Source organism: Aulostomus chinensis, chromosome 1, assembly GCF_037954235.1.
Source record: "Aulostomus chinensis isolate RoL2024-O1b breed Wild chromosome 1, RoL_Achi_v1.0, whole genome shotgun sequence".
NCBI classification, from domain to species: domain Eukaryota; kingdom Metazoa; phylum Chordata; class Actinopteri; order Syngnathiformes; family Aulostomidae; genus Aulostomus; species Aulostomus chinensis.
The window spans coordinates 19,327,575-19,399,663 of record NC_141320.1 but is presented as its reverse complement, the minus strand read 5'-3'; the positions used below and the strand labels follow the sequence as shown (position 1 = coordinate 19,399,663).

The following is a 72,089-nucleotide window of genomic DNA, read 5'->3' as shown; positions in this document are numbered from 1 at the left end:
GAAACACTGACTACATGACTGTAAGCATCACTTTGAGGTTATTCGAAAGTTTCACTCCATTACTGTTAGCATCATTTTGAGTTCATTAGCAATTCTTAATACATCACTGTCGCATCATTTTGAGATCATTAGCAATTCTTCTGACATCACTGTCACATTATTTTGAGGTTCGTAGCAACTCTTACTACATTGTTGTTGCATTATTTTAAGGTTCCTAGCAACTCTTACGACATTACTGTCAGCATCACTTTGAGTTTATTAGCAACTATCACTACATTACTGTTAGCATCATTTTGAGTTGTTGAGCAATTCTCACGAAATCACTGTCGCAATATTTTGAGGTTCGTAGCAACTTTTACTACATTACTTTCGCATTATTTTGAGGTTTGTAGCAACACTTAATACATGACTGTAAGCATCACTTTGAGGTTATTCGAAACACTGACTACATTACTGTAAGCATCACTGAGTTGATTAGCAACTATCACTACATTACTGTTAGCATCATTTTGAGTTCATTAGCATTTCTTCCTACATCACTGTCGCAATATTTTGAAGTTCGAAGCAACTTTTACTACATCACTGTCGCTTTTTTTGAGGTTCGTAGGAACTTTTACTACATTACTGTCACATTATTTTGAGGTTCGTAGCAACTCTTACTACATGACTGTCAGCATCACTTTGAGGTTATTCGGAAGTTTCACTCCATTACTGTTAGCATCATTTTGAGTTCATTAGCAATTCTTACTACATCACTGTCGCATCATTTTGAGATCATTAGCAATTCTTCCGACATCACTGTCGCAATATTTTGTGGTTCGTAGCAACTCTTACAACATTATTGTTGCATTATTTTAAGGTTCGTAGCAACTCTTACTACATTACTGTCAGCATCGCTTTGAGTTTATTAGCAGCAATCACTACATTACTGTTAGCATCATTTTGAGTTGTTGAGCAATTCTCACGACATCACTGTAGCACTAAATTGAGTTCATTAGCAACTCTTACTACATGACTGTCAGCATCACTTTGAGGTTGTTCGAAACTCTTACTACATTACTGTAAGCATTACTGAGTTTCTTAGCAACTATCACTAGATAACTGTTAGCATCATCTTGAGTTCATTAGCAATTCTTCCCACATCACTGTTGCAATATTTTGAGGTTCGTAGCAACTCTTACTACATTACTGTCAGCATCACTTTGAGTTTATTAGCAACTATCACTACATTACTGTTAGCATCATTTTGAGTTCTTGAGCAATTCTCACGACATCACTGTCGAATTAAATTGAGTTCATTAGCAACTCTTACTAAATTACCGTCAGCATCACTTTGAGGTTGTTCGAAACTCTTACTACATTACTGAAAGCATCACTGAGTTTCTTAGCAACTATCACTACATTACTGTTAGCATCATCTTGAGTTCATTAGCAATTCTTCCGACATCACTGTCGCAACATTTTGAGGTTCGTAGCAACTTTAACTACATTACTTTCGCATTATTTTGAGGTTCGTAGCAACTCTTAGTACATGACTGTCAGCATCACTTTGAGGTTATTCGAAACGTTCACTCCATTACTGTTAGCATCATTTTGAGTTCATTAGCAATTCTTACTAAATCACTGTCGCATCATTTTGAGATCATTAGCAATTCTTCTGGCATCACTGTCACATTATTTTGAGGTTCGTAGCAACTCTTACTACATTATTGTTGCATTATTTTAAGGTTCGTAGCAACTCTTACTACATTACTGTCAGCATCACTTTGAGTATATTAGCAACTATCACTACATTACTGTTTGCATCATTTTGAGTTTATCAGCAATTCTCAAGACATCACTGTAGCATTGAATTAAGTTCATTAGCAACTCTTACTAAATGACTGTCAGCATCACTTTGAGGTTGTTCGAAACTCTTACTCCATTACTGTAAGCATCGCTGAGTTTCTTAGCAACTATCACTACATTACTGTTAGCATCATCTTGAGTTCATTAGCAATTCTTCTGACATCACTGTCACATTATTTTGAGGTTCGTAGCAACTCTTACTACATTACTGTTGCATTATTTTAAGGTTCGTAGCAACTCTTACTACATTACTGTCAGCATCACTTTGATTTTTATAGCAACTATCACTACATTACTGTTAGCATCATCTTGAGTTCATTAGCAATTCTTCCGACATCACTGTCGCAATATTTTGAGGTTCGTAGCAACTTTTACTACATTACTGTGGCATTATTTTGAGGTTCGTAGCAACTCTTAGTACATGACTGTCAGCATCACTTTGAGGTTATTCGAAACGTTCACTCCATTACTGTTAGCATCATTTTGAGTTCATGACAATTCTTACTAATTCACTGTCGCATCATTATGAGATCTTTAGCAATTCTTCTGACATCACTGTCGCATTATTTTGAGGTTCGTAGCAACGTTTACTACATTACTGTCGCATTATTTTGAGGTTCGTAGCAACACTTACTACATGACTGTCAGCATCACTTTGAGGTTATTTCGAAACTTTCACTCCATTACTTTTAGCATCATTTTGTGTTCATTAGCAATTCTTACTACATTACTGTCGCATCATTTTGAGATCATTAGCAATTCTTCCGACATCACTGTCGCATTATTTTGAGGTTCGTAGCAACTCTTACTACATTACTGTCAGCATCACTTTGAGGTTATTCGAAACTTTCACTTCATTACTGAAAGCACCACTGATTTTATTAGCAACTATCACTACATTACTGTTAGCATCATTTTGAGTTCATTAGCAATTCTTACGACATCACTGTCACATCATTTTGAGATCATTAGCAATTCTTACTACATCACTGTCGCATCATTTTGAGGTGAGTTTCAACTCTTACTACATTACTGTCAGCATCACTTTGAGATCATTAGCAACTATCACTACATTACTGTTAGCATCATTTTGAATTCATTAGCAATTCTTCCAACATCACTGTCGCATTATTTTGAGGTTCGTAGCAACTCTTACTACATGACTGTCAGCATCACTTTGAGGTTATTCGAAACTTTCACTTCATTACTGAAAGCATCACTGATTTTATTAGCAACTATCACTTCATTACTGTTAGCATCATTTTGAGTTCATTAGCAATTCTTATGACATCACTGTAGAATCATTTTGAGATCATTAGCAATTCTTCCGACATTACTTTCGCATTATTTTGTGGTTCGTAGCAACTCTTACTACATTATTGTTGCATTATTTTAAGGTTCGTAGCAACTCTTACTACATTACTGTCAGCATCGCTTTGAGTTTATTAGCAGCAATCACTACATTACTGTTAGCATCATTTTGAGTTGTTGAGCAATTCTCACGACATCACTGTAGCATTAAATTGAGTTCATTAGCAACTCTTACTAAATTACTGTCAGCATCACTTTGAGGTTGTTCGAAACTCTTACTACATTACTTTAAGCATCACTGAGTTTCTTAGCAACTATCACTACATTACTGTTAGCATCATCTTGAGTTCATTAGCAATTCTTCCGACATCACTGTCGCAATATTTTGAGGTTCGTTGCAACTTTTACTACATTACTGTCGCATTATTTTGAGGTTCGTAGAAACACTTACTACATGACTGTAAGCATCACTTTGAGGTTATTCGAAAGTTTCACTCCATTACTGTTAGCATCATTTTGAGTTCATTAGCAATTCTTCATACATCACTGTCGCATCATTTTGAGATCATTAGCAATTCTTCTGACATCACTGTCACATTATTTTGAGGTTCGTAGCAACTCTTACGACATTACTGTCAGCATCACTTTGAGTTTATTAGCAACTATCACTACATTACTGTTAGCATCATTTTGAGTTGTTGAGCAATTCTCACGACATCACTGTAGCACTAAATTGAGTTCATTAGCAACTCTTACTACATGACTGTCAGCATCACTTTGAGGTTGTTCGAAACTCTTACTACATTACTGTAAGCATTACTGAGTTTCTTAGCAACTATCACTAGATAACTGTTAGCATCATCTTGAGTTCATTAGCAATTCTTCCCACATCACTGTTGCAATATTTTGAGGTTCGTAGCAACTCTTACTACATTACTGTCAGCATCACTTTGAGTTTATTAGCAACTATCACTACATTACTGTTAGCATCATTTTGAGTTCTTGAGCAATTCTCACGACATCACTGTCGAATTAAATTGAGTTCATTAGCAACTCTTACTAAATTACCGTCAGCATCACTTTGAGGTTGTTCGAAACTCTTACTACATTACTGAAAGCATCACTGAGTTTCTTAGCAACTATCACTACATTACTGTTAGCATCATCTTGAGTTCATTAGCAATTCTTCCGACATCACTGTCGCAACATTTTGAGGTTCGTAGCAACTTTAACTACATTACTTTCGCATTATTTTGAGGTTCGTAGCAACTCTTAGTACATGACTGTCAGCATCACTTTGAGGTTATTCGAAACGTTCACTCCATTACTGTTAGCATCATTTTGAGTTCATTAGCAATTCTTACTAAATCACTGTCGCATCATTTTGAGATCATTAGCAATTCTTCTGGCATCACTGTCACATTATTTTGAGGTTCGTAGCAACTCTTACTACATTATTGTTGCATTATTTTAAGGTTCGTAGCAACTCTTACTACATTACTGTCAGCATCACTTTGAGTATATTAGCAACTATCACTACATTACTGTTTGCATCATTTTGAGTTTATCAGCAATTCTCAAGACATCACTGTAGCATTGAATTAAGTTCATTAGCAACTCTTACTAAATGACTGTCAGCATCACTTTGAGGTTGTTCGAAACTCTTACTCCATTACTGTAAGCATCGCTGAGTTTCTTAGCAACTATCACTACATTACTGTTAGCATCATCTTGAGTTCATTAGCAATTCTTCTGACATCACTGTCACATTATTTTGAGGTTCGTAGCAACTCTTACTACATTACTGTTGCATTATTTTAAGGTTCGTAGCAACTCTTACTACATTACTGTCAGCATCACTTTGATTTTTATAGCAACTATCACTACATTACTGTTAGCATCATCTTGAGTTCATTAGCAATTCTTCCGACATCACTGTCGCAATATTTTGAGGTTCGTAGCAACTTTTACTACATTACTGTGGCATTATTTTGAGGTTCGTAGCAACTCTTAGTACATGACTGTCAGCATCACTTTGAGGTTATTCGAAACGTTCACTCCATTACTGTTAGCATCATTTTGAGTTCATGACAATTCTTACTAATTCACTGTCGCATCATTATGAGATCTTTAGCAATTCTTCTGACATCACTGTCGCATTATTTTGAGGTTCGTAGCAACGTTTACTACATTACTGTCGCATTATTTTGAGGTTCGTAGCAACACTTACTACATGACTGTCAGCATCACTTTGAGGTTATTTCGAAACTTTCACTCCATTACTTTTAGCATCATTTTGTGTTCATTAGCAATTCTTACTACATTACTGTCGCATCATTTTGAGATCATTAGCAATTCTTCCGACATCACTGTCGCATTATTTTGAGGTTCGTAGCAACTCTTACTACATTACTGTCAGCATCACTTTGAGGTTATTCGAAACTTTCACTTCATTACTGAAAGCACCACTGATTTTATTAGCAACTATCACTACATTACTGTTAGCATCATTTTGAGTTCATTAGCAATTCTTACGACATCACTGTCACATCATTTTGAGATCATTAGCAATTCTTACTACATCACTGTCGCATCATTTTGAGGTGAGTTTCAACTCTTACTACATTACTGTCAGCATCACTTTGAGATCATTAGCAACTATCACTACATTACTGTTAGCATCATTTTGAATTCATTAGCAATTCTTCCAACATCACTGTCGCATTATTTTGAGGTTCGTAGCAACTCTTACTACATGACTGTCAGCATCACTTTGAGGTTATTCGAAACTTTCACTTCATTACTGAAAGCATCACTGATTTTATTAGCAACTATCACTTCATTACTGTTAGCATCATTTTGAGTTCATTAGCAATTCTTATGACATCACTGTAGAATCATTTTGAGATCATTAGCAATTCTTCCGACATTACTTTCGCATTATTTTGTGGTTCGTAGCAACTCTTACTACATTATTGTTGCATTATTTTAAGGTTCGTAGCAACTCTTACTACATTACTGTCAGCATCGCTTTGAGTTTATTAGCAGCAATCACTACATTACTGTTAGCATCATTTTGAGTTGTTGAGCAATTCTCACGACATCACTGTAGCATTAAATTGAGTTCATTAGCAACTCTTACTAAATTACTGTCAGCATCACTTTGAGGTTGTTCGAAACTCTTACTACATTACTTTAAGCATCACTGAGTTTCTTAGCAACTATCACTACATTACTGTTAGCATCATCTTGAGTTCATTAGCAATTCTTCCGACATCACTGTCGCAATATTTTGAGGTTCGTTGCAACTTTTACTACATTACTGTCGCATTATTTTGAGGTTCGTAGAAACACTTACTACATGACTGTAAGCATCACTTTGAGGTTATTCGAAAGTTTCACTCCATTACTGTTAGCATCATTTTGAGTTCATTAGCAATTCTTCATACATCACTGTCGCATCATTTTGAGATCATTAGCAATTCTTCTGACATCACTGTCACATTATTTTGAGGTTCGTAGCAACTCTTACGACATTACTGTCAGCATCACTTTGAGTTTATTAGCAACTATCACTACATTACTGTTAGCATCATTTTGAGTTGTTGAGCAATTCTCACGACATCACTGTAGCACTAAATTGAGTTCATTAGCAACTCTTACTACATGACTGTCAGCATCACTTTGAGGTTGTTCGAAACTCTTACTACATTACTGTAAGCATTACTGAGTTTCTTAGCAACTATCACTAGATAACTGTTAGCATCATCTTGAGTTCATTAGCAATTCTTCCCACATCACTGTTGCAATATTTTGAGGTTCGTAGCAACTCTTACTACATTACTGTCAGCATCACTTTGAGTTTATTAGCAACTATCACTACATTACTGTTAGCATCATTTTGAGTTCTTGAGCAATTCTCACGACATCACTGTCGAATTAAATTGAGTTCATTAGCAACTCTTACTAAATTACCGTCAGCATCACTTTGAGGTTGTTCGAAACTCTTACTACATTACTGAAAGCATCACTGAGTTTCTTAGCAACTATCACTACATTACTGTTAGCATCATCTTGAGTTCATTAGCAATTCTTCCGACATCACTGTCGCAACATTTTGAGGTTCGTAGCAACTTTAACTACATTACTTTCGCATTATTTTGAGGTTCGTAGCAACTCTTAGTACATGACTGTCAGCATCACTTTGAGGTTATTCGAAACGTTCACTCCATTACTGTTAGCATCATTTTGAGTTCATTAGCAATTCTTACTAAATCACTGTCGCATCATTTTGAGATCATTAGCAATTCTTCTGGCATCACTGTCACATTATTTTGAGGTTCGTAGCAACTCTTACTACATTATTGTTGCATTATTTTAAGGTTCGTAGCAACTCTTACTACATTACTGTCAGCATCACTTTGAGTATATTAGCAACTATCACTACATTACTGTTTGCATCATTTTGAGTTTATCAGCAATTCTCAAGACATCACTGTAGCATTGAATTAAGTTCATTAGCAACTCTTACTAAATGACTGTCAGCATCACTTTGAGGTTGTTCGAAACTCTTACTCCATTACTGTAAGCATCGCTGAGTTTCTTAGCAACTATCACTACATTACTGTTAGCATCATCTTGAGTTCATTAGCAATTCTTCTGACATCACTGTCACATTATTTTGAGGTTCGTAGCAACTCTTACTACATTACTGTTGCATTATTTTAAGGTTCGTAGCAACTCTTACTACATTACTGTCAGCATCACTTTGATTTTTATAGCAACTATCACTACATTACTGTTAGCATCATCTTGAGTTCATTAGCAATTCTTCCGACATCACTGTCGCAATATTTTGAGGTTCGTAGCAACTTTTACTACATTACTGTGGCATTATTTTGAGGTTCGTAGCAACTCTTAGTACATGACTGTCAGCATCACTTTGAGGTTATTCGAAACGTTCACTCCATTACTGTTAGCATCATTTTGAGTTCATGACAATTCTTACTAATTCACTGTCGCATCATTATGAGATCTTTAGCAATTCTTCTGACATCACTGTCGCATTATTTTGAGGTTCGTAGCAACGTTTACTACATTACTGTCGCATTATTTTGAGGTTCGTAGCAACACTTACTACATGACTGTCAGCATCACTTTGAGGTTATTTCGAAACTTTCACTCCATTACTTTTAGCATCATTTTGTGTTCATTAGCAATTCTTACTACATTACTGTCGCATCATTTTGAGATCATTAGCAATTCTTCCGACATCACTGTCGCATTATTTTGAGGTTCGTAGCAACTCTTACTACATTACTGTCAGCATCACTTTGAGGTTATTCGAAACTTTCACTTCATTACTGAAAGCACCACTGATTTTATTAGCAACTATCACTACATTACTGTTAGCATCATTTTGAGTTCATTAGCAATTCTTACGACATCACTGTCACATCATTTTGAGATCATTAGCAATTCTTACTACATCACTGTCGCATCATTTTGAGGTGAGTTTCAACTCTTACTACATTACTGTCAGCATCACTTTGAGATCATTAGCAACTATCACTACATTACTGTTAGCATCATTTTGAATTCATTAGCAATTCTTCCAACATCACTGTCGCATTATTTTGAGGTTCGTAGCAACTCTTACTACATGACTGTCAGCATCACTTTGAGGTTATTCGAAACTTTCACTTCATTACTGAAAGCATCACTGATTTTATTAGCAACTATCACTTCATTACTGTTAGCATCATTTTGAGTTCATTAGCAATTCTTATGACATCACTGTAGAATCATTTTGAGATCATTAGCAATTCTTCCGACATTACTTTCGCATTATTTTGTGGTTCGTAGCAACTCTTACTACATTATTGTTGCATTATTTTAAGGTTCGTAGCAACTCTTACTACATTACTGTCAGCATCGCTTTGAGTTTATTAGCAGCAATCACTACATTACTGTTAGCATCATTTTGAGTTGTTGAGCAATTCTCACGACATCACTGTAGCATTAAATTGAGTTCATTAGCAACTCTTACTAAATTACTGTCAGCATCACTTTGAGGTTGTTCGAAACTCTTACTACATTACTTTAAGCATCACTGAGTTTCTTAGCAACTATCACTACATTACTGTTAGCATCATCTTGAGTTCATTAGCAATTCTTCCGACATCACTGTCGCAATATTTTGAGGTTCGTTGCAACTTTTACTACATTACTGTCGCATTATTTTGAGGTTCGTAGAAACACTTACTACATGACTGTAAGCATCACTTTGAGGTTATTCGAAAGTTTCACTCCATTACTGTTAGCATCATTTTGAGTTCATTAGCAATTCTTCATACATCACTGTCGCATCATTTTGAGATCATTAGCAATTCTTCTGACATCACTGTCACATTATTTTGAGGTTCGTAGCAACTCTTACGACATTACTGTCAGCATCACTTTGAGTTTATTAGCAACTATCACTACATTACTGTTAGCATCATTTTGAGTTGTTGAGCAATTCTCACGAAATCACTGTCGCAATATTTTGAGGTTCGTAGCAACTTTTACTACATTACTTTCGCATTATTTTGAGGTTTGTAGCAACACTTAATACATGACTGTAAGCATCACTTTGAGGTTATTCGAAACACTGACTACATTACTGTAAGCATCACTGAGTTGATTAGCAACTATCACTACATTACTGTTAGCTTCATTTTGAGTTCATTAGCATTTCTTCCGACATCACTGTCGCAATATTTTGAAGTTCGAAGCAACTTTTACTACATCACTGTCGCATTTTTTTGAGGTTCGTAGGAACTTTTACAACATTACTGTCACATTATTTTGAGGTTCAGAGCAACTCTTACTACATGACTGTCAGCATCACTTTGAGGTTATTCGGAAGTTTCACTCCATTACTGTTAGCATCATTTTGAGTTCATTAGCAATTCTTACTACATCACTGTCGCATCATTTTGAGATCATTAGCAATTCTTCCGACATCACTGTCGCAATATTTTGTGGTTCGTAGCAACTCTTACTACATTATTGTTGCATTATTTTAAGGTTCGTAGCAACTCTTACTACATTACTGTCAGCATCGCTTTGAGTTTATTAGCAGCAATCACTACATTACTGTTAGCATCATTTTGAGTTGTTGAGCAATTCTCACGACATCACTGTAGCACTAAATTGAGTTCATTAGCAACTCTTACTACATGACTGTCAGCATCACTTTGAGGTTGTTCGAAACTCTTACTACATTACTGTAAGCATTACTGAGTTTCTTAGCAACTATCACTAGATAACTGTTAGCATCATCTTGAGTTCATTAGCAATTCTTCCCACATCACTGTTGCAATATTTTGAGGTTCGTAGCAACTCTTACTACATTACTGTCAGCATCACTTTGAGTTTATTAGCAACTATCACTACATTACTGTTAGCATCATTTTGAGTTCTTGAGCAATTCTCACGACATCACTGTCGAATTAAATTGAGTTCATTAGCAACTCTTACTAAATTACTGTCAGCATCACTTTGAGGTTGTTCGAAACTCTTACTACATTACTTTAAGCATCACTGAGTTTCTTAGCAACTATCACTACATTACTGTTAGCATCATCTTGAGTTCATTAGCAATTCTTCCGACATCACTGTCGCAACATTTTGAGGTTCGTAGCAACTTTAACTACATTACTTTCGCATTATTTTGAGGTTCGTAGCAACTCTTAGTACATGACTGTCAGCATCACTTTGAGGTTATTCGAAACGTTCACTCCATTACTGTTAGCATCATTTTGAGTTCATTAGCAATTCTTACTAAATCACTGTCGCATCATTTTGAGATCATTAGCAATTCTTCTGGCATCACTGTCACATTATTTTGAGGTTCGTAGCAACTCTTACTACATTACTGTCAGCATCACTTTGAGTATATTAGCAACTATCACTACATTACTGTTTGCATCATTTTGAGTTTATCAGCAATTCTCAAGACATCACTGTAGCATTGAATTGAGTTCATTAGCAACTCTTACTAAATGACTGTCAGCATCACTTTGAGGTTGTTTGAAACTCTTACTCCATTACTGTAAGCATCACTGAGTTTCTTAGCAACTATCACTACATTACTGTTAGCATCATCTTGAGTTCATTAGCAATCCTTCTGACATCACTGTCACATTATTTTGAGGTTCGTAGCAACTCTTACTACATTACTGTTGCATTATTTTAAGGTTCGTAGCAACTCTTACTACATTACTGTCAGCATCACTTTGATTTTTATAGCAACTATCACTACATTACTGTTAGCATCATCTTGAGTTCATTAGCAATTCTTCCGACATCACTGTCGCATTATTTTGAGGTTCGTAGCAACTCTTAGTACATGACTGTCAGCATCACTTTGAGGTTATTCGAAACGTTCACTCCATTACTGTTAGCATCATTTTGAGTTCATGACAATTCTTACTAATTCACTGTCGCATCATTATGAGATCTTTAGCAATTCTTCTGACATCACTGTCGCATTATTTTGAGGTTTGTAGCAACGTTTACTACATTACTGTCGCATTATTTTGAGGTTCGTAGCAACACTTACTACATGACTGTCAGCATCACTTTGAGGTTATTTCGAAACTTTCACTCCATTACTTTTAGCATCATTTTGTGTTCATTAGCAATTCTTACTACATTACTGTCGCATCATTTTGAGATCATTAGCAATTCTTCCGACATCACTGTCGCATTATTTTGAGGTTCGTAGCAACTCTTACTACATTACTGTCAGCATCACTTTGAGGTTATTCGAAACTTTCACTTCATTACTGAAAGCATCACTGATTTTATTAGCAACTATCACTACATTACTGTTAGCATCATTTTGAGTTTATTAGCAATTCTTACGACATCACTGTCACATCATTTTGAGATCATTAGCAATTCTTACTACATCACTGTCGCATCATTTTGAGGTGAGTTTCAACTCTTACTACATTACTGTCAGCATCACTTTGAGATCATTAGCAACTATCACTACATTACTGTTAGCATCATTTTGAATTCATTAGCATTTCTTCCAACATCACTGTCGCATTATTTTGAGGTTCGTAGCAACTCTTACTACATGACTGTCAGCATCACTTTGAGGTTATTAGAAACTTTCACTTCATTCCTGAAAGCATCACTGATTTTATTCGCAACTATCACTTCATTACTGTTAGCATCATTTTGAGTTCATTAGCAATTCTTATGACATCACTGTAGAATCATTTTGAGATCATTAGCAATTCTTCCGACATTACTTTCGCATTATTTTGAGTTCATTAGCAATTCCTACGACATCACTGTAGCATTATTTTGAGGGTAGTAGCAACTCTTACTACATGACTTTCAGCATCATTTGAAATTGTTCGAAACACTTATTACATTACTGTAAGCATCACTGAGTTTATTAGCAACTATCACTACATTACTGTTAGCATCATTTTGAGTTCATTAGCAATTTTGACTCCATCACTGTCACATTTTTTGGAGGTTCGTAGCAACTCTTACTACATTACAATTGCATTGTTTTGAGGTTCGTAGCAACTCTTACAAAATGACTGTCAGCATCACTTTGAGGTTGTTCGAAACTTTCACTTCATAACTGAAAGAATCACTGAGTTTATAGCAACTATCACTACATTACTCTTAGCATCATTTTGAGTTTATAAGCAATTCTTACTCCATCACTGTCGCATTATTTTGACGTTATTCGAAACTTTCACTACATTACATTTAGCATCTTTTTTAGTTCATTAGCAATTCTTCAAACATCACTGTCGCATTATTTTGAGGTTGGTAGCAACTCTTACTACATTAGTGTCAGCATCACTTTGAGTTTATTAGCAACTTTCACTACATTATTGTTAGCATCATTTTGAGTTCATTAGCAATTCTTATGACATCACTGTCGCATCATTTTGAGATCATTAGGAATTCTTCCGACATCACTGTAGCAATATTTTGAGGTTCGTAGCAACTTTTACTACATTACTGTCGCAATATTTTGAGGTTAGTAGCAACTCTTAGTACATGACTGTCAGCATCACTTTGAGGTTATTCGAAACTTTCACTACATTTCTGTTCGCATCATTTTGAGATCATTAGCAATTTTTACAACATCATTGTAGCATTATTTTGAGGTTTTGAGGTACCTTTGTTTGTAACCGATCTGCTGACCAGCGAGACGCCACCACGCACGGCTGTTGGCTCCGTAAAGGAGGGAGAGGAAGTGGAAAGGACGGAGAAGGGTCGGACCAGGTCTATTTCTAGGTGACCACTCACTATCGTCTGCCACACTGCCCCTCACGGTGGGGAGTGTAGCGCCATCCTGCCACAGTACATTTGTTTCATTCTTTTGCTCTTGCACTTTCATTAAAATGGACTTGAGTTGAGAATTTTTTGTTTCAAAATATAGAAGAATTCCCAGATTTATAGGTAGCATGAGTATGAAGTTGCACTTGCACCCGGTGGGAAAATGTCCTCTGCATTTGACTGTAACTATGTAGGAGCAGTGGTAGCAGTGTCAGCCTGGGGGCTTTGTCAAGATCAATGACAGGAGTAGCAGACAGGTAATATCCATAGCATGCATGTTGTTTTAGAGGAGTAAGGGTACACTGTTGGTCTCTCACCTGATGCGCTGTCATCAGCACAAATGATCTGTTCCTAAACATCAAAATCTACCATCCCCCTGATTGTTTTTTACAACTGGAGTACTGGTTAACACTTTAGAAAGCCTTCATTCAGAGCTGTGAAGAACCTTGAACCTGATATCCCAGACAAAGTGGGCCACTAACTGGCCAGATGAAGCTATGCTAGGCTGCTGTATTCTGAAGAGCTAAAGTAGCAGCTTCTGAGAGGGATGCTAACCTGGATGTGTTCATCTCCTACTTTAATATCAGCCCCCAACTTGGAGCTCTGACAGCCTCCAGCTTGTTGTTCCTGTTTCTGCTTCAGTCAACAGGGAACTCCAACCTGCAGTAGAATCTTCAACAATGGAATAGAAAAGTGAGGAAGAAAAACTAGAATAAACTGACAAAGCTGAGAAATGTTCATGAAGAAGAAAGGCACACGTTATGATTGAGGCCAGAAACTAAAACTCCACACCAAATGTACTTTGACTTGTAGGATAATGAACTTGAATGTGTTGAAACAGCAGATCAATGAATCCACTACCACACAACAAGATGATGACCCCCTACCACAAGATGGCGTCACAGATCCTGACGGTCTGTGCAGGAAACACCAAGCAAAACATTACAACAAAGCTCCTGTTGTTCCCTCCAGGAAAAACTGTGGCTCTGATGAGAAGAAGGATCCCAGCCTCCTCTGCGGATCCATGGTGGCACCATTGGGTAGAAGGACGATGGGGTCGGCACCAGGAGGAACCCTGGTGTCTCCGATGCAGGGAAGATGGAGCAGTGAAGAGACCACATTGTGGCGTCCTAAAGAGGACATTTGGTGGAGACTGAGACAGCAAACATCACGCCCCCTTCATCAGAAGAACCACAGCACCAGAAGAAAGAATCCTGGCAGTGACGACAGGGAGGATCAGGGTGACCTCCTCACCTCCACCTTTGAACCTTCAAATGAACTTTAAAAAGCTTTAGAGTGGAGAAGGTTTTTAAAACATTTTATTGTTTTTTCCTTTCATTCTCATTTGTGCGATTGTCTGATTTATTAGAAATAAACACTGTCTGCTGGGTTTACATTGACTGTGATTCTCTTTTTGCATGCAAGTTGAAAGTTCTGCCAATAAAAACCACAAGTATTTGAAGACCAAAGGAAGAACCCCCAAAGTCAGGACCCTGAGATCAAAGTGAGCGCTCTGATCTCAGAGGTCTGGGATATTTCCCATCCCATGGCCCTTCAAATAAGAGCCCTGTGTCTCTGTCTCAAAGTTTTCAACCGTATTTGTTTGTTAAATTAAAACCAGACGACCACTGTGGTCCTTTTTACATGGTAAGTAAAGCACAGATGCCCTGGTGGACCTGTTGGCACCCTGGACTTTGAATCCAGTGACCTGAGTCCAAGTCTCCATTCCAGCAGGTTTCCTGCAGCCTTCAGCAGAGCTGCCATGTTTCTCTGTAGAGAACTAAGTGATGCTCTCAGCAGGTTGAGGGCACCACCAACAAGTGAGGGATGAACCTCTGACTTCCTTCTTGTCAAACAGGAAACTCCTAATACGTCATTTGAGTAAAGTACCTCATATTCCTGACATCCAAGTAGTAGTGAAGTGGAGGAAGAAGGTAGGAGATCTCCAACAGGATCCTTCTTCCCTCTGTCCTCCTTGATCTCATGGATCACCACAGTCAAGGGGAGACCCAGGCTCCTGGATGGATCTGGCAGTCAGGAACTGCTGAGTTTTCCAGTGGACTTTGTTCCATCCATGGTTCAGGAGCAGGACTCCTCCTGGTTAACCTGGTATCTTTCCACCCAACTGTGGGTTCTTGGAGAATTTTTCATGTCATGTCAAGAAATCAGGCTGGAGGGTTTTTCAATGAGAGAAATTCTGGTAACTTAATTAAGTGGCATGTTTGTTGAAGCAGTAATTAACTGATAAATTAAGGAAGGCCTGGCCAGTCTTTGCTCCCAGGTCATACGATGGAGTTAGAAAGTCCTGAATCAATCTGGAGTTCCATGATTTCCTTGTGGTTCATGATCCTTTTGCCAATGGAGTCTGGAACAAGAGCAAGATGAACCTCCAAATATCAACAGGTTGATTGCAGGTGATGTCAAGTTGTATTTAGAGGAACCTCCTTCTTGTGTGGTTCCATGGTGGAAGGGTGAGCCCTCTGGACTCTGGATCCAGTGATCAGAGTTCAAGTCTCAGAAGGACCTTCCTGTCTGGAATGTGTCCGTTGTAACAAACTGATCAAGAGATGTTACGTGGTCCTAATGTTCTGGTTCATTTCTTACTGCCATGAACTCAGACTGTGTGTTTAATGTTAACAATAAATGTAACAACTAAGGAGCCAGTCGCTCCTGTGGAAAAAAATCTACTTTGTCAGTGAATGAATTCATTTGATATTGAAGTCTGCAACTTTCAGTGTCTGTCAGGATGGCCGAGCGGTCTAAGGCGCTGCGTCCAGGTCGCAGTCTCTCCTGGAGGCGTGGGTTCGAATCCCACTTCTGACAAAGGACATTTTCTCCACATTCCTATGTATCCACAGTGGAAAATTCCAAACCCAGCTGAAGCTGCTCTCCACTGAGGGGAGTGAGTGGTTGAACTGGCAGCAGAGGAGGCAAAGGAGCTTCCCTGTGATGGTCCAACATCGCCTGGTTTCCTCCAACATGGAGCAGCCACCAAAATCTAACTTCAATGTTGGATCAAAGTCTGCTGAAGAAATGTGTTTTCTTTCAATTCACGTTTTGTCCATTAACTTCATAATCAGAGTCTCCATCTCATCACATGACTAAAGACTGGGTTCTGGATTGGTGGTAAACATCCTTCCATGCCCCTCACTAGTTTGCACACAGAAAAGCATATTTTACTGGTTTCAGGTCTCTTAGCTTGTTCTCTCTCTTAAAGCAGCTGAGGCAGCTTTCATTGTGTGATTGATTTTAAAATATAAATATGGAACAGAACCATTGGAATCAGATGTCAGGACATTTGAAGGAATGTCAATCTCCTGTTGAAATGTTGCAGTGTGCAGCTGAGGCTCTCTGGCAGTGGCACCAGGAGCCACAATGGCAGAACCTGGACCCTCCTGGAGGAGAACCACAGGTGAGGGCCTTCTTGGCTCCAGATTGATGGAAATCAAGTGTCTGAGGCTGTTAGCAGCCATGAAGTTGATCTGGTTGGCACTGGTATTTGTTCTTGCTGCAGCTCAGGAGTGATTCAGGAGAAGAGTTTCAGAACAGCCCAGGTTGGGGACTGGAATTTTAGAATTTCCCCTGGAACCAAACAACCTTGGAGGGTAAAAGCTCCAATCATAGCCACTCAGATGCAGCAGCAGAAGAAGCTGTCATCCACCCTGACAGTCAGAGCATCAAGTCAAGAAAACATCACCATCTTGTAGTTCCAAACCTCCACCTGTCAGATTCAGCTACTTCTGATTGTGGGACTTTAAATTTGAACACAATGGAATTTGGACAAGGAGTTTTCCTTCCAGTCCAAACATCATCGTCCAGCCTCCAACCAGAGGTCCATCAGTTATCATGGAGCTACAGGTGGAGTCTGGATTCTTTTCTGGAATGAGACGGCAATGACGGTCCTGCCAAGTGACATCACTGACATGAATGGATGACTTCAGTCACGTGACTGGATGACTTCAGTCACATGACTGGATGACAGTGGAGATGCCAATGTAGAGGTTGGGGAAATAGTCTCTGAGAATCCAGCTTGAAGCCACAGCCTCCTTGTTTTCCAAAAACCCAAACAGCGACCATCAGTCTCCCTCCAATCCTGTACTTGGGTAAACAACAAAAACAGAGTAAAAGTCTCTGGCAACATATTTGTTTCCTGTAGGGTTTCTTCATGTATGTGTGGTGTACCTGCTCTCCCAGAGGACTGCCATCTTTGTTCTGTGGGCTGACATGTTTTAGTGTCAGCACAGGTCATAGCGCTGAGACTGAACTCTCATTCTCCTCCAAGTATTATTTCCACCTCACACTCCTGCATATATTCAAGTGAACAGGGAACACAAATTTATGCTCAACTTCTCCTGTGTATTCATCCACAGTCACTAAACAACAACCAAACCAAACAAAAGAGGGTTTGCTAGCATGGCGATCAGCTGTATTTCACCATCTTATCCAGGTCACATGACTCAGGAGTAGCGTGGCCGTCTGGCAACCAAAGGGTGGCTGGTTTGATCCTCACTTTCTCCAGTGACCATGTCAAAGTGTCCTTGAGTAAGATACTGAACCCCTAAATACTTCTGATGAGTAGGTTGGCTCCTTGCATGGCAGCCTTCAGCATCAGTGTGTGAGTGTGTGAATGAGAGGACATTGTTCAGCTCCTTGAGTGCTGCTGAGGTAGAAAGGCTCTGTACAAACTGAGTCCTTTTACCATTTCTTTCCTGCTTCTAGCGGCGCTGTCGTCACTTCCTGTGAACGTGGGAGGGAAGGGGTCCCCCTTCAGAATAAGTTTGATATCATGATGTTACTTCCTCTTCAACATGCCTTTAGCAGACCAACTCAGAGAGCAGCACAGTGAGGTAGTGTGGCCGAGCGGTCTAAGGCGCTGGATTTAAGCTCCAGTCTCTGAGGAGGTGTGGGTTCAAATCCCACCACTGCCATCATGTCCCAGGTCACTGGAGAGGTGTGGCAGGTCTCTTACTGCCTCTCCTCTCTCTTTCACTGAGGTCTTCAAACCTGTGACCAAAAGAAGAACCCTCCTCTGAGTCCACAGACCTGAGCACCACTGCTCTGACTACCAGGTTACCTCCTTCGTGATCAGAGTGAAGTCATGGTGAGGTGGTCAGTTGTTCCTTTGTTTTATGACAGAGGCCTCATTGTGAATTAAATAATTTTAATTCTTTACTTGAAGTTTCACGCTGTTTCGATTGAAAAAGTCCAGTTCCTGGAGAAGATCTTCCAGGGGTCCAGGTTCAAGCGGTGCCCCAGCTGGCACCAGGCGCTGACCCAGGTCCTGCATGGGAGATACTGTCAGTTCTGTTCTGCCCTGCTCACAACCACAGGCTGGTGTTGAGGCCTGCAGCAACCAGGGCCCCAGTCACCAAGAGTATAAAGGCTGGTCATTGTGGCAGTGGGAGGAGTCAAAATGAAGACAGACCAATGTGAGCAGGACGTTCCTGGAGAAGTCAGAAGAACTTGACCATGTTTCCTACAGTACCCAGGAGGCCTGGTAGTTGTTGGGAAGGAAGCTCCAAAAGCAAAGAGCAGACAGCAGGACATCAAAAGAAAAGATCCAGACACTAAAACTACAAGTAGAAACAAGAAGAAATACTAAAAGCTTTGGAAAGATACTACAAGGTTGGATATACATTATTATATACACTACTATTCTCATTGACTCCTAAAGAGGGACAGGAAACATTAGAATGTGGATCAGATCAGCTGATTTCAGTGTTGAGTCCATCCCTCCATCCACTTTCTGTTCTATCCTTTAAGGGTCACGGGGGGGGGGGGGGGGGCGATCCCAGGTGACATTGGGCAAGAGGCAGGGTTCACCCTGGACAGGTCAGAATTCCTGATGATGTCATCAGGGCTTTGACAGTAGCTAGAATACTGTCTTTGATCTCAGGAGGACATGAAAGAAACACAACTGAGGAAAGTAGAGGAGAACATTCAGCTTCATTAGAAACACTTGAACTGTTGAACAGTAGAATTTGTTAGAAACAGTTTACAACACTGAGTGACAGGATTGGAGAGGGGAGGTTTTTCTACTTTAAATTTAATTCTAACTTTAAACTGGAGATGAACATTTTTAGTGGTTCATATTCTAACATACAGAGGAAGTCATGTCATTCCCTTTTTAAAAAAAGAAAAAACATGTGAAGCTCCTCCCCCCAACTCCAGATGGACAGACAGACATGAGAATGACAAAAGGAAGCAAAGAAGTGTTGTGCTCCTCTCCAGTGCTCTGGTGTTGTTGTGTTCTTCTCAGCTCCATCATGTAGACCTGCTGGCACTGGGCGCTGGTGGAAGTTTGCAGCTCTCACTGGAAAGTCCCGAGGCTCCTCCCACTCTGAAGCAGGCAGTTGCTCCCAGCCAGCCCTCACTTTCACTCTCTGGTGTAGGAGTGAAGAACAAAATCAGAATCAAGAACCATCACTCTTTCATTGGGGCTCTTTTCTCCTTGTTCTGATACAGAAACTCAACAGCTTCTATCATTGATTTGACAGGAAATGTTGATGACACACTGGGATTTTTGTTCTCCTGCTGTCACTGTCAAGTGCAGCTGAACATGAGAGGTAGCAGGATCATTCATGTGTTCATGTTTCCAGCAGACAAGGAGGAAACCTGGGAGGACTTCAGTGACTTTGATCACTGGTTCTCACTTCATCTTCTCAGTATAAAGTTCAAAGCGAGCTGGCCAGGAGTTGAACCTAGAATCTTCTGATCCGTAGTCAGACGCGTTATCCATTGCGCCACCAGCCCTGTGAAGAAGCTGCTGTGTTCATGTGTGCTTGCTGTTACAGAAAAGCCCAACAAGGTGGTGGCATTTTCAGGGGACACAATGGTGCAGTGGTCAGCACTGTGGCCTCCCAGCAAGAAGGTTCAGCTCTCCTCCTATTTGGTTGCTAGGAACCTGAATCAGTCCTCAGTGGAGCGGTGCTGCTGAGGCTGAGTGAGGCTGAGTGAGGGACTGAGCAGGAGCCAGCAGGTCCAAGCAGGTTCAAGCAGGTTCAGGCAAACTCCCCTCGGTCCACCAACATCAAAGCAGAGGAACTGAGTTCATCGAACAAAATGATTCATATCGTCTCCTCTTGGAATGTTCTGGAACTACAAGTACACTTAAAATGGCTGACTTATGACAACAGAAGGAACTCTGAAGTAGATTTGATTTATTTAAGTCAGTGACAGTCATTTTTTCAAGAATTTAGTTCAGGTAACTTGATTGTTTTACTAAGATGAGCTTTAATGTTATACCATTGAAAAAAGACCTTCATGTATTTATGATGACATCACCAATAGGAGCCTTCAGTCTGTCAGGGGGTAGAGTTCAGTCACCACCAATGACATCAGAGTCAGAGTTAGAGATCAAAGACAGACATTAAAGTCTCACATTAAAGTCTCTCTTATTAAAAAAATTAAAGTGTTATATCTTTGAAAATATACTGCAATACATGAAATATTATATTTACATGAATGGTAACCTCGTTCTTATATTCTTTAATATACTGCAATAGTAATGGACCCTCTATGACACTGTAGTGATGAATCTATCAAGGAGTAAAAATGATTATAATCAGAGAATTTTGAAGTCAAGTTTGAGATCAGTTTGATCCTCTCTCTCCCTCCCCCCTCTCTCTCCCTGTCTCCCCCCCTCTCTCCCTCTCTCTCTCTGTCTCCCCCCTCTCTCCCCCTCTCTCTGTCTACCCCCCCTCTCCCTCTCTCTCTCTGTCTCCCCCCTCCCTCTATCTCTCTCTCCCCCCCCTCTCTCTGTCTCTCTCTCTCTCTCTCTCTCAGGAGCTTTTAAATGAATATTTTAATAAAACAGAACAGGAGACTGAAGAGTGATCACTCAAACCCACAGGCTGAATGGGACATCTCTTAAAAATATTGAACCACTGAGTAAAACCATAGAAGCACTCCTGTCTAGTCGGTGCTAACAAGTTAGCTGTTGAGTGAGTCCAGCTGTGCTGTCTAGGAATCCTGGTCAAAAGCCTCCACTCATCAAACAGCTGGTGTGTTGGTGGATCTGTGGATCCTGCTGGAAGAAGCAGGGTGGAGCTCTGAATGGTTCCTGTCTCAAAGAGCTTCTCTGTGCAGCTCCCATCAGCTCCTAAAAACAGGAAACCAGCAGATTCACTGTTGAACGGTGGCATTAAAATGTCTCAAAAGCCGTCCTGTCCACCATTTGTTGGTGCAAAGACATTTAAAAACACCAGTTGAACATTTTCCAAAGTTGCTCTCACCTTCTTTCAAACACCTGGAATGATTTCCTCCAAACCAAAAGAAACTGGTGAAAAAAACAACAACAAAAACCTCCTGGAGAATCAAACTCCAGCCTCTGCTCCAACTGGACTTGGGACTTCAAATGACCCCCATTAAAAGCCTGCCTGCATCCCCATTCACTGACTGTTGTGCTGTGGGTCTCCTGGACAAACATGGCAGGATCCTCTTGATCTCCAGGAGTTTAAAAGAGCAGCTCTTTTAAAATGGGTTCTGGCTCCATTCAGGTTTAGAGAGCTGAGACTAAAATCACACATGAATAAAAGAAGGAACCCAAGAAAACAAGTCAGCGTGAAAGAGGAGCAGATTTTAAAACTCCTCATCATTTCCACCTCCAGGAGTGAAGCCTCCTGGGACCCAAGAGGCTCCAGCTGGCAGAGCTCTCACTGGTTTCTCCACCACCTCGCTAACCTGAGCTGGAGCATCTGAGAACCAAACAGTGACCCCCTTCATTCCAGAGCCGACTCCACAAACTCTGAGCCCCCACTTTACCCACAGCCAGCAGGACTCCTCAACACTGCATGACACACGACGACTAAATTTAACACTTCTCATCAAGAGACCTGTCACAGGCGTCTACTGTGGAGGGTCAATCTGTCCGTCCACATTCAGATCATTAGCACAGCGACTCCTAAGCACCAGTAGAGCCTGTTCATCATCCCTGGGTGGGCTCGAACCACCAGCCTCTCGGTTAACAGCCGAGCGCACTGACCGATTGCGCCACAGAGACTCTGAGTCTCCTGCTGTTCATGAAGAGTTTTCAGGCTAAATTCAGTGTGTGAGGTCCACACTGCACATTTGAGGGACCATGAAGGACAGAGGAGAGTCTGACTGTCATGGTGAAAGCCTTCAGCACTAGAACTGAAACAGCCCCACCATCTGAACCCCCCCAGACCAAACAGGCTTCATCAGAAACAGACCCCCCTCCTAGAACATCCAGAGATGAACCAAACTGATTCATAGAACATGGCAAACAATCAAGAACATGTTATTGTTTGATCAGAAGCTGAAACAATGTTTCTATGTTTGTCAGTTCTGGTCTGAATGAAAGAGGAGGTTTTCTTGGTCATGTGACGTGGATGAGAGTTCAACTAGAACTTCCTGATTCAACAGGATTTTAGTTTGTTGGGATTTTGTCAAAGACACCAACCAAACCTCTGAGTGGTGCAGATGTCTGCTGACTCCTCAGAGCAGACTGGAGCTCAGCCTCACTCACCTGTGGGAGCCCCAGCAGAGCCACGGTGTGATGGAGTTTCAGTTTAGGCTCCAAGGTCCTGGATTGAATTGGTGTTTTGTGTGTTTTTAGGCCTCCTGGCACCATCAATGGCAGAGCAGAGTGGTGCAGAGGAAGCGTGCTGGGCCCAGAACCCAGAGGTCGATGGATCAAAACCATCCTCTGCTAGAAGAAGAAAAATAAAATGAACCAGTGTCTTTAGAAATGTGTGTCTGTTAAAAAGAGGTTCATAAGGATTTTGTCTTCCTCCACAATCACCAACCATTGTGAGAGTTAACAACAGTCCACTTTCTGACTGAAGCAAAAGTAGACTTCAAAAGGTTTTTCTGATTCAACATAGCAGCTAAATTTCCATTTCCATTTCCTGAACAGTACAGGTTAAAAAAAAGGGAATGTCATGACTTCCTCTGTATGTTAGAATATGAACGACTAAAAATGTTCATGCCCAGTTTAAAGTTAGAATTAAACTGAAAATACAAAAATCTCAGTGTTGTAAACTGTTTCAAACAAATTCTACTGTTCAACAGTTCAAGTGTTTCTAATGAAGCTGAATGTTCTCCTCTACTTTCCTCAATTGGGTTTCTTTCATGTCCTCCTGAGATCAAAGACAGAATTCTAGGTACAAATAAAGACACTATCAAAGCCTCCTGATGACATCATCAATTCTGTCTTTGATCTGTGTCTGTCCAGCCTGTCCTGAGTGGATCCAACAGTTTCCCATGGGTGACTCTGTCGTGGTGTCTCTCCTCCTGCTGTCTCCAACTCTCAGAGTGCTTCTACTGGTTTCTCTCCATCGTCCCTGTTGCGAGGCAGAGCACTGGTGAGGACTGAGGCCAGTGATGTCATCACCTCCAGCTGAGACCTGCCAGGTGGTCCTGCTTCATTCAACTCTGCTGCCTCTGCCACTGCCCTGACTGGTGAGGCTGACAGCAGGTTCTCTCTCATCTAAACTCTCTGTTTACAATGGAGGCTGAAATCCTTGTGATTGGTGGTTCAATCATCAGGTCTGTTGAACTCCCAGGTGCCATCACCTGCTGTCTTCTTGGTGCCAAAGTTGTGGACATTATTGAACGTCTCCAGGACTCATCGACCTCCACCCCTCCTGCAGGTTCTCCCTGTCTCTGTGGTGGTTCTCTCTGGTTCTCCAGCTTCCTCCCACAGTCCAAAGACATCAAGAGGGTAGTGGTTACCTGAACACTCTAAATGACTGTTAGAGTGAATGGTTGTCTGTCTGTGTGTGTTGGTCCTGGGATGGACTGGTGACCCATCAAGGGTGAACCCAGGGCTGGACTGGCCACCTGGCCGATGCACATCTTTGGGCCGGCCCATAACTGTCATAATTTTTTTTTCAAAAGTGTATAGTTTTTAATCGACCATAACGGTATCGGAGACGCGAAACGCGGCCCATTGGTTGATTTTCTTGAAGGACATTGGGCTCGTCCAATGAAATCTCTCAGCTCTCTCTCTTTCTCTGTGTTTAGTCAAGCCATGCTGTTGCAATGGAAGTGGAGGAGTCAGATCAGACAGTTGGAGACTATTTTAGTCGCCCTTCTTCCACACAGAGGACTGATTTTTTAAAGTTTCATCCTCAACAAGATTCCATGAACCCTGTCGTCCAGAGGCTCTTCGTTAGAACGGACGGCACGACGTGGAAATGGCTGACTTATTGTGGTCAACGTCATGCTTTGTTTTGTTTTGTTTGCCCTGCTTTTAGCAAGCCCAGTGATCCAAGTGTCTTCATTAGAGGCCTGACAGACTGGAGGCATGTGCACCAAAGAGTAGAGGAGCATGAGAGAGGCATGGCACATAGGCAGTGTGCTGAGGCCTATTTTTGAAACTGCTCCAGAGCAAGATTGGCCACCTCCTTGAGGGAAGACAGCTGACAGGACACCGTGAGCAGGTTAAGAAGCAGGGCTGGACTGGGACCAAAAAATGGCCCTGGCATTTTTCATCCCTGGCAGCCCTCCATGGTTATTTACACGATATGTGTAAGCACACGCCATACCAGAGGATGTATGCGCACATTTTGAAGTTTCAAAAATTAAAATAAAGTGCAGTATTCTACATGGAAGACAGTAACCATGTTAAAAGAGTGATACTCTTTCACTACTCAGAGACCTTCTTCTTCCACTACACGTTCCAACACCTGACGTCTCTTCTTCCCAGTCCAGCCCTGGAAAGAACGCGTCGAGTTTTGGAAATTCGGTTGCTTTTCTTTTGCGGAGTCTCTCTTTTTCGGCTCCTCCTTTCTCCTTCCTCTTACTGGGCAACATTCTTCATGGCTTCTGACTGCAAGGTGGCCGCTGAGTGGTGGCACTACAACTGGATGGGTCTGTTTCTCATTTTAACACAAAAACAAACTAACCGCTGTTTCTGCGTTTTTACCAGAAATATATATTTTGAAATGCCTGCTCACACCGGCCCATCCGGCTACATCCACCAAACTTTACACACATAATATAATATAATAATAATAATATAATAACCCTAAACACAAGCCCCAAAGCAGTAGTTGTTTTGTTTTTCTTCATAAAGGAGGTGCACTGTCATGACTACGATATCTCTGGCAACAAACATGGAAGGGGCTTTGGGGTCTTGTGTTTCAGCTCTGTAACTTCTGGATGGCTGAAAATGTCAGAATCAGTCCTCTCACTGACATCAACCATTGGTGTGACTTTTGGTGGCTTCAGCTCAAATGAAACCAGGGAAGCAGGGCCAGACTTTGAGTCCCTTAGGGTTAGTGGATGCCCCGGGACCGTGCTTGGGCCCCTTAGCACCTAGATGGCTGAAATTCCCAGCACATGCTACTCTGGGGCATCACACTAAGTGTGTAAAGATTGGTGGATGTAGCCCAAGTAGAAACACCAGAACCCAGATTTGATCCTCAATTCTGCTCCAAAAGGCTCTCGGAGTGCAGAAGTCCCAGACCCTGATTTTGCCCAGTTTCACAAGGGGATAGTTTTTTCTCTTTGAACCTAGGAAGTTGAAATTTGAGTGTGTTGTTCTGTTCTTGAAGGATCACATCTGTGCTGGTTTGACCCCCCTAAGTCCTTTCTGCTGTCCGTAAAGGGCGTGGCAAAGTCCAGTAAAGTCTTTAACTTAAGCATCATAACTGGTCAAAGTTGCTCCAAATGAGATGAGATTTCTGGGAGGAGTTCACACCTCTGCCAGAAACCAATATTTAAAACTTTGAAGCCCCACCTCCTTCCTGAAGCTACTTCCTGTTTGGGAGGGGGTTCTAGAATTATTCCACCAGATTAGGATTTCATAAAGTTTCAGGTCTGTATCCACTGGAGAGGCCAAATGAGAGCAAAAGAGCAACAGGGTCAAAGGTCAACAGGCCTCGTGTCTCAGCCAGGCCTCAAAGGGTTAAGTGAGCCTTTTGGAGCTCCTTTGAAAAAAGGCCTGACACCAGTCTTGTTCAGGACCAACATGAAGAAGGATCTTTGGAACATTTTCACATCTTTAAGACGGCCTTGACTCCTTTTTATAGCAGGAGTCACTGAACAGCACAAAGCTGCTATTGCAGCCATCAGGCCTCATTTCTGATCAGTTATTATTGTTGAAACAAAGCTGAATATCAATTATTGATTTTTATTGTCATCATTTTGAACACCTGATAAGAGAAACACAATAAAAACATTTGAAAAGGAAGGATCAGAGTGTTGTTGTACTGCAATACTACAGTACAGCATCAGAGACACTCAGTTATTGATTGCCTGAATGATTGATTTACCCAGAAGAGGAACAGCTTTGTTGGAGCAATAAAAATACACACATCAGAACGACAAAGTTACATTGGAAAAGAAACTACATGACATTACCAGCACAACATCTGAAGAACAGTTAGGATCAATTTAACTGGCCAGATAGTTAGGACTTCTTTAATGATATCCTTGATGAACCCAGACATCAGAGTGGTTTGTTCCCCTCAATAATAAATCTGACCCTGGTAACCCTCCTGATGAAGGTTGTTCCTGGTTGTCTCATGTTTGTATTCCTGCTGACCCCTGACCCTGGTAACCCTCCTGATGAAGGTTGTTCCTGATTGTCTCTTGTTTGTATTCCTGCTGACCCCTGACCCTGGTAACCCTCCTGATGAAGGTTGTTCCTGATTGTCTCATGTTTGTATTCCTGCTGACCCCTGACCCTGGTAACCCTCCTGATGAAGGTTGTTCCTGATTGTCTCTTGTTTGTATTCCTGCTGACCCCAGACCCTGGTAACCCTCCTGATGAAGGTTGTTCCTGATTGTCTCTTGTTTGTATTCCTGCTGACCTCTGACCCTGGTAACCCTCCTGATGAAGGTTGTTCCTGATTGTCTCTTGTTTGTATTCCTGCTGACCCCAGACCCTGGTAACCCTCCTGATGAAGGTTGTTCCTGATTGTCTCTTGTTTGTATTCCTGCTGACCTCTGACCCTGGTAACCCTCCTGATGAAGGTTGTTCCTGATTGTCTCTTGTTTGTATTCCTGCTGACCCCAGACCCTGGTAACCCTCCTGATGAAGGTTGTTCCTGATTGTCTCTTGTTTGTATTCCTGCTGACCCCAGACCCTGGTAACCCTCCTGATGAAGGTTGTTCCTGATTGTCTCGTTTGTATTCCTGCTGACCCCTGACCCCGGTAACCCTCCTGATGAAGGTTGTTCCTGATTGTCTCATGTTTGTATTCCTGCTGACCCCTGACCCTGGTAACCCTCCTGATGAAGGTTGTTCCTGATTGTCTCTTGTTTGTCTTCCTGCTGACCCTGGTAACCCTCCTGATGAAGGTTGTTCCTGATTGTCTCTTGTTTGTATTCCTGCTGACCCCAGACCCTGGTAACCCTCCTGATGAAGGTTGTTCCTGATTGTCTCTTGTTTGTATTCCTGCTGACCCCAGACCCTGATAAACCCTCCTGATGCAGGTTTCTGTTTGCTTTTGTAACCCAATCCTGGAATATCCATGTCTCTCTAGGTTCATATGGAGCAGGGGCTCAAGTGCCATCTCCACCTTAACACCAGATGTTACAGTTGATTGCAACTTTCGTTTTGGTTTGTAATTCTAAGATTGTACCACATAAAACACAAAAATACATTCATTTGAACAATAATGAACTGGGCCCTTTAAGAAAATAAAGTGTCCTCATGTGAGTTTTCTCACTTTTGTTAACCTTGAAAGTTCGTGGGCTCCAAGTCAGAGTTCCTTCAGATCAAGTGGGGTTTGATCTGTGAGTTCCAAAGCTAATAATCCCTGAGATTTAAAGTAGCTATGAGTGCATTCTTTCTACCGTAAACTGGAGCTGGTGCTAATCCAGATGCCTGGCGTGATCCTACCACAGAGCAGATGGTTCACCTGCTATTCCAGAGCATGTAGACACTGGTGTCTGGAATCAAGCTGGGTGGCTCACCATCTCTGGAATCTACTGGAATCTTGTGGACCGTCCCCACTGATCTAAAGACACAGGCTTCCAGTCTCTGTTGTGATTCATTCAGGACTGATCTCTCTTCTGTTTCTCTGTTGTTGAACAACTTTAGACCTGATTAGCAAAGCACTCAGTCCTGCTGAATGCAAGTACTTGTATGAAGATTCTCTCTAGTGGTTCAATTTCTTGAATTCAATTCTTGAATGAATTCACAGTAAAATTATTTTACTCTCACACAAAAAAAAAATACGCTCAGCATATTTTGACACAATAAGAATACCATTAAATATGAAACTGCTCCTGTTTAACCAACGTGTCAATAAAAATATCAACTATTTCACATGTTAAACATGCTTTAAATCAATAACCTCACCAGTTTTTGGTGAAATCAACATTTTTAGTGTTTAGTGTTTTAACTCAGAATAAAATAAATCACTCCATGCAAATTAATCCCCATTTTTCTCTCTTTGCATAAAATACACCATTTTGCATGAAGACTTGTTCTCTAAACAATAACAACAAACGTTCCTTACATCAGCACAAAACAGCTGTGTGCTAAGACCAGTAGAAGAAATGTGCATTTTAGGGTGCTCCTACAAACTGAGGTGCTCTTATGGCTCTAATAAACCCTGACAGAAGAATGGAGATTCAACATAGCCCCGCCCCCACAGCGTGAGGCAGCAGCAGCAGCAGCTCATCTACCAACAGTCAAAGGATATCTCTCTGATTTGCATGTGCTCCACTCCTGAAGACGTCAGGGTTCAGACTCCCAGCAGGGCGGAAAGAGTTGGCCGACGTGATGACCGATTATTCTGGTGTCAAGACTCCTCCTGGCTCTGATTAATGTGGTCACTACCTGGATGCTTCTGCTTGCTACGTGCATGACTTCTTGCTGCAGTGAGACAGAGAAAAAAAATAAATAAATAATGACCACGTGCCAGCTTACTACTTACGTTGAAGAACTGGTGTCTAAATTTGATCTAGAAGCTCCACCAGAGGAATATCATGTTGTTATAACTCCATCCCTAGGATTTGTTCCAACAAATTTATTAGAACTCCTTTAATAAATGAATCTGTTCCCTCTGCAAAAATGTATTGAAATTCTCTTTACAGTGAAAGATTGGAAAAAAAGTGTGGCTGATGGAGGATGAATTTGTCTTAAGAAGATGAAAGAGGTATCTTTCTTTATCCAGCTGAAAAACAGAGAGATTTAAGACTGAAATTGAATCCTCCTGTAATTTCTGTGGCTTGAGAGAAGAATCCATTGAACATTTCTTCCATCACTGCTTGTGTGGTCGAACATTCTGGTCCAACGTGGAGAAGTCTGTTTCAATGAAAACATCTGCGAGAAAAGGACAACCAAATCAAAAAGGACAACTTGTTTAAATTTGAGGTAAATTTCATCTTTCATCTTATTTTTCATCTCTCTGTCTTTTGTCTGATTATTTGTCTGAACTCATGATGTCTTTGTACTGCTTTACATTTCTATGTTGTAACCCTGGCTAAAGAGCTTTATTTTGTATTTTTGAATTGATTAATTAAAAAAAAGCTTACTTCCCCCAACAGACTGAACTTGGGATCTGATTGGCTGCTGTGAGCTTGAGATGCTGCCTTCAAGTGCACCTTGAATTTTCCATCCATCCATCAATTTACTTCCAATTATACTGTTAAGGGTTGCAAGGGGGCTGGACAACACATATAGACGGACAACGTGTCAGGGTTGCTTCATACTTTCTGGTTTCACTTGAGTCAGTTATCCTGTAATTAAGGCTTCTTAATGATGCCTGACTCGTTGCTCTGCTTCCAAACAAAAGGGAATCATTAACAAGAGAAGAAGCTTCATCAAATAGGTTGAAGCTAAAAGTTTCATCAAGTTGATGAGCTGCTTTGGCAGCTTCAGAACACACAGTGATGTGGTTCCACCCACAGGAGAGTGGCTTTAGGGTTCACTTCCCACCAATGCACACAACTCCTACATGTAAGTTCTCAATAGGATGGAGTCAAATTCTGATGGAAGCTTTTGTTATATTTCCTAAATGGATGTGAAATGATTTCTCCAAGGGAAAGTGAAGCAGCAGCAGTAGAACATCAGTTGTGCTCACTTCTGTTCTGGGATCAGATTTGGATCAAATTGCTTTCAGGCTTCAGGTGCTGGTAGAATGAAATATTTCCTTTATTGTCCTCCTCAATTTGTCCATCATCAGGAGACTCAGTGTTTTTGTTTTGAGGAACCAATGAAATTGCACCAGTATGGCTGACACCCTGGTGACTGGTCAGACCAGCAGCTCTGACTGTGTAAAGCCCAGTTGCAGCCCTGAAGTCTCAGAAGCAGCAGAGGAAACACACTGCGTGCAGTCCTGGTTAGGCGTGAACGTCACCTTCAATATCAGCGCCTGTTGTTCAGTGCTGGGGGGGCAGAGGCATGAGTCACTTAGTGAGCAGAATGGTAGTGAACTCAGTTCACCACACGATGAAGTATTAATGTATCATTAAGGAACATTCCAACACATGAATCAATTAAGTTTCAGTGTGTGCACTTTAGTCAAATGTACATGTCACAGGTTGTCCACGACAGCCTTTTGGAGTTGTTGTGTATTTGATGAGTTGAAGGACTCATACTGCCCCCCCCCCCCCAACTGATAACTAGAGAATGTACCTACTCATGATTAAAGGCAGTAGGACTACAGGCCAATTTGCCAAAAATGTTGGACTATTGCTTAAAACCCTTAGCACTTTCCTTGGATGGCGAGTTCACATGAACAACACTGGCATCGTCATAGACGACCGTCCAGTATGACCTTTGACAAAATGCCATTTCAGCAGAAATTACTAGCATGTTTTGAGTAACTGACAGAAGTGATCTTGCACATAAAAGACAGAGGTGAATAAATTCAAATCAAACCATGAATGGAGTATGAACTGGATTCAGACATGAACACTTCCAACTGGTTTCCAAATCCTCTGCAGTGCAAATGTAGATGCTACTCTTTGGTAGGCTTTGCCTCCTTGTACTCCTGGATGTGAAAGGGTCGTCTGTTCCTGGGACGTTTCTCACTTCTCTGCCATCAGGGTTCAACAAACATGGTCGTCATCCTCAGGTCCTGGTTCAAATGGATTTGCTGTTTAACAGCAGCAACCAAGAGCTGCTCTGACGACCAGTGAGGCTGAATGGAAAGAGGAAGGGACTTCCCTCTAACAGGTTTTAGGGAGTCACCTGTCAACTTCGTCACCCCAACATCTGCAAAATAACAAATAACATAGGAAATAAAAAGGAAATTGATTCAATATGGCAAATCCATGAGATTGGTCACTTTGCAAGATGCGGGTCTGCATTGACAGCTGAATCTAAACAACCTATGCAATGTGAACAACAGGTCAAACCTTCACAGGTTTCTTCTTCTGTTGGCTCTGAGAGGCCTGATATTCCTGTGAAAAGAAGGACTTTCTCTCCCTCTCCTTAACAGCCCTGAACTGGAAAAAGGTTTCTATGGAAGAGCTCCCTGCTAGAAAAAAATACACAGTTATTACCTCCTGAAACACTCTTAATTTATACAGAGCATTTCTCATTACTCATCTGAGTCCAGCCACTGCACCAGGCTAGCGATAGAAAGAAGCGATTTTAGAAATCCAAGAGTATGATTGAACCTTTAAGGCCCCTTTGAATCATTTTATGTCACAGAATCCATAAATCTGTTAAGCTGCACTGGCGCTAGGTTGTGCAACATCCATATGTCCACTAGTGGCAGGCGTCTCCTTGTGGACATCCTGTAAAAAACTTATGTTTAAGCCACATACAGAGCAAAAGGTAGGGAAGCTGTGAGTGCAGCGCCACAGAATGGACAGAACATCTGAAATTAAAACAAGGGGACAGGCTTGGACGCCTGGGATAGAGGGTTGAATGTAGTATTTGAACGATAATCAGTCTCTAATCTCAGATTATCTCATTGCTACCAGCAAGCAGGCTCACAACAGACAAGCAAAGGGGCAGCGTGAACATGTTAATAACATGAACGTCCCGTAATGTGAGGCGTTGTGCAGTGATATCTTTGAATTAGCATTTTAAGTTAATTTTATGTAAACAGTCAAATAAAATCACATTACCACGCTACGCCGTAACTTGATTTTCTTCCCGCTCTTCTTGGAAACCAAACGTCTGTCAGCCGTCTCCTCTCCTCTCCTACGCGTCTCTGCATTGAGCTGTTGGGCTGAGAGCGCCCCCTGCAGGTTCGGTGCACTTGCGTTGGGGGCGACTGGTTTTGCAGCGTTTTCATTTTGGAGCCGCATTCTTGGTTCGCTTCATGTTGTGCTATGCATCGTTTCTCTGTTTGCGGCGCAAAATGTGATGATGCATTTGTTTTTGTTTGTTGCATCACGCTTTTTTCACTTGCACGGCGTTAGTCTTTTTACCACCTCGTGTACATGGAGCCGGTCTGGGCCTACATCTCAGCAGACCCTTGCTACTGCTCTGCATTGTGTTGAGTGTTGAGTGGGAGAAGGAGACTCAGTGTTTGGTATTCGCCCAAACAGGTGGTGTAATTTATTTCTGCACAGAAATAAATTTGAAAAATGCAGCAGCATTCATCCACCGGACCAGGGGCGCCGCCAGAAATTTTGGGCCCCTTGAAAGATTCAAATTTTGCCCCCCAAATCCCCCCCCCCCCCCATCATCATAACTGCATTTTTTGTCAGACTTTTCATTGCCTGTTCATGGACCATGAGTTTGTGTGACTTTAAATAAACGTATAAACTTATTACAAGTTACTTAATTACAAAGCGTGGAAAACTTTCTGAAGTGCTGAATGTTGTGTTGATTTGAACTAAGAATCTGACCAAAACTCGATCATAGACCTGCGACCTAGGGTGTCCTGGTGCCACGTGCACCGGTGGGCATCCTTATGTTCAAACATGGTGTTCGTTATGGACAAACTGTGACTTGCACAGAAGTCCAATAACTGAACACCACTCTGGTTCAGGTCGGGCCTGCCGTCCCTCCCAATCACACCCCTCCAGGTCACGCTGTCGTTGCCCACGTGAGCGTTGAAGTCTCCCAGTAGGACAATGGAGTCCCCAGCCGGGGCACCATCCAGTACTCTTCCCAAGGACTCCAAAAAGGGTGGGTACTCTGAACTGGTGTTCGGAGCATTCGCGCACACCACCGTCAGGACACGTTCCCCGACCCGAAGGCGCAGGGAAGCAACCCTTTCGTCCACCGGGGTAAACCCCAACGTACAGGAAGAGGGTCGAGGGGCAAAAACATGTGAGACAAGCCCCCAGCACCACCCCACCTCTCCCACCAGCTCGTTGAGGTTTCACCACGTTTCAAAATAATGCGTCTCAATGGGGTTCCAGCTTTCACTGAGTGGCTGCCTTTTTTTCTGTCCCAGTCTGTGCAGAGATAAAAGCAATTCCAATCCTTTTTTGTCTTTTCCCTGCCATTTGCTGCCTTTTTGTACTTCAAGTTCATCACCAAAATATTTCCACTACATACAAACAACATGAAGACATCTTCACTTACACTGCTCACACAGTAAAGACTTCAATGCCCAGGTCGAGGCGCCGAGTCTTCTTTGTAGCAAAGTCACAAATTCAATATTTGAAGTCCAGTGAGCGAGCCAATTCCCTTTCAGCTGAAAGTGTTGCAGGACCCTTCAGGCTCTCTTGCCCCATGGTCGACCTGAGGTGACTCAGGATCAGTCTGAGTTCACTGAATGCCCTTCCTCCACCAGCAACCGTAACGGGCAGAGGGCAAAAAAATCCAAAGTGCACACAAACCTCTCCAAAAATGCTCTGGAGTTGCATTTGATAGACTGCATAGAGCAGATCAGGACGAATGCAGTCAGAAGGGAGAGTGGCAGAATGGACTGCACTGTTTCAGGGATGCAGGCCAGTGAGATGCATTGTAGTGAACTCACACTCAGCCTTCCATGTGTTCCCCTAACAGTCAATAATTTAACTGAACTGTGATAAAGGCTGGAAGTAACACAATAAAGAAATCAACTATAAAGAATGTGTGACAGATTAGACCCACATAGGGATACCCACACGCCCCCAACCCACAAGTTGGGTTTGTGGCAGAGCACTGATGGACCAGGGCCTTAAAAACTAGAATCCTACAGCCTTTATGTACTGCTTAGCTCCTTCTCCAAACCTGGTTCCAGTAGTTTGGGTGGGCGTGTCCTCCTGAAGCTGAATCTGTGCATATTTAGGGCACCCATTAGTCATGAGCTCAGCACCAGCAGAACGTAGTATTTTATCTTGTACTGAGTCCAGTTTATCTCGCAAGTTCACACACTTCAGCTGTTTGTTCACCGTGACGACAAAGGCAGCGTTTTTAAATGAGAACTGGCACTGCACCGCTCGCTGTAAACTTGTTCTCCTGGTTGGCTCATCGGGCCGCGTTCATCAGAACCCTGTTCTCATTCACGAGCGTTTAGAACTCTCAAGGCCAGTGAGCCTACCTTCTTGGAGAAGAACTGAGGGACCAGTTGTCTGCCTCTTTTCTTCCTCTCTTCTTTCTCCCGTCTTCCTCTTCGTTTGAGCCAACCAGACTTCATTATTACCGCTCGTTTCTCACACCGTCCATCAGCGACTCAGCGGCTGTGAGCGCACACCTGCAGCAGCGGCAGAGTGACGGAGCTCAGAGCGGCATTCGCGGGTTTGAATTGGACTGCACCATTGTGCAAGAGGGGGGGGGGCTTAAATGACAATGTGATGAAGAACTCAAGAAAAAAGTAATGGAAATAGACAACCATGTTTAATTAGCTCATTTTAAGTTATCTTTTTTTTTTTTTAATTTACAGCCCCACTGAGGGCCCCTGTCAGTGCTCGGGCCCTTAGAACCGTTCCCATGTACCCCCCCCCCCAGCAGCGCCCATGGTCATGCCATCCATTGGATCACCAGCCCTGTGAAAACCTCTTCATGTTCATGTGTACTTCATTTTAGAGAGAATCCAAACGATCTGGTGGCATTTTCAGGGGACACAATGGTGCAGTGGTGAGCACTGCTGCCTCCCAGCAGGAAGGTTCCAGATTGGAGCCCCAGCTGTGTGAGTCTCCATGTTCTCCCTGTTCCTGTGTGGAGTCTCCATGTTCTCTCTGTTCCTGTGTGGAGTCTCCATGTTCTCTCTGTTCCTGTGTGGGTTCTCTCTGGTACTCCAGCTTCCTCCCACAGTCCAAAGACATCAAGAGGGGACGAGGCTGATTGATACTCTAAATTGACAGTAGGTGTGACTGTGAGAGTGAATGGTTGTCTGTCTCTATGTGTTGGTCCTGTGATGGACTGGTGACCTGTCCAGGGTGAACCCGCCTCATGTCCAATGTCAGCTGTGATAGGCTCCACCCCCCCACACAAACCTTGACATATAATCAGTGTAGAAAAGGAAATTTATTGACACTAATGACTGAATCTGTCAGAACTGAACTGGATAGAAACTCTGAGAATTCAGAGTAAGGACCAGGAGGGAGGAACACAATAATAGATAAGAGGAAATGTGGAGTCTGGATTCTTTTCTAGAAGGAGACGGCAATGACAGTCCTGCAGAGTGACATCACTGACTTGAAAGGATGACTTCAGTCACGTGACTGGATGACTTCAGTCACATGACTGGATGACTTCAGTCATGTGACTGGATGACAGTGTAGATGCCAATGTAGAGGTTGGGGAAATAGTCTCTGAGAATCCAGCTTGAACCCACGCCCTCCTTGTTCTTCAAAAACCCAAACAGCGACCATCAGTCTCCCTCCAATCCTGTACTTGGTTCAATGTTGCTGTTCCATTTTGCAGCAGTAGGTGTCGCTGTGATACCAGGTTCAGTTCAAGATTCCCAACTCCAGCTCATGTTGGTGACCTCAGTGGCTGGTAAAATGGTGCTTCAGTGGATCATGTGATCAACTCATGTGTGTCCTCACTGCTCCACAGGTCTGTCAAATGTTCTGTAAAATAGTTGGACCCAGCAGAGCTGCTAGATTAGGAGTTGATGGAGTCGTTGCAGATACCAGGGTCCAAAGTCCAGCTTGAACCTGGTTTGTGCAGTTCTTTGTCAAGCTAGCAGCCATTCTTGTCACTGCCAAGCTAAAGTGACTTCTGTCAACAAAGGTCAACATACAAAAGGATATTTCTACTGGCAGTTCAAGATTTTGATCAAACTCCTTTTTCAGAGCTGGAACCTTCCTCTTGTGTCAGCTTCCTGTTCCCATCTCTATGGTAACGGTCAGTTTTGACCCACGTCTTCAATCAGCTGTCAAATAAACTAAAACAGTTTTCTATCCTCCAAGTTGTTTCCATCTCTTGGTGACCTTGTCAGGCTTCCTTATCCATGGAAATATTGGTTTGAATATTTAGTTGTTGGCCTCTGGACCTTTTTTTAGTCACTAAACCCTCGATTTCAGTTAAAAAAATGGTAAAATGAACCTCAAGAAAATCCTAGAAATGAACCAAAGGTTGCTGTGTTTCCTGACCGTTACTGAGGGTGTTAGAACACATCTCTGACATGGATTGGTTTGATTTAGTATTCATTTTAATATCATTAACTATTGGAACATCCATGGTGTTATGGGTCAGTTTAGACCCTCATATATTTACTTCAAGAAAAAGAGAAAAAAAAGTCTTTTTCAGCAACAGAACTTTAATACAAACACAAAATGAAAAGCAGAACAAGCCAGAACCCAAAATATGGATTTGGAAGGTGTGACAGTCTAGACCCCACTGTCACTGTTTGTCCCTAACCCACCTCAATAAGTGCACAATTGTTTGGTGGGATAACATGGACAAACCCGGAAACAACCAGCAACATTAAAGGACATTTATTCAACAAAACCATGCATCAAACAAATTACAACCTTCTCCTTCACCAGGGCTCTGAACTGGATCCTAAAAGAGTCAGGGTGGGGCTGGAGCCTTTAAGTAGGCGTCGAAGGCTACGCCCAAATTGGGGCGAACCATTCCCTGTCCGGAGACAGGGGAACTCGAACAGTACATGGACATGTGAATGGGTTTGGTCAATGAAGGACACTGGACATTTGTTTATTGCAAAGTAGCAGATATATATGGTCACTGAAGGACATGGTGTTTCTTTGCTGTATGTTAAGGTACACAGAACAATTTGGGAAAACAATACAACTCCCCTTAACTGGTCTTTGGTCTGTCTGGTGGGAGGGGCCATGAGAGTATATAAAGGGAGAGAGTGGGCTTACAAGGCAGTCTGCTGTTAACTCTGCTGGGGTGAGGTGCTCATTGCTGAGGTCCAGAGGTGAATATTGTTTCTCAAAAGTTCTATTGTTTCCAAGTTATGATGTTCTTTCTATTGATTGAGCTAAGAGTAAACCATGGTTGATATGTGCATTGACTTATTCTTGTTGAAAGTATTGTGACTGCTTAAACATAGAATATGCATATTTGATTTATTCTTGTTGAAAGTACTGTGACTGCTAAAACACAGAATATGCATATTTGATTTATTCTTGAAAGTGTACTGCTAAAACATAGACTGTACGTGTTTGATCGTTAAATATTTTGATTTGCATTTTGCTAAATTAATTTGTATGAGTTATTATGCTTTTGTTTTGAGCTTGTTATTTAGTTTTGATTATTTTTATTACAGACCTCTGGTCCCTTCTGTATATAGCTGCTTTATTACACTTGTGTATCACAACTGGGGAAATATTGTTACAACTTATGCAACTCTGTCGTGTTTTGCCATCAATGGTTTAATGTCTGGGTCTCACACTACCCATACCCGTGTCTGGGGTGTGACAGAAGGTCAACAAGCAACAACCAGTCAAGCAAATCAAACCAACAGAAACCAGTTACTGGTTCAAAACCAGTAAAAAACAAACAGGAAAAGTCTACGTGTGTAACAACATACGTGTGTGTGTCAAAAACTGACCCACTTCTTTTGCCAACATGAGCCCACAGTGGTGGTGTCTCTAAAGAGGTGGAGCTCTGTCCTTCACCTGCTAGGTTCCAGCAGGCAGCTCAGGTCTAGTTTTCTTCACTGAGCCTCCATGATGAGTTTCCTCTGAGAAGTCCTTGTCCAAGGTCCCAGCTGGTAAAATCATTGTCACCAGTGATACTGGGACCCTGCAGTCCAGTGGTCTTATCTGGACCACACTGGACCTGCCTTCTTTGTTTGTTGTGTTGTTGTGCGGGTCGACGGGAGAACGAGGCTGATGAGAGTCCCTGAAGCTCCCATGACTGGGAGAGGAGCTGCTGGCAGTGTTGCTGACAGTGCACTTCTGACTTCAGGTTTGGCTCTGATTGTTGCTTTGTCATATTTTGATCACTGGTCCAGACAGACCCTCACTATTTGATCATTCAGTGAACAACATTTGTTGGTTTGATTTGGTTGAACTAGAGGTTCCTGACAAAGTCAAAAAGCCTTGATACAATAAACAAATTGATGTGCTTCTTTGCTGCATTTAAAACCTCCAACAGGTCACACAGGAGGAAGGTTAAATCACGTGACCATCACCTTTTGTAAGGACAAGGTTTTGTCTTGATGATGTCATTGTCACTGCCTTTCTACAATTTCATTTAGCAGACGCTTTTGTCCAAAGCGACGTACAACACAAGCAAGAATTTAGACCTAATTAAGGAAAAGTCCAAAGGAAGCGCAAAAGTACTACAGTCGTGACTTGGTCACAGGTACCGCCATCTAGTGGCAGAAGAAGTGTCGCCCCCCCCTCCCTTTTTTTTTTAATATAAACAGACATACAACACAGTTAGTGCTACATAATCACTAAGTGCTGGGTCTTGGACCCTCTGACTGATTCTACCCCACAGGACAAAGAGAAGAGTCAGGTTAAGTGCCTCGGTGCTCTCTGAACAATTGAGTCTTCAATTGTCTCTTAAAAGTAGAGAGGGACTCAGCAGAACGCACAGTTTGGTAGTTTGTTCCACCATTTGGGAACAACAGAAGTGAAGAGTCTGGCTAGGGATTTGGAGCAGCGCTGGGCTGGAAGCACCAGGCGTCTTTCGCATGCAGAGCGTAGTGGGCGAGAAGGAGAGTAGACCTGGATCAGGGATTCCAGGTAGGCTGGAGCCGTTCTTGTGACTGTTTTGTAAGCCAAGAGAAGTGCCTTGAATTTGATCCTGGCTGCCACTGGAAGCCAGTGAAGAGAAACCAGCAGCGGGGTGACATGTGTCCTTTTGGGCTGGTTGAAGACCAGATGTGCTGCTGCATTCTGGATCATCTGCAGAGGCTTGAATGAGCATAAAGGCAGGCCTGCCAGAAGAGAGTTGCAGTAGTCAATGCGTGAGATGACAAGAGCCTGAACCAGAATCTGTGTGGTCTGTTGGGTCAGGAAGGGTCTGATCTTCCTGATGTTTGTAAAGGGCATAACGGCAAGACCGAGAAACTGAGGCCACATGAACCTGAAAGGTCAGTTGGTCATCAATCATGACACCCAGGTTTCTGGCTGAGTTTGTGGGTGCAAGTAGGCTCGGGTCAAGTTGGACACTGACGTGAGGCTGAACAGATGGACAAGCTGGAAAGACCATAAGTTCAGGTGGATCCAGAACACAAGGTGGAGGTCAGTCAGGACCCCAGAAGGAGACCAGCATCTGGAAGGTGGAGATGCAAAAATAAACAGTAGTATTTCCACCTCACACTCCTGCATGTATTCAAGTGAACAGGAACACAGATTCATGCTCAACTTCTCCTGTGTGTTCATCCACAGTCACTAAACAACAACAACCAAACAAAGGGGGTTTGCTAGCATGGCTGCTGAGGTAGAAAGGCTCTGTACAAACTGAGTCCTTTTACCATTTCTTTCCTGCTTCTAGCGGTGCTGTCGTCACTTCCTGTGACCGCGGGAGGGAAGGGGTCCCCCTTCAGAATCAGTTTGATATCATTGTTACTTCCTCTTCAACATGCCTTTAGCAGACCAACTCACTGACTAGCTCAGTGAGGTAGTGTGGCTGAGTGGTCTAAGGCACTGGATTAAGGCTCCAGTCTCTGAGGAGGCGTGGGTTCAAATCCCACCACTGCCATCATGTCCCAGGTCTCTGGAGAGGTGTGGCTGGTCTCTCCCAACCTCTCTGTGCTGGAGGTGTTGGCTGCTTTTATCACTCTGGGAAGAAAATGTCCTGAACTTGAGGTGTTCTCCTCATCTTGAACTCTCCAAAACAACAATGTGCAGTAACGCTGAGCTGCCTTCAAGCCAACAACATGGGCACAGTGTACCCAGAGCCACAGGCTCCTCCCAGTCTGCTTCAGTGTAACAGTGACTCTCCAAACTGAAGCTGATCCAGGACCAGCTTAGGAGGAGCCATGGCGCAGACAGGCTCTCTGATTTAATGCTGCTGTCTATTGAGAGGAACATCCCAGTTGACTCCAACAAGGCTGCTGATGTCTTCAAACCCAGGACCAGAAGAAGAACCCTCCTCTGAGTCCACAGACCTGAGCACCGCTGCTCTGACTACCAGGTTACCTCCTGGTTATCAGGGTGAAGTCATGGTGAGGTCGTCAGTTGTTCCTTGGGTTTTATTCCAGAGGCCTGGTAGTTAAACACAGAATTAAATCATTTTACTTCTTTACTTGAAGTTTCATGCTGTTTAGCTGGAAATGTTTTCCAACTTCCTCCATGCTGGTGCCCCATCACACACAACAGGTGCACTTGTCCTCTTTTCACCTCTGACCCTCAAACATTCACAGTCTTCCAGTGAACGTCCAATTGTCCTCTGAAATAAGAGATGAATCTTTCCCTGCTGAGACTCCTGATCTCTGACTGTCACTAGCATGTGCTAGCAGAATACAGCACTCCTTCTTCATGATCTGTCTTTGTCTCTGACCAGCTCTCCTGCTCTCTTAGTCCTACCAGTCAAAGCAGACATCCGCACCTACTGATCTTGGATCTGCTGCCCGTTCCTGCCTGGTAAAAGAAGGAACCAGCACCTGGTTCTCCAGGCTGAATGAACTCCAGGACGTTGGCCAGCCGTGTCAGTTGAAACCTTATTTGTCCAAATAGAGAAAAAAAATAAGTCTGATTGTTGATGAAAGATGTCATCATGGCTTTGAAACTGTGGTTGGGGACCAGCCAACATGAGCACATTCATGGAAAAATAGCAGTAAAAACAGGAAGTGTTAGTTAGCAAGTACTCACCAGTCTGTCACTATCATACTTGATTCTAGTGGAACAAAATGGCTGCTGCTGACTGTGCTGCCTGGTGGAGGATCACTCTTCACCATCCTCTCAGGCCTTGATGGAACCAAAAAGGCCAGTTCCTGGAGAAGATCTTCTAGGGGTCCAGGTTAAAGCGGTGCCCCAGCTGGCACCAGGCGCTGAGCCAGGTCCTGCATGGGAGATACTGTCAGTTCTGTTCTGCCCTGCTCGCAACCAGGGCCCCAGTCACCAAGAGTATAAAGGCTGGTCATTGTGGCAGTGGGAGGAGTCAAAATGAAGACAGACCAATGTGAGCAGGACGTTCCTGGAGAAGTCAGAAGAACTTGACCATGTTTCCTACAGTACCCAGGAGGCCTGGTAGTTGTTGAAGGAAGCTCCAAAAGCAAAGAGCAGACAGCAAAGAGCAGACAGCAGGACATCAAAAGAAAAGATCCAGACACTAAAACTACAAGTAGAAACAAGAAGAAATACTAAAAGCTTTGGAAAGATAGTACAAGGTTGGATATACATTATTATATACACTACTATTCTCACTGACTCCCAAAGAGGGACAGGAAACATTAGAATGTGGATCAGATCAGCTGATTTCAGTGTTGAGTCCATCCCTCCATCCACTTTCTGTTCTTATCCTTTAAGGGTCATGGGGGGGGGGGGGGGCGATCCCAGGTGACGTTGTTCAAGAGGCAGGGTTCACCCTGGACAGGTCACCAGTCCATCAGGAGAAATGAGGTGGTCGGTATCATGCAACCTAAACTAAAACATTAGTCAGATCAAATTCAGATTAAAGCAAGAGTCTCCAGATCAAAGTCAGAATTCCTGATGATGTCATCAGGGCTTTGACAGTAAGTAGAATTCTGTCTTTGATCTCAGGAGGACATGAAAGAAACACAATTGAGGAAAGTAGAAGAGAGCATGGCAGCATGATGGTGCAGTGGTGAGCACTGTGGCCTCACAGCAAGAAGGTTCTGGGTTTGAGTCCAGGCTCGGGTGGGGAATCTTTCTGTGTAGAGCCTGCATGTTCTCCCCATGAATGCGTGGGTTCCAGTATATGAGACCACGGCGGCATGATGGTGCAGTGGTTAGCACTGTGGCCTCACAGCAAGAAGGTTCTGGGTTTGAGTCCAGGCTCGGGTGCAGAATCTGCATCTTCTCCCCGTTCATGCGTGGGTTCTCTCTGGTACTCCAGCTTCCTCCCACAGTCCAAAGACATGTAATTGGGGACGAGGCTGATTGATACTCTAAATTGACTGTAGGTATGAATGTGAGTGTGAATGGTTGTTCGTCTCTGTATGTTGGCCCTGCGATGGACTGGCGACCTGTCCAGGGTGAACCTCTGGCCTGTAGATGCTGGGATAGGCTCCACCCCCCATGACCATCAATGTGGGTGTTTTGTTAATTGCATGCCACATGAAATTATTATTGGTCACTTTTCGAGCGACTGTCTCACAGTAGCAAGACAATAACACCTCCTTTTGATGATGACAGTTTGTTCAACACTAAACTTCATCCAGTACCATGTTGTCAAACACTGGAACCTCCACAGCACCTGAACAGGGACTTGAACCCTGGACCCTCACATTAAAAGTCTGATGCTCTACCGTCTGAGCTCCTCAGGCTCTTTCTACAGCATTGAGACAGGAACAGAAACACCTGTGAAGGTCAAACTGATGCTTTCTTGACTTGTTCAGTCCTCCATGTTAAAGTCCACCAGGCTTTTGATTGGCTCTGATTCTCTGTGGCAAAATCCAACAAGAGGCTCCAAAAATGTCCTGAATGTCACAAGGTAAGGCAATTTTATTTGTAGAGCCCATTTTCACCAACAGTTTGTCTCAAAGGGCTTCACAAGGCATCATAACAACATCCTCTGCCCTCAGACCCTCACATCGACTGAGGAAAAACTCCATAGAAAACCCTTTTAACCGGGAAAAATCTGAGAAACCTCAGAGTGAGCAACAGAGGAGGATCCCTCACCCAGGATGGACAGACGTGCAGTAGATGTTGTTACAGACAAGAAAACAGTTTACAATACAAAATGTGGGAAACACGGAAATGTTAATAACAGCTGAAGAAGGAAGCTTCTGGAAGGGGAGGCAGGGAGAGCAAGCCAGCTTGATGGGGGACTGGATGGCAGACTGGTTCATGGAAGGGGAGCGCAGGCCGGTGTAACAGTAGGGAATAAGAGGGGGGGGGGGCGATGCAGGCGGCGGTTGGGGCTCTGGTGGATCTGTGGAAACACAGAGACTGCGAGAAACCAAGGCCAAACTACAAAGTGCAACAAGTAGTGGTAATGACAGTTCCAAAAATGTGCAGGGAGGGGGAGAGGAGGGAAGGGCTCCATGTAACCTGATGTGTCCCCCAGCAGTCTAAGCCTGTAGCAGCATAGCTATCAATGGTTCAGAGCTACCTGAACCAGTCCTAACTGAAGGCTCTGTCATAGAGGAAGGTCTTAAGCCTGGACTTAAACGTAGTTAAAGTGTCTGCCTCTCTGACCCATGGAGAGAGCTGGTTCCACAGTAGAGGAGCCCGGTAACTAAAAGCTCTACCTCCCAGTCTGTTTTTATTGATACTGGGAATCACTAAAAGACCTGCATTCTGGGAGCGGAGTGCTCTGGTGGGACAGTAGGGACGAATGAGCTCTTTCAAATAGGATGGAGCTTTATCATTGAGAGCCTTATAAGTCAGCAGAAGGATTTTGAAGTCTATTCTAGATCCTACAGGAAGCCAGTGGAGAGAAGCTAAAGTGGGAGAGATGTGTTCTCTCTTCTTAACTCCCGTCAAAACCCTCGCTGCAGCGTTCTGGACCAGCTGGAGACTCTTTAGAGAGTATTTAGGACATCCTGACAGGAGAGAGTTGCAGTAGTCCAGCCGAGAAGTGATAAATGCATGCACCAGTTTTTCAGCATCACTCTGGGAAAGGATCTTCCTAATCTTAGCGATACTTCGCAGATGGAAGAAGGCGGTCCTGGTCACATGCTTTAAGCACCAAAGAGAAGACACCTTGGAGGATTTCAGTGACTTTTATCAAAGGTCCCACTTGAGTAGGAAGTTCCAACCGAGCTGGCCAGGAGTTGAACCTAGAATCTTCTGATCCGAAGTCAGACGCGTTCTCCTTTACGCCACCAGCCCTACAGGAAAGGTTTGTCTGAATAGAAGAAAGGCAACATGTTCATTTGTACTTGATTTGACAGGAAGTTTCAATGATAGGGTGGCATTTTCTGGTTTTGTGCTGCCAGATTGTCTAAATATCAAGTTTACATCAAGTTATCACTGGAACACGAGGAGAGAATTCAGTAATAAAAACATGATCATTTACAAAATATATCATACATGAATTATTTTACATGAAATGATTCACTTTTTGAAGAAGAAAATAAGAAAGACAACCTAAACGACCAAGGCTCTGCACACGACGTGTAGCGACCAGCGGGACGGCTTTGGCCCTCTTAATGACTGCTAAGTGTCACTGACAGAAACTGACGCCTCAAATGGAGACGTGAGGCCAACAAGAACACCCTTCAGCAGCTTCCTGAACACCGTCTCTCCCTGGAATTGCAGATTATTCACAACACAGTAAAGTGTTGAAGGAGGAACTGTTGCCTCTTCTTCTGCCCAGGATGGTTCCACCTCAGGGGAGAGGTTCACTAAATACTCATCAGCTTCTCTGGTCCAAGAATATTGATGTTGGCTCACAGAGACCAGATGCAGAGTCAGACCTGAGACTTCAGTCCAACCACCTTAAGATGGAGGAGAAGAAGCCCTGATTTCTGGGTCTCACAGTCTTTTTCCACTCTCTTGGCTCCACCCACACAGGGGGCGGATCTATCATCAGCCACATCTGGAGCATCCCAGCATCCCTGGATCTGTGGAAAGGGTTTTTTCAAGAATGGCCACCAAATGGAGTGACAGCAGGAACAGGAGCTCCATGGAGCTCAAAGGAGGGATCCCTCTCAGCTTGGAGCAGTCCCGGGGCCTCATGTATCAACGAGGTTTACGCAAGAAAAACTTGCGTAAACCAGGATCGACGCTCATGTTCAGATGTATCAATGCGAAAAATTCTGCGATTCTTGCGTTGTTTCACCCGAACTCTAGAGCTGCCGTAGAAGTTGGCGGAAAGCCGATTCTTGCGTTAACTGCACTTTGGTCAGTTGGCGACACCCTGTGGCGGTGTTTGGTAACTGGCATTTTTTGATAACCGCACATACATTGGGTCCAAAAAGCCTTCCAGAGGGAGATGGCGGACCATTCCGGGGTGAGTCAGTCGACCCTCGGCCGGGCCAGGCCCTGGGTGGTGGACCTGATCATTGAACAGACCAATATTAATTTGCAGCAAGAGCCGGATTCTCTAATGACTGCACTCATGTTGCCAGAAAAATGCCGTCCCATGAGGAACACGCTTACGTTCATCGTAAGGGTTTCCACTCCAATGTGCAGATCATCGATGCGCAGAGGCTGGAGGGATGGACATCGATCCCGGCCGGGCAGCCGTCCTCGCACACCAGAATTTCATTTCCACAGTGTGAAAGGGTAAGAAGCTACCACACGATTCCAGAAGCCAGATTAATTTATTTTGTCCACTAAACGTTCCAGAACATTTATCAGGCGGTCGAGCTGCTCATTGATCCCCGTTATTCCCCTAATAATTTCCTTGTGCGACTGCAGGACTGCCTGTGTGAGGACCCTCCCTCTGGATCCCTGTGGGCCGGAGGATGTGCTGCTGGGTCCAGGTGGGCGGGAGGACCGTCCACCGCTTGTTGGCCTGGTGCTGGTGCTGGGGCCGGGGGACGGGCTGCCCGAATGCTGCTGGTCCTGGCGGATGACTCTGAGCCCGTGGACGGGCTGGCGCGGGAGCCCGCAGGGGTGCTGCACGTTGGCGGCATGGCTGACGGATCAGTTTCTATTAAACTTATTGGTTTATTTAATGTCTGATTCTGTGTATTTGTTGCCTTTACATCTGTGGCAAAGCAGGTGGAAATGTTGCTAAGAAAAGGAGTTGCCACTTCTCCTCCAGGCTGTTGGAGTCAGCGTGGGTGGTGGTGACAATCCCCCCACAGAGGTGCTGCCCATGACTGCCGCCACCTGCTCAAACTCCGTCAGGTGCCCCTCTCCCTGACCCCCACCTGTCTGGCCGGCGCTCCTCCGGAGGGCAGCTGTACGCCGCTTGACCTCCACCTTGAGGTCCTGTTAGTGCCATTTTCCACATTGTTATTTAAATTTAGATTGAAGCCAATTGATTATTGTAGTTCTTCATTTAGTGATGCACAGTGTTGAACTTCAGCCAATAACAGGTCCCACCACTTTGTTTTCATCTCACGGGGGAGCGTTGCTCTGAACCCACCTCGTTCACCCTCTCACTTCTTATCCACTCTCAACCTTCATTGTTCATCCTGACACCACTGGACAGGCTGACCAACAGAATCTGCTGTCTCTCCTCCACCTCTCCTACCAGCACCTCCAGCTCCACGCAGTGACCCTCTTTTTCTTTGACATTATTTTGTGAGTGCCGACAGCGGAGACCCTATTTAAATGAATTTGCGTATTTCTAGGTGGGCGTAACGGGGGCGGGCCAGGTTGCTCCAACATCTGCGCTCAATTCCACACTGATTGGGATGTATCAAGGAAACGTGCATGGATTCCGGCGTCCGCACATATTGATACATCCGGATCTTTTGGTGCGTAAGCAACTTTGCATTCTTGCGACCGCAAGTTTTTAGTATGAGATCCACGCAAGTATTGATACATGAGGCCCCTGCTCTCTTCCCCCCAACTGGTCGAAGCAGATGTCTGTTCCCACTGATCCTGGATCTGCTCAAAGTTCCCACCTTTTAAAAGGAAGGTTTTACTCGCAGCTGCACAGTGGTGGAGTGGTTAGCAAGTTTGCATGTTCTCCCCATTCTCTCTGGGTGCTCCGGCTTCTTCCCACCATTCAAAGACATACAATTGGGACAAGGCTGACTGATACTCTAAACCAAAGGTGTCAAACTGATCCAGTAAAGGGCCGTGTGGCTGCAGGTTTTCATTCCAGCCAAGCAAAAAATCTACTTAAATCAATCAAGCTGTGTCCACATGGCTCATTGGTTGGACCAGGTGTTGCTTTTGCTTGGTTGGAATGAAAACCTGCAGCCACACGGCCCTTTACTGGATCAGTTTGACACCCCTGCTCTAAACTGACCATAGGTGTCTATCTGCCTGTCTTCTTTTCCTTAAAAAAAATCTACTGTGCTTCAATGAAGATAAATTGTTGAATATCAATCCTCTACTAATGTTAATGGGAGTGCAGTTGTTGTGGCCGAGTGGTTAAGGCGATGGACTAGAAATCCATTGGGGTCTCCCCGCGCAGGTTCGAGTCCTGCCAACAACGTTAAACTGCTGTTCCAGAAGAGACAACATCTTATTGTGACATTAGGATTGAGTCTGCCAGCGCTTGGTGACTGTACAGGAGGTCTGTGGACCGCTGGGCCACCACAAGCCCATTTCCTCAACTCTACATTTAGTCCAGAGGTCCCCCAAGTCTGGACCAGTGAGGAGAAATGTGATAGTGGAGAAGTCCTTTTGTTCTTCAACTGGTCCACCTTGATGGTGAGTCTCCTTTTATCAAGGGTCACTGAATGCTTGTGTTATTTATGGCATTGTTAACACTTTAGAAAGCCTTCATTCAGAGCTGTGAAGAACCTTGAACCTGATATCCCAGACATCAAAGTGGGCCACTAACTGGCCAGATGAAGCTATGCTAGGCTGCTGTATTCTGAAGAGCTAAAGTAGCAGCTTCTGAGAGGGATGCTAACCTGGATGTGTTCATCTCCTACTTTAATATCAGCGGCCCAACTTGGAGCTCTGACAGCCTCCAGCTTGTTGTTCCTGTTTCTGCTTCAGTCAACAGGGAACTCCAACCTGCAGTAGAATATTCAACAACAATGGAATAGAAAAGTGAGGAAGAAAAACTAGAATAAACTTACAAAGCTGAGAAATGTTCATGAAGAAGAAAGGCACACGTTATGATTGAGGCCAGAAACTAAAACTCCACACCAAATGTACTTTGACTTGTAGGATAATGAACTTGAATGTGTTGAAACAGCAGATCAATGAATCCACTACCACACAACAAGATGATGACCCCCTACCACAAGATGGCGTCACAGATCCTGACGCTCTGTGCAGGAAACACCGAGCAAAACATTACAACAAAGCTCCTGTTGTTCCCTCCAGGAAAAACTGTGGCTCTGATGAGAAGAAGGATCCCAGCATCCTCTGAGGATCCATGGCCGCACCATTGGGTAGAAGGACGATGGGGTCGGCACCAGGAGGAACCCTGGTGTCTCCGATGCAGGGAAGATGGAGCAGTGAAGAGACCACATTGTGGCGTCCTAAAGAGGACATTTGGTGGAGCCTGAGACAGCAAACATCACGCCCCCTTCATCAGAAGAACCACAGCACCAGAAGAAAGAATCCTGGCAGTGACGACAGGGAGGATCAGGGTGACCTCCTCACCACCACCTTTGAACCTTCAAATGAACTTTCAAAAGCTTTAGAGTGGAGAAGGATTTTAAAACATTTTATTGTTTTTTCCTTTCATTCTCATTTGTGTGATTGTCTGATTTATTAGAAATAAACACTGTCTGCTGGGTTTACATTGACTGTGATTCTCTTTTTGCATGCAAGTTGAAAGTTATGCCAATAAAAACCACAAGTATTTGAAGACCAAAGGAAGGACCCCCAAAGTCAGGACCCTGAGATCAAAGTGAACGCTCTGATCTCAGAGGTCTGGGATATTTCCCATCCCATGGCCCTTCAAATAAGAGCCCTGTGTCACTGTCTCAAAGTTTTCAACCGTATTTGTTTGTTAAATTAAAACCAGACGACCACTGTGGTCCTTTTTACACGGTAAGTAAAGCACAGATGCCCTGGTGGACCTGTTGGCACCCTGGACTTTGAATCCAGTGACCTGAGTCCAAGTCTCCGTTCCAGCAGGTTTCCTGCAGCCTTCAGCAGAGCTGCCATGTTTCTCTGTAGAGAACTAAGTGATGCTCTCAGCAGGTTGAGGGCACCACCAACAAGTGAGGTATGAACCTCTGACTTCCTTCTTGTCAAACAGGAAACTCCTAATACCTCATTTGAGTAAAGTACCTCATATTCCTGACATCCAAGTAGTAGTGAAGTGGAGGAAGAAGGGAGGAGATCTCCAACAGGATCCTTCTTTCCTCTGTCCTCCTTGATCTCATGGATCACCACAGTCAAGGGGAGACCCAAGCTCCTGGAAGGATCTGGCACTCAGGAACTGCTGAGTTTTCCAGTGGACTTTGTTCCATCCATGGTTCAGGAACAGGACTCCTCCTGGTATCTTTCCACCCAACTGTGGGTTCTTGGAGAATTTTTCATGTCATGTCAAGAAATCAGGCTGGTGGGTTTTTCAATGAGAGAAATTCTGGTAACTTAATTAAGTGGCATGTTTGTTGAAGCCGTAATTAACTGATAAATTAAGGAAGGCCTGGCCAGTCTTTGCTCCCAGGTCATACGATGGAGTTAGAAAGTCCTGAATCAATCTGGAGTTCCATGATTTCCTTGTGGTTCTTGTTCCTTTTGTCCATGTAGTCTGGAACAAGAGCAAGATGAACCTCCAAATAGCAACAGGTTGATTGCAGGTGATGTCAAGTGGTATTTAGAGGAACCTCCTCATTGTGTTTGGTTCCATGGTGGAAGGGTGAGAACTCTGGATCCAGTGATCCCAGTTCAAGTCTTGGTGGGACCTTCCTGTCTGGAATGTGTCCCATGTAACAAACTGATCAAGAGATGCCATGTGGTTCTAATGTTCTGGTTCATTTCTTGTCCTTTAGAAAAATGAAAATCATTTCTTACTGCCATGAACTCAGACTGTGTGTTTAATGTTAACAATAAATGCAACAACTAAGGAGCCAGTAGCTCCTGTGGAAAAAATTCTACTTTGTCAATGAATTAATTCAGTCTGCATCTAAGTTTCTGTCAGGATGGCCGAGCGGTCTAAGGCGCTGCGTTCAGGTCGCAGTCGCTCCTGGAGGCGTGGGTTCAAATCCCACTTCTGACAAAGGACATTTTCTCAACATTCCTATGCATCCACAGTGGTAAACTCCAAACCCAGTTGAAGCTGCTCTCACTGATGGGAGTGAGTGGTTGAACTGGCAGCAGAGGAGGCAAAAGAGCTTCCCTGTGATGGTCCAACATTGCCTGGTTTCCTCCAACATGGAGCAGCCACCAAAATCTAACTTCAATGTTGGATCAAAGTCTGCTGAAGGAATGTGTTTTCTTTCAAGTCACATTTTGTCCATTAACTTCATAATCAGAGTCGCCATCTCATCACATGACTAAAGTCTGGGTTCTGTATTGGTGGTAAAATATCCTTCCATGCCCCTCACTAGTTTGCACACAGAAAAGCATATTTTACTGGTTTCAGACCTCTTAGCTTGTTCTCTCTCTTAAAGCAGCTGAGGCAGCTTTCATTGTGTGATTGATTTAAAATATAAATATGGAACAGAACCATTGGAATAAGATGTCAGGACATTTGAAGGAATGTCAATCTCCTGTTGAAATGTTGCAGTGTGCAGCTGAGGCTCTCTGGCAGTGGCACCAGGAGCCACAATGGCAGAACCTGGACCCTCCTGGAGGAGAACCACAGGTGAGGGCCTTCTTGGCTCCAGATTGATGGAAATCAAGTGTCTGAGGCTGTGAGCAGCCATTAAGTTGATCTGGTTGGCACTGGTATTTGTTCTTGCTGCAGCTCAGGAGTGATTCAGGAGAAGAGTTTCAGAACAGCCAAGGTTGGGGACTGGAATTCTAAAATTTCCCCTGGAACCAAACAACCTTGGAGGGTAAAAGCTCCAATCATAGCCACTCAGATGAAGCAGCAGAAAGAAACTGTCATCTACCCTGACAGTCAGAGCATCAAGTCAAGGAAACATCACCATCTTGTAGTTCCAAACCTCCACCTGTCAGATTCAGCTACTTCTTATTGTGGGACTTTAAACTTGAACACAATGGAATTTGGACAAGGAGTTTTCCTTCCAGTCCAAACATCATCGTCCAGCCTCCAACCAGAGGTCCATCAGTTATCATGGAGCCACAGGTGGAGTCTGGATTCTTTTCTAGAATGAGACGGCAATGACAGTCCTGCCAAGTGACATCACTGACATAAATGGATGACTTCAGTCACGTGACTGGATGACTTCAGTCACGTGACTGGATGACTTCAGTCACGTGACTGGATGACTTCAGTCACGTGACTGGATGACTTCAGTCACGTGACTGGATGACTTCAGTCACGTGACTGGATGACTTCAGTCACGTGACTGGATGACAGTGTAGATACCAATGTAGAGGTTGGGGAAATAGTCTCTGAGAATCCAGCTTGAACCCACAGCCTCCTTGTTTTCCAAAAACCCAAACAGCGACCATCAGTCTCCCTCCAATCCTGTTCTTGGGTAAACAACAAAAACAGAGTAAAAGTCTCTGGCAACATATTTGTTTCCTGTAGGGTTTCTTCATGTATGTGTGGTGTACCTGCTTTCCCAGAGGACTGCCATCTTTGTTCTGTGGGCTGACATGTTTTAGTGTCAGCACAGGTCATAGCGCTGAGACTGAACTCTCATTCTCCTCCAACTATTATTTCCACCTCACACTCCTGCAGATATTCAAGTGAACAGGGAACACAAATTTATGCTCAACTTCTCCTGTGTATTCATCCACAGTCACTAAACAACAACCAAACCAAACAAAAGAGGTTTGCTAGCATGGCGATCAGCTGTAGTTCACCATCTTATCCAGGTCACATGACTCAGGAGTAGCATGGCCGTCTGGCAACCAAAGGGTGGCTGGTTTGATCCTCACTTTCTCCAGTGACCATGTCAAAGTGTCTTTGAGTAAGATACTGAACCCCTAAATACTTCTGATGAGTAGGTTGGCTCCTTGCATGGCAGCCTTCAGCATCAGTGTGTGAGTGTGTGAATGAGAGGACATTGTTCAGCTCCTTGAGTGCTGCTGAGGTAAAAAGGCTCTGTACAAACTGAGTCCTTTTACCATTTCTTTCCTGCTTCTAGCAGCGCTGTCGTCACTTCCTGTGACCGTGGAGGGAAGGGGTCCCCCTTCAGAATCAGTTTGATATCATTGTTACTTCCTCTTCAACATGCCTTTAGCAGACCAACTCAGAGAGCAGCACAGTGAGGTAGTGTGGCCACGCGGTCTAAGGGGCTGGATTAAGGCTCCAGTCTCTGAGGAAGCGTGGGTTCAAATCCCACCACTGCCATCATGTCCCAGGTCACTGGAGAGGTGTGGCAGGTCTCTCACAGCCTCTCCTCTCTCTTCCACTGATATCTTCAAACCTGTGACCAAAAGAAGAATCCTCCTCTGAGTCCACAGACCTGAGCACCACTGCTCTGACTACCACGTTACCTCCTGGTTATCAGGGTGAAGTCATGGTGAGGTAGTCAGTTGTTCCTTTGTTTTATGACAGAGACCTCATTGTGAATTAAATAATTTTAATTCTTTACTTGAAGTTTCACGCTGTTTCAATTGAAAAAGGCCAGTTCCTGGAGAAGATCTTCTAGGGGTCCAGGTTAAAGCGGTGCCCCAGCTGGCACCAGGCGCTGACCCAGGTCCTGCATGGGAGATACTGTCAGTTCTGTTCTGCCCTGCTCACAACCACAGGCTGGTGTTGAGGCCTGCAGCAACCAGGGCCCCAGTCACCAAGAGTATAAAGGCTGGTCATTGTGGCAGTGGGAGGAGTCAAAATGAAGACAGACCAATGAGAGCAGGACGTTCCTGGAGAAGTCAGAAGAACTTGACCATGTTTCCTACAGTACCCAGGAGGCCTGGTAGTTGTTGAAGGAAGCTCCAAAAGCAAAGAGCAGACAGCAGGACATCAAAAGAAAAGATCCAGACACTAAAACTACAAGTAGAAACAAGAAGAAATACTAAAAGCTTTGGAAAGATACTACAAGGTTGGATATACATTATTATATACACTACTATTCTCACTGACTCCTAAAGAGGGACAGGAAACATTAGAATGTGGATCAGATCAGCTGATTTCAGTGTTGAGTCCATCCCTCCATCCACTTTCTGTTCTTATCCTTTAAGGGTCACGGGGGGGGGGGGGGGCGATCCCAGGTGACATTGTTCAAGAGGCAGGGTTCACCCTGGACAGGTCACCAGTCCATCAGGAGAAATGAGGTGGTCGGTATCATGCAACCTAAACTAAAACATTAGTCAGATCAAATTCAGATTAAAGCAAGAGTCTCCAGATCAAAGTCAGAATTCCTGATGATGTCATCAGGGCTTTGACAGTAGCTAGAATTCTGTCTTTGATCTCAGGAGGACATGAAAGAAACACAATTGAGGAAAGTAGAAGAGAGCATGGCAGCATGATGGTGCAGTGGTGAGCACTGTGGCCTCACAGCAAGAAGGTTCTGGGTTTGAGTCCAGGCTCGGGTGGGGAATCTTTCTGTGTAGAGCCTGCATGTTCTCCCCATGAATGCGTGGGTTCTCTCTGGTACTCCGGCTCCTTCCCACTGTCCAAAGACATGTAATTGGGGACGAGGCTGATTGGACACTCTAAATTGACCGTAGGTATGAATGTGAGTGTGAATGGTTGTTCGTCTCTGTGTGCTGACCCTGTGATGGACTGGCGACCTGTCCAGGGTGAACCCCGCCTCTGGCCCGTAGATGCTGGGATAGGCTCCAGCCCCCCCCTCGACCATCAATGTAGGTCTTTTGTTAATTGCATGCCACATGAAATTATTATTGGTCAGTTTTCTAGCAACTGTCTCACAGTGGCAAGACAAGAACACTTCTACTTTTAATGTTGACAGTTTGTTCAACACTAAACTTCATCTAGTACCATGTTGTCAAACACTGGAACCTCCACAGCAACTGAACAGGGACTTGAACCCTGGACCCTCAGATTAAAAGTCTGATGCTCTACCCTCTGAGCTCCTCAGGCTCTTTCTACAGCATTGAGACAGGAACAGAAACACTTGTGAAGGTCAAACTGATGCTTTCTTGACTTGTTCAGTCCTCCATGTTGAAGTCCACCATGCTTTTGATTGGCTCTGATTCTCTGTGGCAAAATCCAACAAGAGGCTCCAAAAATGTCCTGAATGTCACAAGAATGCACAGGACAAGATGTTAGTTTCCTTCATGTCTGCAGTTCCTCCACTGGAAAGTAAAGTCAATGCTGCTCCTCTGCTGAAACCTGGGATCGGACCAGGGACCTTTAGATCTTCAGTCTAAGGCTCTCCCAACTGAGCTGGTTCAGTTCTGAGTGAGGGCCCTGCTTCTCTCATTTATAATCTCTTCCACTCTCACTGGACCTTAGAGAGGATTGGAGCTTCTGAAGTCCTGACACATTGAACAGTTCTCCAGGACCATTTTTGATGAAGGTCTGGATCACACCAGCCTTTTTTGTTTGTCTTCTTGCACCACCGTGCCGCCCCTACTAGTCGTCTACATATCAGTGTTCTCAGTATTGCACGAACGTTCACATCAGTATTGTGCTAATATTTTATTTCCTGGCTCTTCAATCCTCCTATTATGAAGTTGACTGCTTCAGCGACCAGGAGACGTTATCATTGGCAGCTAGTTTACTATTATTGCTGCTGCTGTTGTTGGTTGTGTGTCTGTCTTCCATCCCCCTGTCCCTCTGTCTTTCTCTCTGCTTGTCTTTCACCCTCATCTTGTTCCCATCTTTTTGTCATTCTCTCCCTCCTTTCTCTTTGTCTTTCCTTCTCTATATTTGTCTTCTGCTGTCTGTCCTGTCCTGCTCTCTTTCAACAACCAACCAGTCAAAAAAATATGATAAAAGAACTCTTGGTTTGATTTGGCTTGAGGCATGAAGAAGATAGGATTGTTTTCCTTTCATTTTAGAAGCTTTTCCAGATTCATGAAAAGATCATCAATCAGTGCAGTATTTCAGACAGACTTCTGGTCCGTGAGGATGAGGAATCCAGCACAGATCCACAGAACTTCAACTGCCATCTTTGATGATTCCTTTACAGTCTGTAGGGTGGAGAGATCCTCCTGAGTCTGGCTTGGAATGTTTTTCTGTGGATGTGTTGGCCCTGTGATGGACTGGTGACCTGTCCAGGGTGAACACGGCCTGTCGCCCAAAAGCTGCTGGGATAGGCTCCACCCCTCCATGACCCTGAACAGGATAAGCAGAAGACAATGGACAGAAGTCCTGACACATTGAACAGTTCTCCAGGACCATTTTTGATGAAGGTCTGGATCACACCAGCCTTTTTTGTTTGTCTTCTTCCAGTGTCCTCAACATTGTGTGAGCCAATAATTCCACATCTGTACCAGACACACCTCTGGTTGGTGGGTTTATGGATCTTTCTGTTCTAACAGTGTCTTTTATCTTGCTTTTATCTTTTCTATCTTTTCTTTGTATCTGCATTCTGTGGTGCACGGTGGCTCTGGAAGAGCACTCTAACTATTGTCACTGTACCCCCCCCCCCCCCCGTACAACGAAAATAAAAGATTCTGATTCCGATTCTGACACACACACACACACACACACGTGTAGAAACATGATGTTCCGAATGTTTCACTGTCTGTGGTTGTCCAGCTCTCCTTGCCTCTTCACTGTCATTGTCAGAACTCTGAGCAGTCTTCCTCTCCAGGTGATGTCTCTGAGTGATGATGATTGCTGTCTGTTCAACCGGCTTCATTTGTTGATATCTGAGAAGGACTGAAGACAGCAAAGTGTGCTGATTGGCCAACAACCCCTCACAGGTCAAAGGTCACTGCTCTGAGGCGGACCAGTTTACTGTAACAGTGGTGACACCATCCACTGCTGGCGCTCTCTTCAGTGCTTCTTGTTTTTGCCCTTTGTGTGTGAGCTCCTAGAGCAGCTGGTCCGCCCCCCCCCCTTTTCTTTTCTATTCCTCGAATTTATTTTTTGATTTTCTATTTTTGTAATTCATCATCGATCTCGGCTCACGGTCGCTACACTCTTGACCTCCTGTGAGCCTTGAAGAGAGAGAAGCCACCTTTGTGTCGGAGAAGAGCAGCTTAGTCCAGGCAGCCAGCAGCCTGAGACCAGAGGGTAGCCAATCAACGCGCTTCCCTTCTTCATCGAGCGAATCTCAGCGGGAGCCACGGTCGACGAGGTGGAGGCTTTGGAGGCCGTCCTCCCACCAGTTAGTTGGAGAGGCGTCGTACATCGATGGGAGAATCCAGCTGAGAACGTAAGCCGGTTACGTTGGTTTTCACCGATTCAGGCCTGGACTCCTGTCTCGCTGCCAAACTCCGCCTGACTCCGTAGAGCTGGTCAGCCTCCACTCAGTCCTCTTCATTTGGTTGGAGGTCACCATCGTTCATCCTACACACCTTTCCACCTGCCTCTTTGCCGTCTACTTGAAGCTCAGATAAATCCAGGCTAATTCATACCTGCTACTCAATATGGGCCTTAATTACTCTGCTGGAATTATCACTCTGTCTTAAGGGTTTTCTTAATTGTATTAAATCCTCTTTAATTTCCAAGAAGTCTTCCAACTCATTCATTCATGCAAGCCACTGATCCACAAGACCTCATTGATGAGCTTCAACCTGAGACTGATTGTTTCTCGTTGGACGAGACACCCATTCAATGAGACTCATTGTCAGTCCATTGAAATCTACTGGTGTTCCTGGTGAGTTGATTTAACAACATGAGCTGACAGAATCTACGTTCAGGTAGGAACCACCACATCCAGGGGTCTGGACCTTTGAGCAGGCAGAGCCATCAAAGTAGCAGACTAAGCTAGCAGACATTAGCATTGAGAAGAAACTGATACCTGAGCCTACTTTTGGGTCTGGTCAAGTGATGACACAATAATACGAGATCATTGTCAGACTGACGCCTGCTCAACACTGACCAAACGCCACCCTATTGCATTATGGGAAATTTCTGCTTGGCTCGCGTCCATCAAAACACACAAAGAAATTTCTCCAGAATCAGTATTGACAGTGGATACAATTGAGTCCACACTGGTTTTTTCATTTTGAGTCGGGTGCAGGTGTGGAACTTCAGACACAGCCTGTGTTTGTGTTGTTCATTCAGTGATTTTTCTTTCAATTCCCAATCACAGCTGCAGAAAGTGAGAGAACAAGCAGGGATGTTCAAGATGAACGCCCAACGTGGGGCTTGAACCCACGACCCTGAGATGAAGAGTCTCATGCTCTTCATCAGACTCACAGTCACATGAGCCATCACATGATTGATGAATGACCACAAACACCTTCATCTTTGACAAAGAAGTCAAATAAAAGGTGAACCACAGATGAGACACCAGTGGTAAAAACACTAAAGTGCTGTCAAGGAGAAACAGGATACGAGCAAACACACACACAAGTTACAGAGAGAGAACTCTCCCAGAGGGAACCACTCAAAGGAGAACCTCGAGATCATCAGGCTGGATGACCTCATCAACATGAGAAAGGTGGATCAGTAGACTTTGATCCAACATTTGAAGATCAGTTTTGGAGGCTCCTCCATGTTGGAGGAAACCAGGCAATGTTGGACCCTCACAGGGAAGCTCCTTTGCCTCCTCTGCTGCCAGTTCAACCACTCACTCCCATCAGTGGAGAGCAGCTTCAACTGGTTTCTATTGTGGATGCACAGGAATGTGGAGAAAACGTCCTTTGTCAGAAGTGGGATTCGAACCTACACCTCCAGGAGAGACTGCGACCTGAACGCAGCGCCTTAGACCGCTCGGCCATCCTGACAGACACTGAAAGGTGCAGACTTCAATATCAAATGAATTAATTCATTGACAAAGTAGAATTTTTTAAAATGTTAACATTAAACACACAGTCTGAGTTCATGACAGTAAGAAATGAATTTCATTTTTCTAAAGGACAAGAAATGAACCAGAACATTAGAACCACATTGCATCTCTTGATCAGTTTGTTACATGGGACACATTCCAGACAGTGATGTAGTAAGAATTGCTAATGAACTCAAAATGATGCCAACAGAAATGGAGTGAAAGTTTCGAATAACCTCAAAGTGATGCTGACAGTCATGTAGTAAGAGTTGCTACAAACCTAAAAACAAGGCGACAGTAATGTAGTAAAAGTTGCTACGAACCTCAAAATAATGCAACAGTGATGTCGGAAGAATTGATAATGACCTCAAAATGATGCTAACAGTAATGGAGTGATAGTTGCTAATCAAGTCAGTGATGCTTACAGTAATGTAGTAAGTGTTTCGAATAACCTCATAGTGATGGTGACAGTCATGTAGGAAGAGTTGCTACGAACCTCAAAATAATGCGACAGTAATGTAGTAAGAATTGCGAATGAACTCAAAATGATGCTAACAGTAATGGAGTGAAATTTTCGAATAACCTCAAAGTGATGCTTACAGTCATGTAGTAAGTGTTGCTACGAACCTCAAAATAATGCGACAGTAATGTAGTAAAAGTTGCTACGAACCTCAAAATATTGCGACAGTGATGTCGGAAGAATTGCTAATGAACTCAAAATGATGCGAACAGTAATGTAGTGATAGTTGCTCATAAACTCAGTGATGCTTACAGTAATGTAGTAAGAGTTTCGAAGAACCACAAAGTGATGCTGACAGTCATGTAGTTAGGGTTGCTACGAACCTAAAAATAATGCAACAGTAAAGTAGTAAGACTTGCTACGAACCTCAAAATAATGCGACAGTGATGTCAGAAGAATTGGTAATGATCTCTAACTGATGGGACAGTGATGTCGTAAAAATTGCTAATGATCTCAAAATGATGCGAAAGGGATGTAGTAAGAATTGCTAATGAACTCAAAATGATGCTAACAGTAATGGAGTGAAAGTTTCGAATAACCTCAAAGTGATTTTGACAGTCATGTAGTAAGTGTTGCAATGAACCTCAAAATATTGCGACAGTGATGTCGGAAGAATTCCTAATGAACTCAAAATGATGCTAACAGTAATGTAGTGATAGTTGCTAATAAACTCAGTGATACTTACAGAAATGTAGTAAGTGTTTCGAACAACCTCAAAGTGATGCTGACAGTCATGTAGTAAGAGTTGCTACTAACCTCAAAATGATGCTAACAGTAATGCAGTGATTGTTGCTAATGAACTCAAAGTGATGCTGACAGTAATGTAGTAAGTTTTTCGAACAACCTCAAAGTGATGCTGACAGTCATGTAGTAAGTGTTGCTACGAACCTCAAAATAATGCAACAGTGATGTAGTAAAAGTTGCCACGAACCTCAAAATATTGCGACAGTGATGTCGGAAGAATTTCCAATGAACTCAAAATGATTCTACCAGTAATGTAGTGATAATTCCTAATCAACTCAGTGATGCTTACAGTAATGTAGTAAGTGTTTCGAATAACCTCAAAGTGATGCTGACAGTCATGTAGTAAGAGTTCCTACGAACCACAAAATAATGCGACAGTGATGTAGTAAAAATTGCTACGAACCTCAAAATATTGCGACAGTGATGTCGGAAGAATTGCTAATGAACTCAAGATGATGCTAACAGTAATGTAGTGATAGTTGCTAAGAAACTCAGTGATGCTTACAGTAATGTAGTAAGAGTTTCAAACAACCTCAAAGTGATGCTGACAGTCATTTAGTAAGAGTTGCTAATGAACTCAATTTAATGCTACAGTGATGTCGTGAGAATTGCAAATAAACTCAAAATGATGCGAACAGTAATGTAGTGATAGTTGCTTAATAAACTCAAAGTGATGCTGACAGTAATGTAGTAAGTTTTTCGAACAACCTCAAAGTGATGCTGACAGTCATGTGGTTAGAGTTGCGAGTAACCTAAAAATGATGCTGATTGTAATGTAGTAAGAGTTGCTAATAACCTCAAAATAATGCTACAGTGATGTCAGAAGAATTTCTAATGAACTCAAAATGATGCTGACAGTGATGTTGAAAGAATTGCTAATAAACTAAAAATGATGCTAACAGTACCGTAGTGATAGCTGCTAAGAACTTAAAAATGATGCTACAGTGATGTCGGAAGATTTTAATCAAATCAAAAATGATTTTGACAGTGATGTCTTATGAATTGCTAATGAACTAAAAATGATGCTAACAGTAATGTAGTGATAGTTGCTAATAAACTCAGTGATGCTTACAGTAATGTAGTAAGAGTTGCTACGAACCTCAAAATATTGCGATAGTGATGTTGGAAGAATTGCTAATGAAGTCAAAATGATGCTAACAGTAATGTAGTGATAGTTGCTAATCAACTCAGTGATGCTTACAGTAATGTAGTAAGTTTTTCGAACAACCTCAAAGTGATGCTGACAGTCATGTAGTAAGAGTTGCTATGAACCTCAAAATAATGCGACAGTAATGTCAGAAGAATTGCTAATGATATCAAAATGATGCGACAGGAATGTAGTGAAAGTTTTGAATAACCTAAAAATGATGCTGACAGTGATGTCGGAAGAATTGCTAATGAACTCAAAATGATGCTAACAGTAATGTAGTGAAAGTTTATAATAACCACAAGTGATGCTGACAGTCATTTAGTTAGACTTGCTACAAACCTCAAAATAATGCGAAAGTGATGTCGGAAGAATTGCTAATGATCTCAAAATGATGCGACAATGATGTAGTAAGAATTGCTTATGAACTCAAAATGATGCTGACAATAATGGAGTGAACGTTTCGAATAACCTCAAAGTGATGCTGACAGTCATTTAGTAAGTGTTGCAACGAACCTCAAAATAATGCGACAGTAATGTAGTAAAATTTGCTACGAACCTCAAAATATTGCGACAGTGATGTCGGAAGAATTTCTAATGAAATCAAGATGATGCTCACAGTAATGTAGTGATAGTTGCTAATCAACTCAATGATGCTTACAGTAATGTAGTAAGAGTTGCTACGAACCTCAAAATAATGCGACAGTGATGTCAGACGAATTGCTAGAGATCTCAAAATGATGCGACAGTGATTTAGTAAGAATTGCTAATAAACTCAAAATGATGCTAACAGTAATGGAGTGAACATTTCGAACAACCTCAAAGTGATGCTGACAGTAATGTAGTAAGAGTTGCTACGATCCTCAAAATAATGCGACAGTGATGTCGGAAGAATTGCTACTAACCTCAAAATGATGCTAACAGGAATGTAGTGATAGTTGCTAATGAACTCAAAGTGATGCTGACTGTAATGTAGTAAGTGTTTCGAACAACCTCAAAGTGATTCTGACAGTCATGTACTCAGAGTTGCTTCGAACCTCAAAATAATGCGACAGTGATGTCAGAAGAATTGCTAAAGATCTCAAAATGATGCGACAGTGATGTAGTAAGAATTGCTAATGAACTCAAAATGATGCTAACAGTAATGGAGTGAAACTTTGAATAACCTCAAAGTGATGCTGACAGTCATTTAGTAAGAGTTGCTAATGAACTCAATTTAATGCTACAGTGATGTTGTGAGAATTGCTCAACAACGCAAAATGATGCTAACAGTAATGTAGTGATAGTTGCGAATAAACTCAAAGTGATGCTGACAGTAATGTAGTAAGAGTTACTACGAACCTTAAAATAATGCAACAATAATGTAGTAAGAGTTGCTACGAACCTCAAAATATTGCGACAGTGATGTCTGAAGAATTGCGAATGATCTCAAAATGATGCGACAGTGATGTAGTAAGAATTGCTAATGAACTCAAAATGATGCTAACCGTAATGGAGTGAAACTTTGAATAACCTCAAAGTGATGCTGACAGTCATGTACTAAGAGTTGCTACGAACCTCAAAATAATGCGACAGTAATGTAGTAAAAGTTGCTACGAACCTCAAAATATTGCGACAGTGATGTCGGAAGAATTGCTAATGAACTTAAAATGATGCTAACAGTAATGTAGTGATAGTTGCTTATCAACTCAGTGATGCTTGCAGTAATGTAGTAAGTGTTTCGAATAACCTCAAAGTGATGGTGACAGTCATGTAGTAAGAGTTGCTACGAACCTCAAAATAATGCGACAATGATGTCAGAAGAATTGCTAAAGATCTCAAAATGATGCGACAGTGATTTCGTAAGAATTGCTAATGAACTCAAAATGATGCTAACAGTAATGGAGTGAACGTTTCGAATAACCTCAAAGTGATGCTGACAGTCATGTACTAAAAGTTGCTACGAACCTCAAAATAATGTGACAGTAATGTAGTAAAAGTTGCTACGAACCTCAAAATATTGCGACAGTGATGTCGGAAGAATTGCTAATGAACTCAAGATGATGCTAACAGTAATGTAGTGATAGTTGCTAAGAAACTCAGTGATGCTTACAGTAATGTAGTAAGAGTTTCAAACAACCTCAAAGTGAGGCTGACAGTCATTTAGTAAGAGTTGCTAATGAACTCAATTTAATGCTACAGTGATGTCGTGAGAATTGCGAATAAACTCAAAATGATGCGAACAGTAATGTAGTGATAGTTGCTTAATAAACTCAAAGTGATGCTGACAGTAATGTAGTAAGAGTTGCTACGAACCTTTAAATAATGCAACAGTAATGTAGTAAGAGTTGCTACGAACCTCAAAATAATGCGACAGTGATGTCAGAAGAATTGTTAATGATCTCAAAATAATGCGACAGTGATGTAGTAAGAATTGCTAATGATCTCAAAATAATGCGACAGTGATTTAGTAAGAATTGCTAATGAACTCAAAATGATGCTAACAGTAATGGAGTGAACGTTTCGAATAACCTCAAAGTGATGCTGACAGTCATGTAGTAAGAGTTGCTACGATCCTCAAAATAATGCGACAGTGTGTCAGAAGAATTGCTAATGAACTCAAAATGATGCTAACAGTAATATAGTGATAGTTGCTAATCAACTCAGTGATGCTTACAGAAATGTAGTAAGTGTTTCGAACAACCTCAAAGTGATGCTGACAGTCATGTAGTAAGAGTTGCTACGAACCTCAAAATAATATGACAGTGATGTCCGAAGAATTGCTAATGATCTCAAAATGATGCAACAGTAATGTAGTAAGAGTTGCTAAGAACCTCAAAATAATTTGACAGTAATGTAGTAAAAGTTGCTACGAACCTCAAAATATTGCGACAGTCATGTCAGAAGAATTGCTAATGAACTCAAAATGATGCTCACAGCAATGTAGTGATAATTGCTAATCAACTCAGTGATGCTTACAGTAATGTAGTAAGTTTTTCGAACAACCTCAAAGTGATGCTGACAGTCATGTGGTTAGAGTTGCGAGTAACCTAAAAATGATGCTGATTGTAATGGAGTAAGAGTTGCTAATAACCTCAAAATAATGCTACAGTGATGTCAGAAGAATTTCTAATGAACTCAAAATGATGCTGACAGTGATGTTGAAAGAATTGCTAATAAACTAAAAATGATGCTAACAGTAACGTAGTGATAGCTGCTAAGAACTTAAAAATGATGCTACAGTGATGTAGGAAGATTTTAATCAAATCAAAAATGATTTTGAAAGTGATGTCTTATGAATTGCTAATGAACTCAAAATGATGCTAACAGTAATGTAGTGATAGTTGCTAATAAACTCAGTGATGCTTAAAGTAATGTAATAAGTGTTTCGAACAACCTCAAAGTGATGCTGACAGTCATGTACTAAGAGTTGCTACGAACCTCAAAATAATGCGACAGTAATGTAGTAAAAGTTGCTACGAACCTCAAAATATTGCGACAGTGATGTCGGAAGAATTGCTAATGAACTTAAAATGATGCTAACAGTAATGTAGTGATAGTTGCTTATCAACTCAGTGATGCTTGCAGTAATGTAGTAAGTGTTTCGAATAACCTCAAAGTGATGGTGACAGTCATGTAGTAAGAGTTGCTACGAACCTCAAAATAATGCGACAGTGATGTCAGAAGAATTGCTAAAGATCTCAAAATGATGCGACAGTGATTTCGTAAGAATTGCTAATGAACTCAAAATGATGCTAACAGTAATGGAGTGAACGTTTCGAATAACCTCAAAGTGATGCTGACAGTCATGTACTAAAAGTTGCTACGAACCTCAAAATAATGTGACAGTAATGTAGTAAAAGTTGCTACGAACCTCAAAATATTGCGACAGTGATGTCGGAAGAATTGCTAATGAACTCAAGATGATGCTAACAGTAATGTAGTGATAGTTGCTAAGAAACTCAGTGATGCTTACAGTAATGTAGTAAGAGTTTCAAACAACCTCAAAGTGAGGCTGACAGTCATTTAGTAAGAGTTGCTAATGAACTCAATTTAATGCTACAGTGATGTCGTGAGAATTGCGAATAAACTCAAAATGATGCGAACAGTAATGTAGTGATAGTTGCTTAATAAACTCAAAGTGATGCTGACAGTAATGTAGTAAGAGTTGCTACGAACCTTTAAATAATGCAACAGTAATGTAGTAAGAGTTGCTACGAACCTCAAAATAATGCGACAGTGATGTCAGAAGAATTGTTAATGATCTCAAAATAATGCGACAGTGATGTAGTAAGAATTGCTAATGATCTCAAAATAATGCGACAGTGATTTAGTAAGAATTGCTAATGAACTCAAAATGATGCTAACAGTAATGGAGTGAACGTTTCGAATAACCTCAAAGTGATGCTGACAGTCATGTAGTAAGAGTTGCTACGATCCTCAAAATAATGCGACAGTGTGTCAAAAGAATTGCTAATGAACTCAAAATGATGCTAACAGTAATATAGTGATAGTTGCTAATCAACTCAGTGATGCTTACAGAAATGTAGTAAGTGTTTCGAACAACCTCAAAGTGATGCTGACAGTCATGTAGTAAGAGTTGCTACGAACCTCAAAATAATATGACAGTGATGTCCGAAGAATTGCTAATGATCTCAAAATGATGCAACAGTAATGTAGTAAGAGTTGCTAAGAACCTCAAAATAATTTGACAGTAATGTAGTAAAAGTTGCTACGAACCTCAAAATATTGCGACAGTCATGTCAGAAGAATTGCTAATGAACTCAAAATGATGCTCACAGCAATGTAGTGATAATTGCTAATCAACTCAGTGATGCTTACAGTAATGTAGTAAGTTTTTCGAACAACCTCAAAGTGATGCTGACAGTCATGTGGTTAGAGTTGCGAGTAACCTAAAAATGATGCTGATTGTAATGGAGTAAGAGTTGCTAATAACCTCAAAATAATGCTACAGTGATGTCAGAAGAATTTCTAATGAACTCAAAATGATGCTGACAGTGATGTTGAAAGAATTGCTAATAAACTAAAAATGATGCTAACAGTAACGTAGTGATAGCTGCTAAGAACTTAAAAATGATGCTACAGTGATGTAGGAAGATTTTAATCAAATCAAAAATGATTTTGAAAGTGATGTCTTATGAATTGCTAATGAACTCAAAATGATGCTAACAGTAATGTAGTGATAGTTGCTAATAAACTCAGTGATGCTTAAAGTAATGTAATAAGTGTTTCGAACAACCTCAAAGTGATGCTGACAGTCATGTAGGAAGAGTTGCTACTAACCTCAATTTAATGCTACAGTGATGTCGTAAGAATTGCGAATGAACTCAAAATGATGCTAAAAGTAATGTAGTTATAGTTGCTAATAAACTCAAAGTGATGCTGACAGTAATGTAGTAAGAGTTACTATGAACCTCAAAATAATGCGACAGTAATGTAAGAAGAATTGCTAATGATATCAAAATGATGCGACAGGAATGTAGTGAAAGTTTTGAATAACCTAAAAATGATGCTGACAGTGATGTCGGAAGAATTGCTAATGAACTTAAAATGATGCTAACAGTAATGTAGTGAAAGTTTATTATAACCACAAGTGATGCTGACAGTCATTTAGTTAGACTTGCTACAAACCTCAAAATAATGCGAAAGTGATGTCGGAAGAATTGCTAATGATCTCAAAATGATGCGACAGTGATGTAGTAAGAATTGCTTATGAACTCAAAATGATGCTGACAATAATGGAGTGAACGTTTCGAATAACCTCAAAGTGATGCTGACAGTCATGTAGTAAGAGTTGCTACGAACCTCAAAATAATGCGACAGTAATGTAGTAAAAGTTGCTACGAACCTCAAAATATTGCGACAGTGATGTAGTAAGAATTGCTCATGAACTTAAAATGATGCTAACAGTAATGTAGTGAAAGTTGCTAATAAACTCAAAGTGATGCTGACAGTCATGTAGCAAGAGTTGCTACGAACCTCAAAATATTGCGACAGTGATGTCGAAAGAATTGCTAATGAACTCAAGATGATGCTAACAGTAATGTAGTGATAGTTGCTAATCAACTCAGTGATGCTGACAGTGATGTAGCAAGTGTTTCGAACAACCTCAAAGTGATTCTGATAGTCATGTAGTAAGAGTTGCTACAAACCTCAAAATAATGCGACAGTGATGTCAGAAGAATTGCTAATGAACTCATAATGATGCTAACAGTAATGGAGTGAACGTTTCAAAACCTCAAAGTGATGCTGACAGTCATGTACTAAGCGTTGCTACGAACCTCAAAATAATGCGACAGTAATGTAGTAAAAGTTGCTACGAACCTCAAATTATTGCGACAGTGATGTAGTAAGAATTGCTAGTGAATTTAAAATGATGCTAACAGTAATGTAGTGATAGTTGCAAATCAACTCAGTGATGCTTGAAGTAATGTAGTAAGTGTTTCGAATAACCTCAAAGTGATGCTGACAGTCATGTAGCAAGAGTTGCTACGAACCTCAAAATAATGTGACAGTGATGTCAGAAGAATTGCTAAAGATCTCAAAATGATGCGACAGTGATGTAGTAAGAATTGCTCGTGAACTCAAAATACTGCTCACAGTAATGGAGTGAAAGTTTCGAATAACCTCAAAGAGATGCTGACAGTCATGTAGTAAGTGTTGCTACGAACCTCAAAATAATGCGAAAGTAATGTAGTAAGAGTTGCTACGAACCTCAAAATATTGCAACAGTGATGTCGGAAGAATTGCTAATGAACTCAAGATGATGCTAACAGTAATGGAGTGAAACTTTCGAATAACCTCAAAGTGATGCTGACAGTCATGTAGTAAGTGTTGCTACGAACCTCAAAATAATGCGACAGTAATGTAGTAAAAGTTGCTCCGAATCTCAAAATATTGCGACAGTGATGTTGAAAGAATTGCTAATGAACTCAAGATGATGCTAACAGTAATGTAGTAATAGTTGCTAAGAAACTCAGTGATGCTTAAAGTAATGTAGAAAGAGTTTCGAACACCCTCAAAGTGATGCTGTCATTTAGTAAGAGTTGCTAATGAACTCAATTCAATGCTACAGTGATGTCATGAGAATTGCTCAAAAACTCAAAATGATGCTAACAGTAATGTAGTGATAGTTGCTAATAAACTCAGTGATGCTTACAGTCATGTAGTAAGAGTTTCGAACAACCTCAAAGTGATGCTGACAGTAATGTGGTAAGAGTTGCTACGAACCTTAAAATAATGCAACAATAATGTAGTAAGAGTTGCTACGAACCTCAAAATATTGCGACAGTGATGTCGGAAGAATTGCTAATGATCTAAAAATGATGCAACAGTGATGTAGTAAGAATTGCTAATGAACTCAAAATGATGCTAACAGTAATGTAGTGATAGTTGCTAATCAACTCAGTGATGCTTACAGTAATGTAGTAAGTGTTTCGAATAACCTCAAAGTGATGCTGACAGTCATGTAGTAAGAGTTGCTACGAACCTCAAAATAATGCGACAGTAATGGAGTAAAAGTTGCTACGAACCTCAAAATATTGCGACAGTGATGTAGTAAGAATTGCGAATTAACTTAAAATGATGCTAACAGTAATGTAGTGATAGTTGCTAATCAACTCAGTGATGCTTGAAGTAATGTAGTAAGTGTTTCGAATAACCTCAAAGTGATGCTGACAGTCATGTAGCAAGAGTTGCGATGAATCTCAATATAATGAAACAGTAATGTAGTAAAAGTTGCTACGAACCTAAAATATTGCGACAGTGATGTCGGAAGAATTGCTAATGATCTCAAAATGATGCGACAGTGATGTAGTGATAGTTGCTAATCAACTCAGTGATGCTTGAAGTAATGTAGTAAGTGTTTCGAATAACCTCAAACTGATGCTGACAGTCATGTAGCAAGAGTTGCTACGAACCTCAAAATAATGTGACAGTGATGTCAGAAGAATTGCTAAAGGTCTCAAAATGATGCGACAGTGATGTAGTAAGAATTGCTAGTGAACTCAAAATGATGCTAACAGTAATGGAGTGAAAGTTTCAAATAACCTCAAAGAGATGGTGACAGTCATGTAGTAAGAGTTGCTACGAACCTCAAAATACTGCGACAGTAATGTAGTAAAAGTTGCTAAGAACCTCAAAATATTGCGACAGTGATGTCGGAAGAATTGCTAATGAACTCAAAATGATGCTAACAGTAATGTAGTGATAGTTGCTAATCAACTCAGTGATGTTGACAGTGATGTAGTAAGTGTTTCGAACAACCTCAAAGTGATGCTGACAGTCATGGAGTAAGAGTTGCTACCAACCTCAAAATAATGCGAGAGTAATGTAGTAAAAGTTGCAACGAACCTCAAAATATTGCGACAGTGATGTCGGAAGAATTGCTCATGAACTCAAGATGATGCTAACAGTAACGGAGTGAAACTTTCGAATAACCTCAAAGTGATGCTGACAGTCATGTGGTAAGTGTTGCTACGAACCTCAAAATAATGCGACAGCAATGAAGTAAAAGTTGCTACGAACCTCAAAATATTGCGACAGTGATGTCGGAAGAATTGCTAATGAACTCAAAATGATGCTAACAGTAATGTAGTGATAGTTGCTAATCAACTCAGTGATGTTTACAGTAATGTAGTAACTGTTTCGAATAATCTCAAAGTGATGCTGACAGTCATGTAGTAAGAGTTGCTACGAACCTCAAAATAATGTGACAGTGATGTCAGAAGAATTGCTAATGATCTCAAAATGATGCGACAGTGATGTCGTAAGAATTGCTCGTTAACTCAAAATCATGCTAACAGTAATGGAGTGAAAGTTTCGAATAACCTCGAAGGATGCTGACAGTGATGCAGTAATTGTTTCGAACAACCTCAAAGTGATGCTGACAGACATGTAGTAAAAGTTGCTACGAACCTCAAAATATTGCGACAGTGATTTCAGAAGAATTGCTAATGAACTCAAGATGATGCTAACAGTAATCTAGTGATAGTTGCTTAGAAACTCAGTGATGCTTACAATAATGTAGTAAGTGTTTCGAACAACCTCAAAGTGATGCTGACAGTCATTTAGTAAGAATTGCTAATGAACTCAATTCAATGCTACAGTGATGTCGTGAGAATTGCTCATGAACTCAAAATGATGCTAACACTTATGTAGTGGAAGTTGCTAATAAACTCAAAGTGATGCTGACAGTAATGTAGTAAGAGTTGCTACAAACCTTAAAATAATGCAACAATAATGTAGTAAGAGTTGCTATGAACCTCAAAATGATGCGACAGTGATGTAGTAAGAATTGCTAATGAACTCAAAATGATGCTAACAGTAATGCAGTGAAACTTTCGAATAACCTCAAAGTGATGCTGAAAGTCATGTACTTAGAGTTGCTGCGAACCTCAAAATAATGCGACAGTAATGTAGTAAAAGTTGCTACGAACCTAAAAATATTGCGACAGTGATGTCGGAAGAATTCCTAATGAACACAAAAAGATGCTAACAGTAATGTAGTGATAGTTGCTAATCAACTCACTGATGCTTCCAGAAATGTAGTAAGTGTTTCGAATAACCTCAAAGTGATGCTGACAGTCATGGAGTAAGAGTTGATACGAACCTCAAAATAATGCGACAGTAATGTAGTAAAAGTTGCTAAGAACCTCAAAATATTGCGACAGTGATGTCGGAAGAATTGCTAATGAACTCAAAATGATGCTAACAGTAATGTAGTGATAGTTTCTAATCAACTCAGTGATGTTGACAGTGATGTAGTAAGTGTTTCGAATAACCTCAAAGAGATGGTGACAGTCATGTAGTAAGAGTTGCTAGGAACCTCAAAATATTGCGACAGTAATGTAGTAAAAGTTGCTGCGAACCTCAAAATATCACGACAGTGATGTCGGAAGAATTGCTAATGAACTCAAAATGATGCTAACAGAAATGTAGTGATAGTTGCTAATCAACTCAGTGATGTTGACAGTGATGTAGTAAGTGTTTCGAACAACCTCAAAGTGATGCTGACAGTCATGTAGTAAGAGTTGCTACGAACCTCAAAATAATGCGAGAGTAATGTAGTAAAAGTTGCAACGAACCTCAAAATATTGCGACAGTGATGTCGGAAGAATTGCTCATGAACTCAAGATGATGCTAACAGTAACGGAGTGAAACTTTCGAATAACCTCAAAGTGATGCTGACAGTCATGTGGTAAGTGTTGCTACGAACCTCAAAATATTGCGACAGTGATGTCGGAAGAATTGCTAATGAACTCAAAATGATGCTAACAGTAATGCAGTGATAGTTGCTAATCAACTCAGTGATGTTTACAGTAATGTAGTAAGTGTTTCGAATAATCTCAAAGTGATGCTGACAGTCATGTAGTAAGAGTTGCTACGAACCTCAAAATAATGTGACAGTGATGTCAGAAGAATTGCTAATGATCTCAAAATGATGCGACAGTGATGTCGTAAGAATTGCTCGTTAACTCAAAATCATGCTAACAGTAATGGAGTGAAAGTTTCGAATAACCTCGAAGGATGCTGACAGTGATGCAGTAATTGTTTCGAACAACCTCAAAGTGATGCTGACAGACATGTCGTAAAAGTTGCTACGAACCTCAAAATATTGCGACAGTGATTTCAGAAGAATTGCTAATGAACTCAAGATGATGCTAACAGTAATCTAGTGATAGTTGCTTAGAAACTCAGTGATGCTTACAATAATGTAGTAAGTGTTTCGAACAACCTCAAAGTGATGCTGACAGTCATTTAGTAAGAATTGCTAATGAACTCAATTCAATGCTACAGTGATGTCGTGAGAATTGCTCATGAACTCAAAATGATGCTAACACTTATGTAGTGAAAGTTGCTAATAAACTCAAAGTGATGCTGACAGTAATGTAGTAAGAGTTGCTACAAACCTTAAAATAATGCAACAATAATGTAGTAAGAGTTGCTATGAACCTCAAAATGATGCGACAGTGATGTAGTAAGAATTGCTAATGAACTCAAAATGATGCTAACAGTAATGCAGTGAAACTTTCGAATAACCTCAAAGTGATGCTGAAAGTCATGTACTTAGAGTTGCTACGAACCTCAAAATAATGCGACAGTAATGTAGTAAAAGTTGCTACGAACCTAAAAATATTGCGACAGTGATGTAGTAAAAGTTGCTAAGAACCTCAAAATATTGCGACAGTGATGTCGGAAGAATTCCTAATGAACTCAAAAAGATGCTAACAGTAATGTAGTGATAGTTGCTAATCAAGTCAAAGTGATGCTGACAGTAATGTGGTAAGAGTTGCTATGAACCTTAAAATATTGCGACAGTGATGTCGGAAGAATTTCTAATGATCTAAAAATGATGCGAC

The 72,089-nt window shown here is 42.1% G+C and overlaps 1 long non-coding RNA gene and 5 other non-coding genes across 7 annotated transcripts; 3 read left to right on the top strand and 3 right to left on the bottom strand.

The window, feature by feature from the left end:
- The first annotated feature begins 18,370 nt into the window (after positions 1-18,370).
- On the top strand, positions 18,371-18,452 carry trnal-uaa (transfer RNA leucine (anticodon UAA)). Its single transcript has one exon. It is a non-coding gene; the product is annotated as a tRNA-Leu (tRNA).
- Positions 18,453-20,204: 1,752 nt separating this feature from the next.
- trnar-acg (transfer RNA arginine (anticodon ACG)) lies at positions 20,205-20,277 on the bottom strand. The gene has a single exon. It is a non-coding gene; the product is annotated as a tRNA-Arg (tRNA).
- Positions 20,278-28,937: 8,660 nt separating this feature from the next.
- Positions 28,938-35,036, bottom strand: LOC147270683 (uncharacterized). 2 transcript variants are annotated; one of them, XR_015115704.1, is made up of 3 exons: positions 34,886-35,036; positions 31,330-31,665; positions 28,938-29,319 (listed from the first exon to the last, which is right to left on the bottom strand). It is a non-coding gene; the product is annotated as an uncharacterized LOC147270683 (long non-coding RNA). The 2 variants fall into 2 exon arrangements; XR_015115703.1 differs by lacking the exon at positions 28,938-29,319 and adding an exon at positions 29,364-29,769.
- Positions 35,037-40,334: 5,298 nt separating this feature from the next.
- Positions 40,335-40,416, top strand: trnal-aag (transfer RNA leucine (anticodon AAG)). Its single transcript has one exon. It is a non-coding gene; the product is annotated as a tRNA-Leu (tRNA).
- Positions 40,417-44,602: 4,186 nt separating this feature from the next.
- On the bottom strand, positions 44,603-44,675 carry trnar-ucg (transfer RNA arginine (anticodon UCG)). Its single transcript has one exon. It is a non-coding gene; the product is annotated as a tRNA-Arg (tRNA).
- A 3,150-nt stretch (positions 44,676-47,825) lies between these two features.
- trnas-aga (transfer RNA serine (anticodon AGA)) lies at positions 47,826-47,907 on the top strand. The gene has a single exon. It is a non-coding gene; the product is annotated as a tRNA-Ser (tRNA).
- Positions 47,908-72,089: the final 24,182 nt, after the last annotated feature.